This window comes from Spea bombifrons, chromosome 11 (genome assembly GCF_027358695.1).
Source record: "Spea bombifrons isolate aSpeBom1 chromosome 11, aSpeBom1.2.pri, whole genome shotgun sequence".
NCBI classification, from domain to species: Eukaryota; Metazoa; Chordata; class Amphibia; order Anura; family Pelobatidae; genus Spea; species Spea bombifrons.
Genome location: NC_071097.1, coordinates 4,276,728 through 4,339,064, shown reverse-complemented (window position 1 = coordinate 4,339,064; position 62,337 = coordinate 4,276,728). Strand labels below are relative to the sequence as shown.

The window sequence follows — 62,337 nt, the reverse complement described above, 5'->3', positions numbered from 1 at the left end:
AACTCAGTGTGCTGGGACTAAGGGACACAATGCGGCGGTCCAGAGGTATCCCGGCCCAGACATGTGTTTGGAGGGGGTTGCCAACACCATTGTTCATGTTGATGGAGGCCATGGGGGCCTTCATCGTGCCAGTGTTCACTACTGGTTTCAGACCAAATGGTATTCTTGATATGGGAACCATAGACACCGTAACTCCAACCCTGACCTCACACAAACCCATCTACTGTGTTACAGGCATCAAAGCGAGAAGATAATACAACCAATTACCGTGATCATCATACAAAAGTACAGAGTGAATCACAGTCATTTTCATGTCATTTCTTTTTTTTTTTTCATTAACTCTTTCTTCTGGCAAATTAAACCTGATTTACCGGTTTTGGTCTTGTAGCGAATCTACACAGGGGTTTGATTCTCTAAAAAGAACACGTAGAAGCATGGGAACTGCCAGCTTATGGACGCAACCACTGCACTTATATCTCTTCGACATCTCAGATACATAAGGGGGGAAAGGTCCCAATGCCATCCTTTCCACAGTACAAAAGGGGGAAAAGGTTTCTATAAACTATAGTGATATATATTGTAGATTATAATATTAAGGATTAAGAAAAATTTGTGCATATTTTTTCATGGGGTGTAAAGGAGGTAGGTAAGCATTGGATAAAGCAAGCAGGGTGCTGGGTTGTATGGTCAGTGGCATGATTAGCAGGAAGAGAAAGGTGGTTCTGATACTTTGTAGATCTCTGGTCCGACCTCACCTAGAGTGTTGGGTACAGTTCTGGAGACCTCATCTCCATCTCATATAGATGTTCTGGAGAAGGAGGACAACTAAAATCCTGGGTTTGCAGGATAACTCATATCAGAAGAGACTAAAAGAGCTCAGTTTGTACGGCTTGGAAGAAAGAAGAGAGAGGGACGATGTGATTTAAGTACTTAGAGGATTTTACAAAGTACCTGAAGGCGCTGGAGATCTATAGCCATTCTTGGTCAAGTAAATCTTGAGGCCTATCAGAAGGCATCGTATTTACTTTTGTCGGATCTTATTAATGTCACTGCGTAATATGAATTTGGAGGTTTCTTTTTAAATGTTGACAATGTTGAAGACTTAACTACAGCTTCTATTTTTAATACCATAAAAGACCAGTGATATACTTTATAATATGTGCAAAAATATTATTTCAGTATCCAGTAATACCTTTTTGTGATAAAATGTACTTTTAAGGCTAAGCTTTAAATAATATAAATAATAATAATAATAATAATAATAATAAATCCTTTGTTTTAACTTTGCATAATATCCATTATTTTTTTTTATTTATTTTTTTTATATATTTTTTAGGTTGCACAGGTCGCCATCCTTCCATCTTGCATAAGATGTGTTTACTTACATGCTGGAACCCTACAATTTATTCAACGAGATTCATTTTTAATTGTTTCTGGGTGGGGCGCCAATAAATAATCAAAATAGAAATAATAAGATGAAATGTAGCCTTCATCTGCTCTATGGCACACCTTTATGTGAAGGCTTCAACCATGAAGGGTGTGATAACTGGCCAGGAAATTCATGGAGACGCCTAAATAATATCATTAAAGGCGAGCGCTTGCAAAGAAGTTATATTTATAGTTTTTTTTTTAATACACTCTATTTTTTATCGAACACCCTATATGTTTATATCATATCCCTTATTTTTTTTCTTTCGTTCTACACTTTTAATACATTCTGTAAGGTTCTTTTTTTTATTATTTTTTTTTATTTTTCTTTTTTTATTTAAAATTTTTTTTTTATTATTTTATTTTGTATTTTTTTTTTACTCAATAGAAAAAAAAATCTCTGCTTTTTTAAAAATGTTGCTAAAAAAAAAAGTGCAATAGAATTTTTTAGAGACACAGTAGAGAAAATGGTTTCACCATGAGAATAAATTTAATTTGTAAAAGAGAACAATTTAACAGTTCTTAAATTATATGTCGTATGGGTAGACAATGATTAGTAGATCCCAGTTGATTTCAGCTTCCATAATTGAGGTTTGGACCCTCTCGAGATGGATTTGTTGCCCGGGTCGAAGCTTCTTACTTTTTGCAATGACCACCGCCGCTCCCACCTCCGTGTCCTCCATGACCTCCATGACCTCCATGACCTTGTCCTTGCTGTTGCTGTTGGCAAGGATCAGGGGGGCATGGATCTGAAGAAGAACAAAAACAAAATGACCATTACGACCCGTTACATGAACAGAAAACTCAGTCTATTACGTGATCTTTGTTTATATATGTTGTGTATTTGTCACAAACGTATTGTATAAAACCTTCATGGTATGCTTTTGGAAATTTTAAATTAATTTTCTTATTTTGTTAATTGCTTATAAACTAGAAAGATGCTCATGTTTTTATATCATTTTTATTCATTCATTTTTTATGGTTTTATTTTATTTTTTCCCCCAAAAAAATATTAACCGTAGCAAAATAAGACAAAATATTCACCCCCCTCTAACAATTATTCTAAGTATTTCTTGATGCCTTCTAAATCAATGCTATGACACGCTCTGTAAGTATCGATTAAACATCTCATACGATACCTTTGCATTGTACAATAGGACACGGGTCAACGATTATGTCGCAAGCTGAAATGGGGGAAAACAAATGTATTAAAGCACACGGTATCCATAATTTTACGGCCAACAATGCAACGACATGACTGGGTTTGAAGAGCATTTACGTTCCCACCTCAACTGATGTGTGGCGCCAAAATATTGAATGTATATCGCTTTATCTAAAGATTTCACCAAATATAACAAGATATTCACCATATATTCTCTATCTCACCAGATATTCATGGAATAGATAATGTGGTTCCTTGGCGTTTCTTTGAAGAACATGCTCCATATCTCAAGCCCTTCCATTGGGAACGTTGTAGGTACAACACACAAGCATTCTTACTTAAAGACCAACACGTTCCATGTTCTCATTAAAGAGAAAGCATTCTAGATCACAGATATATCACACTTTAAGCATCGGCCTCTACTGCACAATGTAGGATGTAGCCGTACATCAGATCAGAAGAACCTAACATAGTCTGGATTGAAACCTGAGGTCACCAGAAGCTACGATGAAGAACGCTTGGTTAATCCAAAATGTTGTCATCGTTTTGACATCATGTTGGAATACAAGCAGAAAAAGCTGTAGATCTTTAAAAAAAACTTACGATCTTTGCACTGTTGCTGTCCATGTCCACCACCACCTCCGCCGCCGCCGCCACCACCACCACCGCTGCCACCTTTTGCAGACATGTTGACCTGTAGATCTGAGTCGGTTCAAAGATGCTCCAGATGTGCCGACTAGGCTCACTGACGCTGCTTATATACAAAATTCGATGTTGTTCCCAAACAATTGCGCAATATACCCCATCGGCACAGCGACCAATAGGATCCCTACGTGTCCTATAATTAAATGGAAATGGATTCATAACAAAGATTATTTGCATACCCGGAGGGAAGGGTGTGATCTCACTAAAAATTTATAATGACATAGATCGTTTATCCCATATGTGAATCATTTATTAGCATGATTATATGTAATTAAAATGTGACCTAAAATATTGAACCAATAGGCTCATGACATCAGCATATTTTTTGGGGCTAGCTTAAAAATATCATGCTTTTTTGTTTTTCTTATGGATCTGTGAGCGGCAAGCTTTGATAATGCTGGAATCCTCCACTTCAGCCTTAGAATTTTATGACGGATTAGAACCATTTGGCCCGTATAGTCATGTTCTAAGGGGCCAAATCCATCCATTCCATAGTATCTATACTATAGGGTAGGATTTTAATACTTCTGGCTAAAGTGGTTTGTATAAGCGAGGGGGGGTTATACATTTTACATGTAGTGGTAGGGCAATGGGCTTTTTTTTTTTTTTTTAAATATTATTATTAATTTGTTTTCAACATTTTATTTAGTTATATATTATTTTTTTGCACTCTGTGTGATATGACCTCTCGTACAGCCTATGTATGCCACTGATTTATTTATTTCTCCATTTTTATATTTCCTATTCCCTTAGTGAGAAGAGGGAGAAATTTTGTTTCTATTCACCGTGTTTCCCCCCGCACTGATCACAATGTGATTAGCGAGCAGGAGTCCACTGACTTTTATTGCCGATTGCAATGCATACGATCAGCCACCAGGGGGAGCAATCGAAGAGACTCGGATTTTGCTGAAAAGCAATGTGTGCCTACAACATCCATAACAGTCAATGGAGAAAGCAATGCATCCTCCTACCATTAGATGTCGCTGGTGTCACAAAGTAGTATAAACAGGCTCCCAATGCGACCAGCAGCAACATACTGCCTTTCTGCTTGTTTTCGTTTTTCCCCATCTCTTTTGGGTATCTTGACAGATATATTTACTGTCGGCCCTCCTGGCATCGGGTGGACCTCACACCTTGGGTACTTATGGGTAGGGGAAGTATAGGTTGGTTTGTTTATTTTGCTTTGTTGCTACTTAGATGCAACTGAAAATGAGATGAAGGAGTGAAGGTGGAGACACAGGAGCACTGGGAAAGAATGGAGTGGACTGTGAAGAACCCTGTCTGATCTTCACTGTTATTATTATTATTATATTTATGTGTACCCTGTTTGAATGTGGCTGCATCTCCGGCCTTCAAAGAGACGATCCTATAATCTGGCTGGGGCTCTTAATCACCCAGCACAGCCCTGTCTGCCCAGACGGCACCCGCACTACAGGGGGGATAACACAGGTGGGGGAACCCATTGTATCCCTTAATCCCCTCACCTGATACATCCCCTGTATACTGATGGGATTTGTGAGGGGATGTGGTTGATGGTTGAAGTTCTGTCTCATGATTGAGGGGATTGCTGGTCTGTGACTGCTTTCTTCGGACAGCCATAGCGTGTCCGCTTACTGGCAGAGGGAAGGAGCTGACAGGCGGATGTGTCCAGTCTGGGGCACAGGACGATCCGTCACATTGGTGGCAGCGGTGGGATCTACTCCTTCCAGACCAGAGCAGACCAAAGCAACTAGACGCAGAACAAAGTTATACCCTGGCGAGGAAGAGCCAAACGGATCCACAGATGGAGTGGATTGAACAGTCACCGGGATGCGGGGTGACTTGGAGGGGAGTCGAGACCCTCGAATCGGAGACTCCAGTATGGGAGTTTGAGAGACGGACCCGAGCCCGGCTCGTGAGATGGAGAGCGGCCCTAGAAAAGTGGAGCCCCCACCAAGGTACACATCTGCCCACCCTAGAACAACGAATCAGGGACCAGGTGAATGGGAGGCTCTACTTGTTCAGGGGACCTGCGACTCCAGGTGAGGTTGCAGAGCTAGAGAGGCTGGTCCGACAGGAGATTGAGCTCGAAGAGGAGTACCGAGCCATATACTGGGAAGCCCGAGGCCCGCAGCGAAAATCCAGAAAGCCCCATTCTCCGGAAGGGATGGATGTTGGCGGCCCTGGCCTGTTGTGGGAGGCATTCGAGGAAAGGGGTTTCTTTGGCAGTGGCAACATGGACCGATGGTGGGACATTAGTGACAAGCGCCGGAGAGCCCTGCCGCCCACTGCAACAAGTGAACTCCTTGAGAGACTAGTAGACAGAGAATGGTGCCTCGAGGCAGAATACATGGCGCTATTCGAGGGGAGCTACGCCCTGCAGTGTGAGCCGACAGATGTCACAGAGCGAGCTCCGGAGGCCGCTCATTGTAATTGGCAAGCCTCCGGACTTGAAGGTTCAGCCACTCTGCCCCTGGTATTGCAGCCAGAGCCCGAAGAGGTGAAAGTGGGCAATCACTTTTGGGAGGAAGTCTTCCAGGCGATTATGGACCACATGCAGTCACCGGAATTTGAGGCAGCGGTCTATGGGTTTCCACTAGAGGCGGCAGAAGCGCAGACAACAGGGCAGAGGGACGCTGTTCTCTACCCAGCACCATGCACCCCTCCTACTCCGGCTGAAGCGCCGGCAGCGGGGCAGAGTGCCGCTGGCCTCTGCCCGCCCCACAGTGAAAGGGCCCTGCCTGCTAGCAGGGACCCACCAGGGCAGTGCGATGCGATCCTCTGCCCAGCACCGCAAAATGCCAGACCGGCAGAAGAGCCGGCGACGGGGCAGAGTGCTGCTGGCCTCTACTCATCCCCCAGCACAGTGTTCCCGCCGGCTAACGAGGACCAACCAGAAGTGCTGGCACCCGGAGAGAGAGTCGCTGACCTCTGTCCTTCACCAGCAATCCTCGCTCTGGCTGAAACGCCGGCAACAGGGCAGAGTGCTGCTGGCCTCTGCCCGCCCCACAGCGAAGGGTCCCCACCTGCTAGCAGGGAACCACCAGCGAAATTGCTGGCCACAGGGCAGAGTGACGTTGTTCTCTGCCCAGCACCATTCCCTGCACCAGCAGAAGCACTGGCAACCGGGGAGAGCGTCGCCGACCTCTGTCCTGCACCAGCAATCCTCGCTCTGGCTGAAACGCCGGCAACAGGGCAGAGTGCTGCTGGCCTCTGCCCGCCCCACAGCGAAGGGTCCCCACCTGCTAGCAGGGAACCACCAGCGGAAGAGCTGGCCACAGGGCAGAGTGACGTTGTTCTCTGCCCAGCACCGTTCCCTGCACCAGCAGAAGCACTGGCTACAGGGCAGAGAGTCGCTGACCTCTGCCCTGCACTGCTTACACCCCCATTATCTGGCTCTCCCCAGCACGAGCATCCAGGAGGGGACGCAGGCGGCGACCCTCCCCAGCGGCTGTCACCAATTATGGGAGGAAGGGCAAACGGCACTCCTCCCCAGCGGCATGGTCCAGTGGGCAAAACGAGCCCCAGCTCGGAGAGCCAGGTAGAGGTAAGTGAAACTGCTGCTTCTTTGGAGTGGGCTCTTGTTGTTTGGGTGGGGGAATGTGGAGCTGACTCGGGACAAGCCCGTAGTCAGGGTAACCATGGGAGGGTTCCATCAGGTTGGGAGGGAGCCGAGTCTGGGCTGAGGGTCCAGAAGGGCAGGAAGCCCTGGAGAAAGGTCTCCCATGCCTGCAGAGGAGACTAAAGAGGGCTGCCCACTGGAGAGGCTTCTGGGCTGGCCTCTTACCCTTTGACTACGGGCCAGGCCTAGGAGCCTGGGTGACTGACATGGGGCTTCCAGGGTGCCCCAGAGGCCGCACGCCCGCTCTCCCTACCCCGCAGGACTAGAGACAGTAGAGGCCCGGTCATCCCCAAGCCGATCCATTAGGGATCTGGCTGTGTCTGCCGGACGTTTGCACAAGAGGGGAGTAATGTGACGAACCCTGTCTGATCTTCACTGTTATTATTATTATTATATTTATGTGTACCCTGTTTGAATGTGGCTGCAGCTCCAGCCTTCAAAGAGACGATCCTATAATCCGGCTGGGGCTCTTAATCAGCCAGCACAGCCCTGTCTGCCCAGACGGCACCCGCACTACAGGGGGGATAACACAGGTGGGAGAAACCCATTGTATCCCTTAATCCCCTCACCTGATACATCCCCTGTATACCGATGGGATTTGTGAGGGGATGTGACTGATGGGATTTGTGAGGGGATGTGGCTGATGGGATTTGTGAGGGGATGTGGCTGATAGGATTGGGGGTTGGGTTCGGTGCACAGTGAATGGAGATTGTATATAAGTTCTGTGTGTTTGTAATAAAGAGAGTTCTGTTTTTAACCTCAAAGCCTGAAGTTCTGTCTCATGATTGAGGGGAGTGCTGGTCTGTGACTGCTTTCTTCGGACAGCCACAGCGTGTCCGCTTACTGGGAGAGGGAAGGAGCTGACAGGCGGATGTGTCCAGTCTGGGGCACAGGACGATCCGTCACATGGACTTGTTGCCCCCTTCAGTTAATAGGTGGTCCTGGGAAATCTGTTTATTTTACATTTTTTTTATTTATTTAAGTTTTTAAAACTATTTTTTTTTAAGCCGTGGGTGAGGCTTGTAATCAACCCATGGGTTTATAAATCAATGAGCTGTTGGTTTTTTTCTCAACTTGCATCCACTTAACTGTGAAGCAGTGGCCATTATTTTTGAAAGAAATGGGTTTATCACGAACAAAGAGAATGTTTGCCCTAACCTGTGGCTTTTCTATTTATTGTAAATGAGGTAAAATATATAAAGCAAACAGCAGGTTAGTAAGAGGAGTTCAGTTGAATGCTGGTAAAGTACGTTGCTCTATGCAGAAGGTGATATGAATGTGACGATCATAGATATGTTGAGAGCTGTTGAGTTATTTTAGGTGGTGACATCTGGACCATTGTTTTTTCTTTGTAGAGCTGGACTAAAAGAATTCCCATACCTGATGGAACACCTATGGATCGTACCTTCTAGATGTCCAGGTTCCATACCCAAATTTTCAGACACCATCCTGCTGTCCTACGTAGCTGCCCCATCCTCTGATCTTCCCTGACCAGTCCAAAGAACGATAAAATCAAAGAGGTCTGTGGTGTTGTAGCTCTGTCCTCCATGCAGCTCCCATGTGGCTTATTCATGACTAATGGGGTACCACCTCTGAACCACCCCTCCACCCTGTGGCCTTGCTGCTCCAGTGTTCAATCAGGACACTCTTCACCACTAACCACAGCCTTAACACAGGTGCCTCAACCTTTCATGGTGGAGGCATTAGGGGTGGGGTGAGGTTTCATGGAATCTTCTGAAATATCCACGTTAAATAAATATCCTGATGTCGAAGAGTTTTTCCTCACACTTATATTTGTTTTCACTCTAGGTTTAATTTTTGGTATATTCACTAAGAGGTCGAGTGGTCAGTCACCGACCACACTCAACTCAGAGTGGCACACCCTTGCATGGTAAAACTCACAAGACTATTCATAGATTCGCAGTGATTACATTTGGCCTAGGCCAACTAGGTCTAGGGCAGCAGGTCCAGGTGACTCAACTGCCACAAAACCGAGGGACAAATTGCCCTATTTGGCGAACTTGCCCCTGGTGTGCTGCCTCTCAGTTGGCCGGTTACAAAGGAGATCTTTGCAGTGAGGATGTCAACCATGGATGGGGCTGCCCGGGACCAAGCCTGGGCCAGAGTCCAAGGTAACTACGACGTGCAGATTCACTAATCTGTGTGTTGTTTGCAAGTGCCGGTGACTTTACATTTTGCGAGTTACAGGTGAGGATATGTGAGTTCTGTGTGAACAGACCCCAAAAATTACAAAAAAACACCTCCTGGCTTTAGGGTGTAAGTAAGCCCTGGCCCTTAATGGGTTAAACATTGTTTTTAACACACCTTGCAAAAAGCACAGGTTGGGTTTCCTTGGCATTGGCACTTTCTTGTACTTAACGCCAGTGAAATCTACTATTAATCTACTGCAAGTGCTGGCGCCATCTAGTGCCCAAGAGGTAGAATAGCATCTCAGATGAGCTTAATATGTGGATATTTATTAGTTAAGACTAAGTTTGTGTTAAAGGTGGAGGAAAATGAACAGCCTAGATGGGCTGATTAGATCTGCCAATAAATTCTATGTTTATCTGCCCTGCCCTCTGTCTTATCTGATCTGTTTACCTACCTTACTTAGGGCTGCCAACTTTGGTTAGAAATAGGATGCTTACAATTAGCCTGGTAATTATATTTGTATTATTAAATTATATAATTATTATAATTACGTTTTTAAATAAACATTTATAACTTTTCTGTCAGTAATTTCTATAAAAATTAATAAAACCAAAGAAATAAAGGTCGACTTTTTGAGGGCACTGAATGGTGGGGCTCGGATCGAAACAATCCCTTTAAATCCCATTGTGACTTAATTTGACAATGAGCTTGGAGCTTGAAAAGACCATCAGTGAATAAATAAATAAATAAATAAATAAGCAATAACTGAAATATTAAATAAAAATTAATAAAAAATGCAAAATAAATGAAATTAAAAATTTTGCTAAAAAAAAAAAAAATGCAATAGAATTTTTTAGAGACACAGTAAAGAAAATGGTTTCACCATGAGAATAAATTTAATTTGTAAAAGAGAACAATTTAACAGTTCTTAAATTATATGTCGTATGGGTAGACAATGATTAGTAGATCCCAATTGATTTCAGCTTCCATAATTGAGGTTTGGACCCTCTCCAGATGGATTGGTTGCCCGGGTCGAAGCCTCTTACTTTTTGCATTGACCACCGCCGCTACCTCCGCCCCAGCTACCACCTCCCTGTCCTCCCTGACCTTGTCCTTGCTGTTGCTGTTGGCAAGGATCAGGGGGGCATGGATCTGATGAAGAACAAAAACAAAATGACCATTACGACCCGTTACATGAACAGAAAACTCAGTCTATTACGTGATCTTTGTTTATATATCTTGTGTATTTGTTTCTCCCAAACTTAATTAACTTAATTTCTTAATTAATTTCTTATTTTGTTAAATGCTTATAAACTTAGAAAGGTGCTCGTGTTTTTATATCATTTTTATTCGTTCATTTTTTTATGGTTTTATTTTATTTTTTCCCAAAAAAAAAATATTAACCGTAGCAAAATAAGACAAAATATTCACCCCCCCTCTAACAATTATTCTAATTATTTCTTGCCTTCTAAATCAATGCTATGACACGCTCTGTAAGAATTGATTAAACGTCTCATACGATACCTTTGCATTGTACAGGAGGAGGACACGGGTCAGGGCATGGTTTGCAAGCTGAAATGGGGGGGAAATAATGTATTAAAGCAATCTAAAGATTTCACCAAATCTAACAAGATTTTCACAATATATTCTATGCAGATTTTCCCCCTTTTAATAATATTAGATTAATGGAATAGATAATGTGGTTCCTTGGCGTTTCTTTGAAGAACATGCTCCATATCTCAAGCCCTTCCATTGGGAACGTTGTAGGTACAACACACAAGCATTCTTACTTAAAGACCAACAAGTTCCACGTTCTCATTAAAGAACTCAAGAGAAAGCATTCTAGATCACAGATATATCACACTTTAAGCATCGGCCTCTACTGCACAATGTAGGATGTAGCCGTACATCAGATCAGAAGAACCTAACATAGTCTGGATTGAAACCTGAGGTCACCAGAAGCTACGATGAAGAACGCTTGGTTAATCCAAAATGTTGTCATCGTTTTGACATCATGTTGGAATACAAGCAGAAAAAGCTGTAGATCTTTAAGAAAACAAACAACTTACGATCTTTGCACTGTTGCTGTCCATGTCCACCACCTCCGCCGCCGCCGCCACCACCACCGCCGCCGCCTTTTGCAGACATGTTGACCTGTAGATCTGAGTCGGTTCAAAGATGCTCCAGATGTGCCGACTAGGCTCACTGACGCTGCTTATATACGAAATTCGATGTTGTTTCCAAACAATTGCGCAATATACCCCATCGGCACAGCGACCAATCCCTACGTGTCCTATAATTAAATGGAAATGGATTCATAACAAAGATTATTTGCATACCCGGAGGGAAGGGTGTAATCTCACTAAAAATGTATAATGAAATAGATAATTTATCCCATATGTGAATCATTTATTAGCATGATTATATGTAATTAAAATGTGACCTAAAATATTGAACCAATAGGCTCATGCCATCAGCATATTTTTTGGGGCTAGCTTAAAAATATCATGCTTTTTTGTTTTTCTTATGGATCTGTGAGCGGCAAGCTTTGATAATGCTGGAATCCTCCACTTCAGCCTTAGACTTTTATGACAGATAAGAACCATTTGGCCCGTTTAGTCATGTTCTAAGGGGCCAAATCCATCCATTCCATAGTATCTATACTATAGGGTAGGATTTTAATACTTCTGGCTAAAGTGGTTTGGATAAGCGAGAAGGGGTTATACATTTTACAAGTAGTGGTAGGGCAATGAGCTTTTATTTTATTTTTTTTAAATATTATTATTGATTTATTTTCAATATTGTATTTAGTTATATATATTACATCCCATATCCTATGTATGCCACTAATTTATTTATTTCTCCATTTTTTAAATATTTCTTTTTTACTTTTTCCCTTATTGAGAAGAGGGAGCAATTTTGTTTCTCATTCTATTCCCAGCGTTCTTCCCTGCACTGATCACAATGTGATTAGCGAGCAGGAGTGACTAGGAGTCCACTGACTTGCATTGGCTATTGCAATGCATACGATCAGCCAGCAGGGGGAACCAAAGAGACTCGGATTTTGCTGAGTCTCCTGTCATCCAGTGACACAGAAAAACAGTTACACTTTGAGAAAAGAAAAAAATAGATATCTTGAGAGCTGTTGAGTTATTTTAGGTGGTGACATCTGGACCATTGATTTTTTTTTGTAGAGCTGGACTAAAAGAATTCCCATACTTGATGGAACACCTATGCATCATACCTTCTAGATGTCCAGGTTTTAGTTAATCAGTCCCAATTTTCAGACACCATCCTGCTGTCCTACGTAGCTGCCACCTTTCCTCCTTCTGGCCTTGCTGCTCCAGTGTTTAGTCCGTCACCACTACTCACAGGCCTAACACAGGTGCCCCAACCTTTCATGGTGGGGGCATTAGGGGTGGGGCGAGGTTTCATGCAATCTTATGAAATATCCACGTCAAATAAATATCCTGATGTCAAAGAGTTTTTCCTCACACTTATATCTGTTTTCAATCTAGGTCTGATTTTTGTTATAGTCACTAAGAGGTCGAGTGGTCAGTCATCGAAAACACTCAACTCAGAGGGGCACACCCTTGCATGGCAAAACTCATAGATTCATAGATTCACAACGATTAAATTTGACCTAGGCCAACTAGGTCTAGGGCAGCAGATCCAGGAGACTCAACTGCCACAAAACCGAGGGACAAATTGCCCTATTTGGCGAACATGCCCCTGGTGTGCTGCCTCTCAGTTGGCCGGTTAAAAAGGAGATCTTTGCAGTGAGGATGTCAACCATGGAGGGGGCTGCCCGGGACCAAGCCTGGGCCAGAGTCCAAGGTAACTACGCCGTGCAGATTCACTAATCTGTGTGTTGTTTGCAAGTGCCGGTGACTTTACATTTTGCGAGTTACAGGTGAGGAAATGTGAGTTCTGTGTGAACAGACCCCAAATATCACAAAAAAACTCCGGGCTTTAGGGTGTAAGTAAGCCCTGGCCCTAAATGGGTTAAACATTGTTTTTAACCCACCTTGCAAAAAGCACAGGTTGGGTTTCCTTTGCACTGGCACTTTCTTGTACTTAACTCAAATCTACTATTTATCTACTGCAAGTGCTGGCGCCATCTAGTGCCCAAGAGGTAGAATAGCATCTCAGATGAGCTTAATATGTGGATATTTATTAGTTAAGACTAAGTTTGTGTTAAAGGTGGAGGAAAATGAACAGCCTAGATGGGCTGATTAGATCTGCCATTAAATTCTATGTTTATCTGCCCTGCCCTCTGTCTTATCTGATCTGTTTACCTACCTTACTTAGGGCTGCCAACTTTGGTTAAAATAGGATGCTTACAATTAGCCTGGTGATTATATTTTTATTATTAAATTATATAATTATTATAATTATGTTTTTAAATAAACATTTATAACTTTTATGAGAACCCTCCTTATAAATATGCACGAGGACAGGTATTAGAGCCAAATGGGTAACATGTAATATGTATATATATACCTATTGCTGACCACCTGTGAAATGCTGCCCCCTACAGTATGTGAGATGTATAACTAACTGAGTTCATACACCCTACATACTGCAGGGGGCAGCGTTTTACCCGTGATCAGCGATATTGGTAAATGATATGTACGATGCACAAATGATATGCACGATGCACACGCAAACTTACATGACTGCATTTCTTTAAAATTATTTTTATTTTGTCAAGTCACGTGACAGCGGTTTCTAATTGTGATTCATGGACAAAGGTGCGGCTTAATGGGGGGGGGGGTCAGTAATTTCTATGGAAATTAATAAAACCAAAGAAATAAAGGTCGTCTTTTTAAGGGCACTGAATGGTGGGGCTCGGATCGAAACAATCCCTTTAAATCCCATTGTGACTCAATTTGACAATGAGCTTGGAGCTTGAAAAGACAATCAGTGAATAAATAAATAAATAAATACGCTGTATATTAAAGTACCCACAAAATAATTACATATACATTCTCGCCAGCACAACAAATGCTTATAAGGTTTCATTTTACCCGGGTTACTTTTGAGTTATAGAGTCCCATCGACATAGTTTATTAACCTTTTTAGTGCCAAGGAAGCCAACCTATTGTTGGTCCATCTGGACCATAAAGTGTTCCCAATCACGTCTAGTACCACCAGTGGAATTGGGGATTTTTGGAGGGCATATCAAAACTTTTCTTTTACTTTACTGAGACAGTGGTAGACACGTGGAATGGTTTCCGAGCAGTTGTGGTAGAGTTTCATAGATTAAGGGGATTGAACTATGCATGGCACCTGAAGACAAGACTAAAGACAGAATAAGGTTTGAGGTTTTTTGAAGCCGGAAAAAGGGGCTAGATGGGCAAGATGGACCGAATGGTTCTGAAGTTTCTGTGTTTTCCCAGAGGGTGTCAGCCAATGACTACTAGCTCGGGTTATTATTAATTTTTTTGATTGTGACATGACAAAAAACGAGGACAATTTAATTGATTGAAGGACGCCTCCCAGAGAAAGCTGACATGTTTTAGATTTATTGTTTTGCTCTATAGCGTGTCACACTCATATGCATTTTTTTTTACATACAACATTTTTAAAAACAGTAACAGGGTGGATTTAATTTTCGGCACAAGAATTTTTTTTCATGATTACGTGAAAAGTAGTAGTACATACGAACTATGACTCAAGCTTTCATTGCCTTGTTTAACCTGTAGAAAACAATCAATTAACATGCCATATTTTGGTGGGGGTTAGGGAAGAAGCACTGGCAACGGGGCAGAGAGTCGCTGACCTCTGCCCTACACTGCTTACACCCCTATTATCAAAACGAGCCCCAGCTCGGAGAGCCAGGTAGGGGTAAGTGAAACTGCTGCTGCTTTGGAGTGGGCTCTTGTTGTTTGGGTGGGGGAATGTGGAGCTGACTCGGGACAAGCCTGTAGTCAGGGTAACCATGGGAGGGTTCCATCAGGTTGGGAGGGAGCCGAGTCTGGGCTGAGGGCCCAGAGGGGAAAGGAAGCCCTGGAGAAAGGTCTCCCATGCCTGCAGAGGAGACTAAAGAGGGCTGCCCACTGGAGAGGCTTCTGGGCTGGCCTCTTACCCTTTGACTACGGGCCAGGCTCAGGAGCCTGGGTGAATGACATGGGGCTTCCAGGGTGCCCCAGAGGCCACACGCCCGCTCTCCCTACCCCGCAGGTCTAGAGACAGTAGAGGCCCGGTCATCCCCAAGCCGATCCGTTAGGGATCTGGCTGTGTCTGCCGGACGTTTGCACAAGAGGGGAGTAATGTGACGAACCCTGTCTGATCTTCACGGTTATTATTATTATTATATTTATGTGTACCCGGTTTGAATGTGGCTGCAGCTCCGGCCTTCAAAGAGACGATCCTATAATCCGGCTGGGGCTCTTAATCAGCCAGCACAGCCCTATCTGCCCAGACGGCCCCCGCACTACAGGGGGGATAACACAGGTGGGAGAAACCCATTGTATCCCTTAATCCCCTCACCTGATACATCCCCTGTATACTGATGGGATTTGTGAGGGGATGTGGCCGATGGGATTTGTGAGGGGATGTGGCTGATGGGATTTGTGATGGGATGTGGCTGATAGGATTGGGGGTTGGGTTCGGTGCACAGTGAATGGAGATTGTATATAAGTTCTGTGTGTTTGTAATAAAGAGAGTTCTGTTTTTAACCTCAAAGCATGAAGTCCTGTCTCATGATTGAGGGAAGTGCTGGTCTGTGACTGCTTTCTTCGGACAGCCACAGCGTGTCCGCTTACTGGGAGAGGGAAGGAGCTGACAGGCGGATGTGTCCAGTCTGGGGCACAGGACGATCCGTCACATGGACTTGTTGCCCCCTTCAGTTAATAGGTGGTCCTGGGAAATCTGTTTATTTTACATTTTTTTTATTTATTTAAGTTTTTTTTTTAATTATTTTTATTTAGGCCGTGGGTGAGGCTTGCAATCAACCCATGGGTTTATAAATCAATGAGCTGTTGTTTTTTTTCTCAACTTGCATCCACTCAACTGTGAAGCAGTGGCCATTATTTTTGAAAGAAATGGGTTTATCACGAACAAAGAGAATGTTTACCCTAACCCAGGGGCGTCCAAGTTTTTTCTGCAGTGGGCCACATCATCAGAATTGTATACGTGCGCGGGCCGCACTCATTTTTCACTGTGAGAAAATATGGCCTTTAATAAAATATGCAGATTAAAATAAATTAAATGACACAAAACCTTTACTTTTCCTCTCACTGATTTCTGGGCCTAGAAAGTTTTGTGACTACAAATGCAGGATTCTGTATAAGTAAAAATAAAATAGTTCTATTTATTTTAGCGATGCACTAAAATGAAAATTCTAGACCAAAACCGAAAATTCAGGGTTCACTTAGCCAAAACTGAAAATGACCCCCCACACACTTTTAATAAAAGTAAGTTACACACCAAAATTGTACAAAAAATTATATATTATGATTGTTAACAGCAATCTCAGGCATAGCCAGATTCCAGCATGTACTGGTTGGCTGGGCATTGTACCGGTATTTTTTGTCCAATTTTAGTGTGTAACCATGCTTTTATTAAAAGTAACACACCACAATTGGACAAAAAAAATCAACAATATGACTTGGCGTGATAGGAGTGTGATTGCTAACAGCAAACACACTCTTTTTATACCAAGGCAACCAGTAAATGCTGGAACCTAGGCATGATGGGACTGTGATTGCTGTAAGCTGTTAGCAATCACACTCCTATCATCCCAAGTCAGCCAGTACATGTTGGTATAGGGTGGCTGTAAGTGCAAACCCCATACTGCTGGCAGCATCAATACACAAGGGGGCAGCTAGCCAGGTTTCAGCATGTACTGGCTGACTTGGCATGATAGGAGTGTGATTGCTAACAGAAAACACACTCTTTTTATACCCAGCCAACCAGTAAATGCTGAAACCTAGGCATGATGGGACTGTGATTGCTGTTAGCAGATTGCTGTTAGCTGTTAGCAATCACACTCCTATCATCCCAAGTCAGCCAGTACATGCTGGTACAGGGTGGCTGTAAGTGCAGACCCCATACTGCTGGCAGCATCAATACACAAGGGGCCAGCTAGCCAGGTTTCAGCATGTACTGGCTGACTTGGCATGATAGGAGTGGGATTGTTAACAGCAATCACAGTCCCATCATGCCTAGGTTCCAGCACTTACACATCCATGCTATCACACACACAAATCCATTCATTCACAGATTCATTCCCTCAATCAGGCATACTCATTCAAACACACTCCCCCACCCCCTTACCTGCACTACAGCTCTCTCAATGCCGATCACTGACTTCAGCAGGGGGCGCGGCCTCCCTCATTCTCCCCACAGAGGAGGCAGGACTGAAGCATAGTGATGGGAAGTTCGGATCATTAAAGTGAATCGGATCATTTCGATTCGTTCACTGAAATGATCCGATTCATGATCCGGATCTTCGGATCACTCAGTGTGTCTGCACGGAGTTACTGTTTTCCAGTAACTCCGTGCAGGCACACTAACGATTGGCCCCGCCCCTTTCATTATGAATCCTCCCCCCTGCCTCCAGTGATGTCAATGAAGGCAGAGAGTCGTTCAAAGATTCGGATCTTACAGGGATCCGAATCTTACAGTGATCCGGATCACTGTAAGATCCGGATCATTGTAAGATCCGGATCATTGTAAGATCCGGATCATTGTAAGATCCGGATCTTTGAACGACTCTCTGCCTTCATTGGCATTCTAATCATTCAGAGAATGTCACCATACTGTTATAAATAATACATTAATAACCACTGCCCCCAGGATTTACATTCCCCTTTACCTGCAACTGCACCTTAAGCTAGCTTTATTAAATTAATTAAATTAACCCTCACCATTAAATTAACCCTAAACACCCCATCAACCATGACTGCCCCTAAAATTAACCCTTAACACCCCATCAACCATGACTGCCCCTAAAATTAACCCTTAACACCCCATTAACCATAACTGCCCCAAATTAACCCTAAACACCCCATTAAGCATAACTGCCCCTAAATTAACCCTAAACACCCCGTTAAGCATAACTGCCCCCAAATTAACCCTAAACACCTCATTAAGCATAACTGCCCCTAAATTAACACTAAAGACCCCATTAAGCATAACTACCCCCATATTAACCCTAAACACCTCATTAAGCATAACTGCCCCTAAATTAACACTAAAGACCCCATTAAGCATAACTGCCCCCAAATTAACCCTAAACACCTCATTAAGCATAACTGCCCCTAAATTAACACCAAAGACCCCATTAAGCATAGCTGCCCCTAAATTATCCCTAAACACCCCATTAAGCATAACTGCCCCTAAATTAACACTAAAGACCCCATCAACCATACCAATTTATTAGGTAATTTATCTGGAGTATATGCAATTAATTTAGGGGCAGTTATGGTTAATGGAGTATTTAGGGTTAATTTCAGGGGCCGTTATGGTTAATGGGGTCTTTAGGGTTAATTTCAGGGGCCGTTATGGTTAATGGGATCTTTACGGTTAATTTCAGGGGCAGTTATGGTTAATGGGGTATAAGGGTTAATTTTATGCTGATGACTGAGGGTTAATTTAATTAACTTAATAAAGTTAACTGTAGGTGCAGTTATAGGTAAAGGGGGGCAAACTCAGGGGAATCTAAATCCTGGGGGCAGTGTGAACATTATTAATGTATTTATTTATAAAAGTATGGTATCAGTAATATTCTCTGAATGATTCGAATCTCTGTAAGATTCGGATCCTTGTAAGATCCGGATCTCTGTAAGATTCGGTTCATTCGACTCTTCGGATCATTCGACTCTTCGGTTCATTCGACTCTTTGGTTCATTCGACTCTTCGGTTCATTCGACTCTTTCAACGAGTCTCTGACTCTATGAGTCATCGTTCCTGTGTGAATTAATGAGCTGTAACCTGACCCCAGAGTCTGTGTCTGAGTGTTCTGCAGCTCTAGGATCAGGTTACAGCTGCATGATTCACAGACTGAACCGCTACAAATGAATCGTTCAGTCTAGTGAACCGATTCATCCGGATCACTAAAAAGAACCGGATCAAATGAACGATTCGTTCATGATCCGGACATCACTACTGAAGCAGAGAATAGACCCTCCCACAAGAAAGTAGCAGGGCTCTTGCGATCCTGGCTGCCGATCTCACGTGGGCCGCACCTCGAGGTCCCGCGGGTCGCATGTTGGTGGTGACATCTGGACCATTGTTTTTTCTTTGTGGAGCTGGACTAAAAGAATTCCCATACCTGATGGAACACCTGTGAATGGTACCTTCTAGATGTCCAGGTTTTTGTTGATTAGTCCCAATTTTCAGACACCATCCTGCTGTCCTACGTAGCTGCCCCATCCTCTGATCTTCCCTGACCAGTCCAAAGAACGATAAAATCAAAGAGGTCTGTGATGTTGTAGCTCTGTCCTCCATGCAGCTCCCATGTGGCTTATTCATGACTAATGGGGTACCACCACCACTGAACCACCCCTCCGCCCTGTGGCCTTGCTGCTCCAGTGTTCAATCAGGACGCTCTTCACCACAGCCTTAACACAGGTGCCTCAACCTTTCATGGTGGGGGCATTAGAGGTGGGGCGAGGTTTCATGGAATCTTCTGAAATATCCACATTAAATAAATATCCTGAGGTCAACATATTTGTCTGATTTTTGGAATGACTCAACTGCCACAAAACCGAGGGACAAATTGCCCTATTTGGCGAACATGCCCCTCATGTGCTGCCTGTCAGTTGGCCGGTTACAAAGGAGATCTTTGCAGTGAGGATGTCAACCATGGAGGGGGCTGCCTGGGACCAAGCCTGGGCCAGAGTCCAAGGTAACTACGCCGTGCAGATTCACTAATCTGTGTGTTGTTTGCAAGTGCCGGTAACTTTACATTTTGCGAGTTACTGGTGAGGATATGTGAGTTCTGTGTCAACAGACCCCAGCAATTACAAAAAAACCTCCTGGCTTTAGGGTGTAAGTAAACCCTGGCCCTAAATGGGTTAAACATTGTTTTTAACCCACCTTGCAAAAAGCACAGTTTTGGTTTCCTTTGCATTGGCACTTTCTGGTACTTAACTCAAATTTGATCTGTTTACCTACCTTACTTAGGGCGGCCAACTTTGGTTAAAAAATAGGATGCTTACAATTAGCCTGATAATTATATTTTTATTATTAAATTATATAATTATTATAATTACATTTTTAAATAACCATTTATAACTTTTCTGAGAAGCCTCCTTATAAATATGCACGAGGACAGGTATTAGAGCCATTTGGGTAGCATGTAATATGTATATATATACCTATTGCTGACCACCTGTGAAATGCTGCCCCCTACAGTATGTGAGATGTATAACTAGCAGATTGCATTTCACGAGTTCATACACCTCACGTACTGCAGGGGGCAGCATTTTACACGTGAAAATGATATGTACGATACACATACATTTACATGACTGCATTTCTTTAAAATTATTTTTATTTTGTCAAGTCATGTGACAGCGGTTTCTAATTGTGATTCATGGACAAAGGTGCGGCTTAATGGGGGGGGGGTTTCAGTAATTTCTATGGAAATTAATAAAACCAAAGAAATAAAGTGAACGGTGGGGATCGGAGCAAACAATCCCTTTAAATCCCATTGTGACTTAATTTGAAAATGAGCTTGGAGGTTGAAAAGACAATCAGTGAATAAATAAATAAATATTTTTTTTTCAATTTTTTTTTTACTCAATAGAAAAAAAATCTCTACTTTTTTAAAAAATTTGCCCCCCCAAAAAAATGCAATAGAATTTTTAGAGACACGGTAAAGAAAATGGTTTCACCATGAGAATAAATTTAATTTGTAAAAGAGAACATTTTAACAGTTATATTATATGTCGTATGGGTAGACAATGATTAGTAGATCCCAGTTGATTTCAGCTTCCATAGTTGAGTTTTGGACCCTCTTGAGATGGATTTGTTGCCCAGGTCGAAGCTTCTTAATTATTGCCCCGACCACCGCCGCTCCCACCTCCGTGTCCTCCATGACCTCCATGACCTCCATGACCTCCATGACCTTGTCCTTGCTCTTCCTCTTCCTCAGGCTCAAGGGGGCATGGATCTGATGAAGCACAAGAACAAAATGACCATTACGACCCGTTACATGAACAGAAAACTCAGTCTATTACGTCATCTTTGTTTATATATGCTGAGTATTTGTCACAAACGTATTGTATAAAACCTTCATGGTATGCTTTTGGAAATTTTAAATAATTAATTTCTTATTTTGTTAATTGCTTATAAACTTAGAAAGATGCTCATGTTTTTATATCATTTTTATTCATTCATTTTTTATGGTTTTATTTTATTTTTTCCCCAAAAAAAATATTAACTGTAGCAAAATAAGACAAAATATTCACCCCCATCCCCCTCTAACAATTATTCTAAGTATTTCTTGATGCCTTCTAAATCAATGCTATGACACGCTCTGTAAGTATCGATTAAACGTCTCATACGATACCTGGGTCAACGAGTACTTCCTGAGCTGAAATGAAGGGAAAAAAATGTATTAAAGCACACGGTATCCATAATATTACGGCCAACAATGCAACGACATGACTGGGTTTGAAGAGCATTTACGTTCCCACCTCAACTGATGTGTGGCGCCAAAATATTGAATGTATATCGCTTTATCTAAAGATTTCACCAAATATAACAAGATATTCACCATATATTCTCTATCTCACCAGATATTCATGGAATAGATAATGTGGTTCCTTGGCGTTTCTTTGAAGAACATGCTCCATATCTCAAGCCCTTCCATTGGGGACGTTGTAGGTACAACACACAAGCATTCTTACTTAAAGACCAACACGTTCCATGTTCTCATTAAAGAGAAAGCATTCTAGATCACAGATCTATCACACTTTAAGCATCGGCCTCTACTGCACAATGTAGGATGTAGCCGTAGATCAGATCAGAAGAACCTAACATAGTCTGGATTGAAACCTGAGGTCACCAGAAGCTACGATGAAGAACGCTTGGTTAATCCAAAATGTTGTCATCGTTTTGACATCATGTTGGAATACAAGCAGAAAAAGCTGTAGATCTTTAAGAAAACAAACAACTTACACTGTTGCTGTTCATGTCCACCACCACCTCCGCCGCCGCCGCCACCACCACCACCGCCGCCCTCTTTTTCAGACATGTTGACCTGTAGATCTAAGTCGGTTCAAAGATGCTCCAGATGTGCCGACTAGGCTCACTGACGCTGCTTATATACAAAATTCGATGTTGTTCCCAAACAGTTGCGCAATATACCCCATCGGCAAGGCACCCAATAGGATCCTTGCATGTCCTATAATCAAATGGAAATGGATTAATAACAAAGATTTTTTGAATACCCGGAGGGAAGGGTTTGATCTCACTAAAAGATAATTTATCCCATATGTGAATCATTTATTAGCATGATTATATGTAATTAAAATATGACCTGAAATATTGAGCCAATAGGCTCATGCCATCAGCATATTTTTTGGGGCTAGCTTAAAAATATCATGCTTTTTTTTTTCTTATGGATCTGTGAGCTGCAAGCTTTGATAATGCTGGAATCCTCCACTTCAGCCTTAGAATTTTATGACAGATAAGAACCATTTGGCCCGTTTAGTCATGTTCTAAGTGGCCAAATCCATCCATTCCATAGTATAATTTTTGAAAGAAATGGGTTTATCATGAACAAAGAGAATGTTTACCCTAACCTGTGGCTTTTCCATTTATTGTAAATGAGGTAAAAATATATAAAGCAAACAGTGTGTTGTTCACCCTTTTTTGGTATGAAGAACGATCCACAAAGGTTCTGTTAAGTCAACTTTTATTTATTCCAGTTCTGTATCATGACACCTTATGTGCTTGCTTTGCACTCTACTCTGGGTGTCTGCAGTTCTGACCCCTGCTGAGGCATGATGATGTCACTTCCTGTTGTCTGACCCTTATGCATATTCATAAGGCTCCGCTCAGCACATCCTTCCTTTTCTAAACAAAAATAACAACATTCATAATTATCAATAGAACTATTGTTGTAAAACAAGATGTCTACATTTTCTGACATGTCTAGCAACATATAACACATAAACTGAGTATAACGCAAAATGAAGTAGAAATTAGTCCGTTTGCAGTTAACATTCTTCAATGAGTCTATGTGGCCTTCTGACCGCTCTGCCACTTGATCCATGTTGGTTCCCCTGTGAAGACTGTGGTAGAGTTCCACCTGTATAATGTTCTGGGGCATGAATGCCCTCTGCATTGTCAGTATCCTCAAAAGATGACTCATCACCAAAAATTGGATCACGATCAATTACATCCTGCTCATGTTGTATTTCAGGACAATCGTTTTCCGAATCCTCGGCATCGCTTAACAAATCCATATCCAGTGACTGTGTTCGGTCCAGACAATGATTTGGTACCTTCAATAAATGTTTCCGATAACGTCTCAAAATCACTCCGTTGTTTGTCTTTACTTCAAAGGACCTGTCTGAGACTTGACGCAGTACTACAGCTTTCTTCATCCAACGTTGACCTGTCCAGATCTTTACAGTGTCCCCAGCGTGCAGCATTTGTACATTCTTTGCACTTTTGTCATAGTTCCTTTTCTGACGTTCCCTTATTTCTTCCTTCTTTGCTATGTAGGAAGTGTGCAAGTGTCTGTTAGAATGATACTGAGTCAAATTCAATTGTGGTAGCTTTGTCTTTATCTGATGCCCGAAAAACCATTCTGCAGGAGATTTGCCCCCCCCCCCTCCAAAGGTGTAGCTCGATAATTAAGCAAAGCTACTTGTGGGTCTTCACCTGAGTGACTAGCCTTTTTAAGTAATCTTTTAAGGATTTTGACACCGCACTCCGCTAATCCATTACCTTGAGGATATTTGGGACTTGGTGTTTTGTGAAGAAATCCAAACTCCTCAGAAAATGCCTTAAAATACCTGCATGAGAACTGTGGTCCGTTGTCTGTTTTTATAATTGTAGGGATGCCAAACCGTGAAAATATAGCTCGTAATTTCCTGCATACATGCTCTGATGATGTATTCCTGAGTTTGGCAACCTCTGGGTATGATGAGTAGGAGTCCAGCATAGCTTCTTTAGGACTGGCAGGCTGAAATGACTGACAAGTGTGACATGAAGAGACTAGGGCTGCTATATCACTCATCATTGAAGGCCAGAAAAGAACTTCCCTTGCTCTCCTCTTGCATTTTTCTATCCCTAAATGTCCTTCATGTATTTTTTGTAGCAGGTCACGCCTGAGAGAAACTGGAATTACCAATCTCCTGCCTTTCAAGAGTACATTGTCAAGCACTGGTAGTTCGTCCCTGTGTGCCAAGTATTGTTTAGGCATGTATATTTTCTTATCTGTCGAATGTATGGCTTGTATCACATTTTGAAGCGTTTCATCCTCTGCAGTTGCCTTTTGCAATTTTTTTTTCCACATTACTGGTGAAATCACTCCAGACATCACGACGCTGTTAATATCCCTTACGAAAAATTACTGCAGTTTTTCTGAAGTAATACTGCTATTTTTTGGACATGAAAAAACTGCAAAACTGCACTTTTACTGCAGTATTACTGCACATTTACTGCAGTTTTACTACATTTGTACTTCACTGTACTGCAGTTTTACCGCACTTTTTTTTTTATATTGCAAACCTACAGTTGTACTTCAAAGTACTGCAGCTTTATTGCATTTGTACTTCCGTACAAAAATAACTGCAGTACAACTGCAGTACAGTGAAGTACAAATGCAGTAAAACTGCAGTAAATGTGCAGTATTGCAGTTTTTTCATGTCCAAAAAATAGCAGTATTACTTCAGAAAAACTGCAGTAATTTTTTTGTAAGGGATGAACATCCACATCATTATCAATGCCATCATCAGGAGACCTGGTTCCTTCAGACCAAATTCTAGACAGGGTATCTGCGATTAAAAGATGTCCGCCAGGAGAGAACTCCAATGTATAGTCATGTTTTTGCAGCTTGAGCAGCATTCTCTGAATTCTAGGTGGAGCTTTCCATAATTCCTTGTGAGAAATTGTGATTAAGGGTTTATGACAGCCAAACGCTATGCCAAGCCTCTCTTTTTCTATCTGGGCATACTTGTATTTAGTTTCTGTGAAAGCCCTGGCAGCGTATGCAATAGGCCTCCACCCTGAGCCATCATTTTGTAAGAGAACCGCACCAAGACCATCTTTCGATGCATCTGTGGAGATTTTTGTTTTAAGTGAGGCATCAAAAAACTGTAGCGTAGGAGCTGCCATTAGCAATTCCTTTAATAATACAAATTCAGCCTCATGCTCTTTGCCCCAGTGCCACTCAACACCTTTTACTAGCAAACCTCTCATGTGTTTAGTTTTGTCTGATAGATTGGCAATGAACTTGCCCGAGTAGGTTACCATTCCCAGGAATCTTTGTAAATCTTTCTTGTTTACAGATCCTGGCGTGTTTTCAATAGCCTTGGCCTTGGTAGGATCAGGCTTCACTCCAGAACTTGAGATGATCTCTCCCAGGTAAAGAATCTCTGATTGGAGAAATCTACACTGTGTTTGGTTTTAACTTTAATCCCTTTTCATGTGCAATCTCTAGTACTTTCTCAAGTCGTTCATTATGCTCAGCTTCATTAGTACCCCAAATCAGAATGTCATCAATGTATACTTTGACACCTTCTACCCCATCAAACAGTTGTTGAATAGTTCGGTGAAATATTTCGGGCGTTGAGCACAGACCAAACGGAAGGCGCTTGAAACAGTGCCTTCCAAAAGGTGTATTGAAAGTACATATGCGCCTGCTTCCTTTCTCCAGGGGGACCTGCCAAAATCCATTGGAGGCATCGAGAACAGTAAACGGCTGGGCACCTGCCATCTCCCCTAGGATTTCATTTCTTGTGGGGATTTGGTAATGCTCCCTTTTAATACTCTCATTTAACTCTTTGGGGTCCAGACACAACCTTAGGGAACCATCCTTTTTAGCCACAATAACCAAAGAACGAACCCATTCCGTTGGTTCATGTACCTGTTCCAGGACATCCATCTTTCCCAAGCGCTGTAGCTCATTTTTAAGTTTGTCTCGTAGGGCTACTGGTACTTCGCGAGGAGCATGAATCACCGGCGTTGCTCCAGACTTTAAGGCAATTTTCTATTTAATGGGAAGTTTTCCAAGTCCACTGAAAACATCCTTATACTTTACAAGTAAGGTAGCGATGCTCTTGTGTTTCAGTTCTGTAATCTCAAAGAGCTTGGTGAGCAGTCCTAACTGTTAGACTGCAATCCAAGCAAAGGAACCTTTTCTCCAGGAACCACAACAAACGGGTGTTTTGTGACTGTAGAGTTATGCTTTAGGGTAAGTATGCATTGACCCACAGTTGGAATGTCAAGTCCATTATATATATATAAAAAAAAACCTGTCTGCGCTTCTTACCCTAATAAAGTTGGCAACAAATATATAAACATAATATAAATGAGAGGTTTTGGTTATATGAATTGGCCAAAGCATAATTAAGCTCACCCGCCACGTCAAGGCACACTCTCAATAGGGTGAGAACCTACTCTCACCTCCTACATAGTGGGCACACAAAGCAGTTTATACTGCTACCAAAACAGTTTTTGTTTTTTTGTATACATTGTACAGCCAATACACTGTTTCTTGCAGCATGCTTACACCTGTTTGGTAGGCCTCGTATTACACATTTGTATTATTTGAGCCTGTGACTAGCTTAGCGCACCGACATTTTTTCTTTTCCCTGTTTGCACATACTTGAGGTTGTTGGCTCCTCATCAGTCTGGTTGCAGCTTGCTGTCCAGGGGTTAATAGGGAGGAGGTTTAATTGCACCTCCCCCAACACATTAATAAGGTTTTGGTAGCCGTATAAACTGCTTTGTGTGCCCACTATGTAGGAGGTGAGAGTAGGGTCTCACCCTATTGAGAGTGTGCCTTGACGTGGTGGGTGAGCTTAATTATGCTTTGGCCAATTCATATAACCAAAACCTCTCATTTATATTATGTTTATATATTTGTTGCCAACTTTATTAGGGTAAGAAGCGCAGACAGTTTTTGTTTTTTGTATACATTGTACAGCCAATACACTGTTTCTTGCAGCATGCTTACACCTGTTTGGTAGGCCTCGTATTACACATTTATATTATTTGAGCCTGTGACTAGCTTAGCGCACCAACATTTTTTCTTTTCCAAGTCCATTATATGCCTTCAGTACTTTAGTTTGTTTCTGAAGTTTAGGTCTAGGTTGTAGTTTTTTTCCATAGAGCCTCTGGAATAACATTGGGATCTGCTCCAGTATCTACTTTAAATGGTATCAGTGTACCCTGTGCTTCCACCTCTATGATCCATTCTTAAGCTGGCATAGGCGGTTGTTTGACCATGTCCACTAAAAGATCTTCATCACTAGAGTCAGAGGTGTATGTTTTAACAGCATGTAGCTGTGTAGCTTGCTTACACTGTGAGGCAAAGTGATTATATTTTTTGCGGATCCTACATTTCTGTCCATATGCTGGACAATTGCGAGGCTCATGATTTTTGCCACGTTTCCCGCATGGCATATCTCTGCGCTTTGCATCTTGCATATCCACTTTATTCCTCGGTCTCCTCTCTGACAGGTGTCGAGTGGACAATCCTCTTGAATATGCAGGTCTGTGTGTTCTTACATCATTAACCACGTCCTGACTGTCTTGCTTACATAAGACACCTAGTTGTTTTCGGGACTGCTCTGCAGACTGACAAATGAACACAGCTTTTTGCAGAGTCAAATCACAATCCCTTAGTAGCCTCTCACGTGTTTTATTACTGTAACAGCCGATCACAAGCCTATCTCTGATTAAAGATTCTTGCAGAGTGCCATAGTTACAAGACCTGCTTTTTAATCTGAGGTCAGTGAGAAACTCCTCCACTGTCTCGTGTGGTTGCTGAACCCTGGAGTTAAACACAAAACGTTCATATGTCTCATTTTTCTTTGGTGTACAAAATGCAGAAAATCTTTCCGTAACTATTTCATAGTTCTCACTATCAGTCTCAGATAATTGAAGACTGTTATATATGTCCAAAGCTTCTGCACCAGCAACAGTTAAAAGCAATGCTACTTTCTGATCACTTGGCAAAGTGCTTGTGTTTGTTGCTTTCATATACAGGCGAAATCTTTGCTTAAATGATCTCCACACTTCTTCCAGATTACCCACAAACCTGATTTCAGGAGGTGGCTTCAGACTATCTGTTCTCACTGGTAAACTCTGTGAGGTTTGCTGGCCATGCGGTGTGAGACTCATTTCTGCTCTTTGTTGCAGATCCATGCTTCTTTATTTGTTTGTTGCTTTTACCTGGAGAACCCCACTTCTGGTACCATGTGTTGTTCACCCTTTTTTGGTATGAAGAATGATCCACAAAGGTTCTGTTAAGTCAACTTTTATTTATTCCAGTTCTGTATCATGACACCTTATGTGCTTGCTTTGCACTCTACTCTGGGTGTCTGCAGTAGTGATGTCCGGATCATGAACGAATCGTTCATTTGATCCGGTTCCTTTTAGTGATCCGGATGAATCGGTTCACTAGACTGAACGATTCATTTGTAGCGGTTCAGTCTGTGAATCATGCAGCTGTAACCTGATCCTAGAGCTGTGAGTCATCTGCAGAACACTCAGACACAGACTCTGGGGTCAGGTTACAGCTCATTAATTCACACAGGAACGATGACTCATAGAGTCAGAGAGTCGTTCAAAGAGTCGAATGAACCGAAGAGTCGAATGAATTCAGAGAATATTACTGATACCATACTTTTATAAATAAATACATTAATAATGTTCACACTGCCCCCAGGATTTAGATTCCCCTGAGTTTGCCCCCCTTTACCTATAACTGCACCTACAGTTAACTTTATTAAATTAATTAAATTAACTCTCAGTCATCAGCATAAAATTAACCCTTATACCCCATCAACCATAACTGCCCCTGAAATTAACCGCAAAGATCCCATTAACCATAACGGCCCCTGAAATTAACCCTAAACACCCCATTTACCATAACGGCCCCTGAAATTAACCCTAAATACTCCATTAACCATAACTGCCCCTACATTAATTGCATATACTCCAGATAAATTACCTAATAAATTGATATGGTTGATGGGGTCTTTAGTGTTAATTTAGGGGCAGTTATGCTTAATGGGGTGTTTAGGGATAATTTAGGGGCAGTTATGCTTAATGGGGTCTTTAGTGTTAATTTAGGGGCAGTTATGCTTAATGAGGTGTTTAGGGTTAATTTGGGGGCAGTTATGCTTAATGGGGTCTTTAGTGTTAATTTAGGGGCAGTTATGCTTAATGAGGTGTTTAGGGTTAATATGGGGGTAGTTATGCTTAATGGGGTCTTTAGTGTTAATTTAGGGGCAGTTATGCTTAATGAGGTGTTTAGGGTTAATTTGGGGGCAGTTATGCTTAACGGGGTGTTTAGGGTTAATTTAGGGGCAGTTGTGCTTAATGGGGTGTTTAGGGTTAATTTGGGGGCAGTTATGCTTAATGGGGTGTTAAGGGTTAATTTTAGGGGCAGTCATGGTTGATGGGGTGTTTAGGGTTAATTTAATGGTGAGGGTTAATTTAATTAATTAATTAATTAATTTAATAAAGTTAGCTTAAGGTGCAGTTACAGGTAAAGGGGAATGTAAATCCTGGGGGCAGTGATTATTAATGTATTATTTATAACAGTATGGTGATATTATCTGAATGATTAGAATGCCAATGAAGGCAGAGAGTCGTTCAAAGATCCGGATCTTACAATGATCCGGATCTTACAATGATCCGGATCTTACAGTGATCCGGATCCCTGTAAGATCCGAATCTTTGAACGACTCTCTGCCTTCATTGACATCACTGGAGGCAGGGGGGAGGATTCATAATGAAAGGGGTGGGGCCAATCGTTAGTGTGCCTGCACGGAGTTACTGGAAAACAGTAACTCCGTGCAGGCACACTGAGTGATCCGAAGATCCGGATCATGAATCGGATCATTTCAGTGAACGAATCAAAATGATCCGATTCACTTTAATGATCCGAACTTCCCATCACTAGTCTGCAGTTCTGACCCTTGCTGAGGCATGATGTCACTTCCTGTTGTCTGACCCTTATGCATATTCATAAGGCTCAGCTCAGCACAAACAGCAGGTTAGTAAGAGGAGTTCAGTTGAATGCTGGTACGTTGCTCTATGCAGAAGGTGATATGAATGTGATGATCATAGATATCTTGAGAGCTGTTGAGTTATTTTAGGTGGTGACATCTGGACCATTGATATTTCTTTGTAGAGCTGGACTAAAAGAATTCCCATACCTGATGGAACACCTATGGATCGTACCTTCTAGATGTCCAGGTTTTTGTTGATCATACCCAAATTTTCAGACACCATCCTGCTGTCCTACGTAGCTGCCCCATCCTCTGATCTTCCCTGACCTGTCCAAAGAATGATAAATTTGAAGAGGTCTGTGCTGTTGTAGCTCTGTCCTCCATGCAGCTCCCATGTGGCTTATTCATGACTAATGGGGTACCACCACCACTGAACCACCCCTCCTCCCTGTGGCCTTGCTGCTCCAGTGTTCAATCAGGACGCTCTTCACCACTAACCACAGCCTTAACACAGGTGCCTCAACCTTTCATGGTGGGGGCATTAGGGGTGGGGCGAGGTATCATGGAATCTTCTGAAATATCCACGTCAAATAAATATCCTGATGTCCTGAGGTCTTATTTTTGGTATATTCACCAAGAGGTCGAGTGGTCAGTCACTGACCACACTCAACTCAAAGTGGCACACCCTTGCATGGTAAAACTCACAAGACTATTCATAGATTCAAAGTGATTACATTTGGCCTAGGCCGACTAGGTCTAGGGCAGCAGGTCCAGGTAACTCAACTGCCACAAAACCGAGGGACAAATTGCCCTATTTGGCGAACATGCCCCTCGTGTGCTGCCTGTCAGTTGGCCGGTTACAAAGGAGATCTTTGCAGTGAGGATGGCAACCATGGCGGGGGCTGCCCAGGACCAAGCCTGGGCCAGATTCACTAATCTGTGTGTTGTTTGCAAGTGCCGGTGACTTTACATTTTGCGAGTTACAGGTGAGGATATGTGAGTTCTGTGAGAATAGACCCCAAAAATTACAAAAAAAACCTCCTGGCTTTAGGGTGTAAGTAAGCCCTGGCCCTAAATGGGTTAAACATTGTTTTTAACTCACCTTGCAAAAAGCACAGGTTGGGTTTCCTTTGGACTGGCACTTTCTTGTACTTAACTCCAGTCAAGTCTACTATTAATCTGCTGCAAGTGCTGGCGCCATCTAGTGCCCAAGAGGTAGAATAGCATCTCAGATGAGCTTAATATGTGGATATTTATTAGTTAAGACTAAGTTTGTGTTAAAGGTGGAGGAAAATGAACAGACTAGATGGGCTGATTAGATCTGCCATTAAATTCTTCTCCTGCAAATCCTCTAACGTGGTTTACCTTATTATGTGTGCAAAGTGTCCAACAGCCCTCTACGTGGGTGAAACAGGCCAGCCATTGCATAAAAGGTTTAATTCCACATCAACAACAAGAGAGCAGAGACACCAGTGGGAGAACATTTTTGCCAAAATGGACATAGCATCAGTGACATCAGACTGGCTGTATTAATGGGACTGTTCAAAACTCAGAGGGAGAGAAAAATATGGGAGGTCAAATTAATACTTAAATTTAACTCCTTAAATGCTGGCCTCAACCGGGATAGGGAATTTGTATCCCACTATCACTTTGTAGATAACAAACCAGACATGCACACAACCTGACCCCATTAGAGTTGTGAATACCTCCTGACACCTCCTTTTATGACTCCAATCCACCTCTGATTTTAACACTATTGACTGATCAAAGAACCTTGTCTTAGACATTTAGATGTTATCTGCTTCCCAATTGTAACCATGCTATTTGACTGATACTTAAAGAGAGGTTTTTCACATTATTGTATAACCTGCCTGATGAAGGGACCTGAGGGGTCTTGAAAGCTTGCAATCTATATTCACTCAGTTAGCTGATAAAGGTATCATTCAAACTCTCATTGTCTCCATTAAATTCTATGTTTATCTGCCCTGCCCTCTGTCCTATCTGAAGTCACAAAAAAAAAAACTAGGCCAGAGCCCCCAGGAATCAGACCAAAACCAAACAATAGGCTCTGAATTTGTGTTCCAAATACGTGGGCCCACATTCTCTCACATTCATTCTCATTCTCTTTCTCTCTAACAGTCTCTAAATATTTCCTTACCGTCTCTGCCGCCCACTTCCACTTTTGCATCTTCTTATTAACCTTATTAAAAGGAACTGTGACATACCATGCAAGTCAAGAGGAACACAAGGGTGGCGTTTCCCCCCTGGGTAACTTTGATTTCAAAATAATGCTTTTTATACTTGTAGTTCCAATTAGAGCCACTAGGTGGTCCAGAGTAACAAAGTATTTATACCATAATTTGCTTGTTTCCCTGCTCTTTCTCTGGTTCTTTCTCTGCCTTTTTTCTAAAAGATGCTGATGCGGACTAAAAAAAAGCGAAAAAAAATGATTTTACCTTAATAGTAAACATTTCACAATTAATATCTTATACATCTATAGAAGGGTACCTTAAAATACAAACTACAAGAAACACAGAGGAAGAAAGATATTAAAAGCCATACTGGTAGGGATAAGATTCATTAAGCTTGCATTGGATTAGAAAAGAAGTAGAGTCTGTCCTATCCACAAACAGGGCTGTATCTTGGCCTAGGCTGAAAAAGCCAGCCTTACGGCCCGCTCGGACACCCGTACTCGGCCGAAGAATTGATTCAGCCGACTCAATTATTTTCATGGCCGGCACTGCCCACAAGAAATGATTGAGTGGGCCCTCTCAATTTTTCTCCAGGCAAATAGGGGTGTCTTGGCAAGTACTGCCACCTATACACAGCACAAGCTGGATTGAGTTTAACTTTCTAGTTATGCCGAGGTAACATTTTGGTTTTTTTCCGTCCTCTGGCAATTAGGATCCTGCTTAAAACAATATTGTCTAATTTTCATAGTACGTAGACATATCCCACAGCTTTGTCACCTTTTTTCTCTCTCAATTCCATATATGTAAATTACTTTGATTTGAAAATGCTTTTTATGCTTGCAGTTCCACTAGGTTCCACTAGGTGGTCTAGAGTAACAAAGTATTTATATCATGATTTGCTTGTTTCCCTGCTCCCTCTATGGTTCTTTGCCTTCTCTTCTAAAAGATGCTGGTGCAATGTCTTGGGCAAGCCCTGGGTCCACAGCAGAGTTAATCTTCGTGGATTTGTGTCACTTTTCATCCTAGATTACTATTTTACTCTGTTAATATGTTATATTGCTCAACTATCTGGAATAAAGTATGTATTATTTATAGCATTAAACACAATTAACTTAATTACATATTTTATGGCTTGCTCTTATTTTCCACTAGAGGGATTCAGACATCTATTTTTTTAACAAAATACATTGTATGAAGTCGGAACCTACAGTTAAGACGTGGAACAAGCCATAGAAAATCTTAGGCTGGCAACCTTTACCTGGACCCATTGTATGCACACCTGTCCATAATAACCATGATTGATGAGGGGACCAATGACCATCATGACCATACCTGGGTGCTCTCTCGGTCACGGGGAGACAAGAGATCGCAAATCTTCCTAACTGGCCCGTGGAGCACTGAGAAGCCAAAACGGCCAATAGGGTGATCTGTCCCCGGTTAGTCAACCTAGGCCACAATATGCCACCGGCGCTCATGTGACAGATCTGGTCCTACTATGTATGGCCACTAGACCTGTGCATTTAGATTAGTATGAATTTTAAGAAGGACCATAAGGAGACCAACGAAAAACAAAACAGAGGGCTCCAAAAATACGCAACTTTCTTCTTTAACGGAATTAAAATGCAAGGTACTTTTTTAAGAGGGAGATTTCGGCCTGAAAGAGGTAGAAGTAAGTTGGCTGCTTTTTTTCGATTGGCAGCCTAAACTACCTTATAGAAACGTTTATCCTTGATCACTGCTGGCAAAGTGATCCCAGGGTGCCAAATTATACTTAACTGGGACTCCAGCCCTTTTGTACCCCATTTTTTACAACTATAGTTAATCAGAATGCCATTTTGGGACTAGGAAGGATTTTTTCTCCTTCTTATGAGGCACAATTGAAAGTCGATTATTATGAGGTTTTGTCTTCTTCTGGATCCACAGTGGGGTTAATCTTCATGGATTTATTTATTTCACTTTTCATCCTAGATTACTTTTTTACTGCGTTAATATGTTATATTGCTCAACCATCAGGAAGTATGTATTATTTAAATTATAGCTTTAAACATAATTGACTTTTGGAATCACACAGTTTATGGCTAGCTAGTATTTTCCACTAGAGGGATTCAGCCGTCTACTTTTTAACAAAATACATTGTATGGAGCCAGAACCTACATCTGACGTGGAACAAAGCATGGAAAATTTTACACTAGCTACCTTTACCTGGACCCACTGTGCGGGTACCTGTCCAAGTGAAATGGATGGAGGAGCCAACTACCACCATGACTAGACCTGTGAGCTCTCCGGGTCACAGTGCTGTATCTCTGAAAGCTGGGCATCGTGTTCCATAGTTACAAGGGTGATCTCTGATCTTCCTAAATAGCCTGTTGAGCATTGGTGCACCGAGGAGCCAAAATGCCCAATAAGATGATCTGTCCCCTGTTATGGCTCATGCCAGAAGATCCGGGCCTTCAGTGTGTGGCCACTGGCTGGATATAGGCAGTGGGACTTGACAAAGACCCACAGACACAAATTGTTGCCTTGCTGCACTTGATGGTGTGTTAATAGGCTTACCCCAACTTACCCCAACCCTACATAGTCTTGTCTATACCTCTTGTGTGTGCCTCATATCTTATGCTGTATCCCTGGCAGGTGTCAGACCTACTTCCACACATTGGGGACATGTCCCACAGCCCTCATTCCGCCCACATAGGTGCCCTGGGCACGTGACACTATACTTTTTGAGAATGTGTACACATTTTGTGATCTAAACACTCAGCTACTTCACACTCCAATCACTGTCCTGGGTGCCCCACAATTTCATGGTATGGTGGCAAGGTCTGCATTGCATGATGGCAAGGTTTGTCTGTTAGATATTTGTTTTGGCTTAATATTAAAACGTCTCCGTGACCAAAGACCAGTCAAAACCACAGCTTCTATCTCTTCTTAAATAGGTTAATTTATTATACAAAGCAACAATCGATGGCAGGTGACAGTGATGGGATGATGGAACTTGGGTGCTGGAGGCTCTTCCTCTTGAAGCAATGGAGGAGAAAGTAGAAGATCAAAATGTAGGTAGGGGTGGAAGGTAAAGGTGTCTATGTCCCCTAACCATGAGTCTTATATACTTTTACTACATCAGTTAGAGTGAAGTGGGCCCTTTCACTCACACTCTCTCACACTCTCATTCTTGTTCACTGTCCCTCTCATGCTCACGATAGCAGAGAGAAGATGCAGAGAGCAGAAGATGTTGAAACGAAAGTTGTCAGCAGAAGCAGAAATTGTTGGCAGAGAAAGTACGGAAGCGTTTAAAGAGCATGAGAGAGAGAGAACGGACAAGAATGAGAGTGTGAAAGAATGAGAGTGTGAAAGTGAATGCGGGCACCGGGAACATAATTTGTTGCCTGGAAACGAATGGGCCAAAACACAAACCGAAAAATTAGTCCAAATCGTATTTGGCCCATTTACATATTTAATATAGATTTAGAATAAAAGAAGCATTGATTTTTTTACAGTTTCTTATTCAAATTACACCTGAGAATGAGACCTCTGACAGCTCAATAGCATGGCTAATCTTTCTTTATGTTGGCCCAATAAAGCATATTAACTTCAACAAAAGACTCCAACAGTGAAACATAAACAGACTGAAGATGAAGAAGGCTTTTTCTCCTCCCATATTTCAACATGTCTGGTGTTTTGCTGTAACACGCACACTTGAGCTGGAGTGGTAAATTATACTTATTTCTCCTATAATAGTTAGTTATAATACATTGTCTTTAGCTGTCTTTTGAAATGCTAAGTGTTAGACCCACCCTCGTTCTGGATACCTAATACATCTAAACCTTCAATTGCCCTGCCAGTACAGAGGAGATAGCTGGCAATCTGCCATAGATATGCCAACTCATAGCACTGACGTCTAGTTACCACTAGGGGGCGATAATACCTTGCAGCCAAATTCATAATTTTCCAAGCGTTCTGATGTCCCTTTTGTTCTTTTTTTAAGCACTTAATTGCAATACTTGTAGTACACTTTGGGACAAAGGCTCTTTTAGCATTTTTGAGGTGTTGCTGTTTATTGTAATTTTTTTTCATTTAGTGCACACACATGTTCTATATCCGGGACATCTTTGAAGTCAGCAAAATAAATTTACCCCATCAAACCATTTAACTTTTGAAACTAGATGCCCAAGGGCATTTCAAACACTGGAATTTTAACTCTTTCCATACGCTAATTCCAGCCACCAGCCTTTGTCAAAGTTAGTGGTAGTAATTGTTTGTATGTTTTTTCACACACATTTAGGTGCGAACTTACAGCTTCTGGTATATGTCACTGATAAACAACACCAAACATGTGTTCAGCAACATCTCCTGAGTACCATGATACCACCCATGCATGAGTTTGTTGAATTGTTTCCGGTGTAAAAGGCCACATTTGTAAGGTGAGCAATTTTTCTTTTAGAATTTTGACATCTGGTCAGCCTGCCCCCATATCCCATTTCAGACATTTTTAAATTCGGCCAAATCAATTTATCCCACAAAACCAGACACCCCATGGGTATTCCAAATGCTAGTATTTGAACTTTTTCCATGCCGTTATTTTTGGAAGCCACAGCACCAATTTCAGGTCTTGCTCAATAAAAAAACTTTCTTTTTTTTTACATGATTTAGAATTTTTTTTTACATTTTATTGGTTCCTCTGATGAAGACATCACTAGAAAACTAGTTTTAGATGTTGCAATTTTTTTTACTATTTTATATTTTTTTCTATTTTTTAATATATTTTAAGTTGGGCTTCATCAACTTGCACGGTTGAATGCAGACTCTCATTTGGCGTCACCATACTGTATGTTGCTCTTCGGAGGGGTTCTACTGCTGAAAGATATTGAGGCATTAGGTAAATAAGGTTATAGAAACTGTTTATCATTCTTTAGAAACAGCGGTGTTTGCATACCATTGTGGCCAACAGGATAAATTGGTCAAGCTAGTGGGTCACGAGGGTTGGTGTCACCTAGTGCCGTAACTCATGTTGTCACCCGCATGGATGTCATTGCATTGAATCAGCTCTGATTTGTCACACTGTTGTCTCTGTCACCCCTGCGACAATGTCTCGGAAGGAGGAAAGCAAGCTCCAGGTGTGTGGGGGAAATAAAAAAAACAGGTCACTGAAGACGGCAGCTTCAGGTTTCACACAAGCTGACAATGTCACCCGATGCGGTTTGTACACACAGCACCACCTTAGTGACACCTCTGGGTCTGTTGGCGGATCCAGGAGGGGCAGCAGGGCAATTGTCACTCCCCACGATATAGATAAAGGCATGCTCTGGTAAGAGGTAAGTCTCAACACTAGAACATACCTCTTTATCTCCCTTACTTCCTGGAGGAAGTGGGGGTCACACAACATTGTATCAAAGGCAGGCTGAGGCTTAATGGGGTAAGTGAGCTGTGTGTATGTATTTGCCTGGGTATGTATGCGTGTCTGGGTATGTTAGTGTGTGTTTGTCTGGATATGTATGTGTGTCTGTGTATGTGTGTGTGTCTGTCTGGGTATGTACTGTTTGTGTGTTTGGGTATGTATGTGTGTCTGGATATGTATGTGTCTGCCTGGATGTTTAAGTGTGTGTGTGTGTCTATCTGTGTTATGTGGGGGATATATCAGTGTGTGAAGATGTGTGTATCTGGTATGGGTCCGGGTACATGTGTGTCTGGTTATGTTCGTACGTGAACATGTGTCTTTGTGTGTGTTAGTGTGACAAATAATGGTGCCCACGCACCTAGTGAATGTGTATGTGTGTGTGTCTGGGTATGTTAATGTGTCAACGTGTCTTTGTTTAGGTATGTTAGTATGTATGTGTCCGGTTCAGTTAGTTTGAGTATCTGGGTATGTATGTGTATGTTAGTTTGTGTACATGTGTGTCGGTATGTGCCTGTGTATGTGCGTTAGTGCGAGCGTCTGGATGTGTGTTAGTATGAGTGCCCTTCTCAAGGTCAGGCTATGGGTCATGCTTACTCATACCAAGTCCGGGCCCGCTCCAGTGGCGGATCGGGGTGCTGCAGTGTGTGGCTGTCAGGGCCAGGGAGTCAAGGAGAAGTCCTAGTGCAGGAGATACCAGAGGCTCTGTCTGCACTCCATGATACATAGTGACTGGTAGCAAGGAACAGACAGGCCAATAGTAACATACACGAGCAAGCCGGTACCAGGAGATCATAGACAGAAGGCCACATCAGGAACTGAAGCACGGGGTCAAGACAAGCGTGGTCAAAACGGTAGGGTCCAAACAGAAAACCGCTAGCAGGGCCAAACACAGTGTGCATAGAAGGCTGTATAAACTCCGATGCAAAGGCCCAGACTAAAGGATAAGGCAGGTATTTAAGGAGGGAGCTTCACCCAGGTAACGAGGTACAGGTGACTAGAACTAGTCGCTGAGGTGCTAATACTGGAGTGATATAATATAGACAGGGTCCCATCAGGCAGGTTGGAATTCTGACAGTGGCCACCATCTGGATCTATGTCCGGCCACATCTTTTTATACTGTTGTAGCGTGCAGCTGCACGGATCCAGCTGGTGGCCACACACTGGAGAGGCAGTATCTAAGTTTTTGCCATCAGTCTGTTTGTCTGATGTCCCAAAGGGCCAGTCTGGGCCAGCTACAGAGAAATTCCTGGGTCTGCCATGTTATTCCAGAATGATGATATTCATATCCTAGGCATTATCTGGGTGTAACATTGTTAACGTTAATTTCCAAACACATCCATTTTTATTTGAGTTGCTTCTCAATGTCAGGCACTCCCAACACTTACATCAGATTATCTCTACACCTACTACCTAGCAGTGCTTAAAGGGACCCTGTCACCAAGTGTGTCATAGATATTTTATTCAATATGAAGAAGAGACCTCAAAGTAGTCTAGAAGTGGTCAGGACCCCAAAATATGGTCAAAAACTACAAAAAGTTTTGGCATACCCCAAACAAGAGCTTACAAAGTACTGCTGTAACGGCTTCCTAGATGAGCCAGTATCTCCATTTGTTCAGATAGCTCCCAAGTGTCCCTGTTTAGGAGGGAAAGTCCTTATTTGCGCCCCAAGTTCCTGTGTGGAAGTTTTGCACTCCAGCATTGAACAAAAGGGAGTAGAAGGCAGAGGCTGTGATGGAAACCCTCAGAGGTTAAACTAAAACAATTATCAAGCGTTGACAACCCCAGAACATCTAGCCGGGGCATTTCTTCAAAAATGTTTCTTGGTTTTACATGGCCGCTCCAAAAACAGATTGAATTGGAATCCTGCTATCACCCCAAGTTGGAACTTGGAACGTGGTTTATTGAAGTAGCAGACTTTACGTGGACCTGGACTGGCCATCTGTGGAGCAATGGCTAGTAGTGCCATACACTCAACCGATCTGCCACTCCAACGACAGATAGGGTGCTCTGGGTCCAGCAGATGGACAGGCCTGGGAGTATTTACAGCCGACAGCCGCACTTACATCATCAGGCGGTTGTTAGCCTTAAAGTGCCAGGACCACCACGTCTGATGCTGAAGATGTTGGCTCTACCAGCTCATTTATACACACAACCTATAAAAAAAACGGGGGTTCTTTCGGAATAGATAACCATGGAAGACATGACTTATGGATTGGGTATAGATGCCAGATTTAGAAGGATATGTAATTAAAAATGTGTGAGTTGCCCTCTGATGTGCGTTATTCAATGAGAATCTCATATGACCCCATGTGTCGTTAAAAAAGAAATGATCAGCAATGCTTTCTCAGAAGATAAATTTAATCATTTTAGATAGGACTGCGTCAGGCATTTGACAAACCGTGCTTAGCTGAGCAGGTTGTTTTTTGCAGTGATCACGCGTCGTTTACAATATTTTACAGAATAGTGATAATCAAGCAGGTAATTAACATAATTTGCAAAACAATTTCATTGTTTTTACGCTAGCCGTTTGCCGTCTTCACTTTTGTTGTTGACATTGTGGGGTAGGCTTGCAGGGATCTAAAAAAAAAAATAAAATAAAAAAAAATCAGTAAAAAATATAAGGTTATGCATTTGGGGGTTAGAATGATAATGAGAATATTATGTGTTCAGTCCTGGAAGTTAATTCTTGGAATGTTCAAATTTAAGTACATTGTGGTCTTATTACTGTCAACAATCAACAACATCTTCCTGTTGACTGGACAGTTTTAAAGGTTGCTATGGTGACAAATCCACTTTTGCAAATTTACAATCTGAACAGTTTTTTTTATACGTAACATTTAAATTCTTGGATTTTTACTTGCACGGTGATAAAAAAAATACATAAAAAAATTAAATTAATTTTAATTTAATTAATTATTATTATTTTTTTCAATTACCTGGAGGAGGGCATTTCTGAACCGGTTCCGGGCATTTTGGCTCAGGCTTGCAAGCTAAAAACAAAATGAAATTATTTCAAGCTGGGACAGATAAATGTACTAAAACAACAAAATCTCATATAAAGCATAATTATTCTTATTTTTTTATATATTTTTTTTTTTTTTTTTTTTTTTTTTTAATTAATACATTCATTAGGCATATGGTTCCACTGATTAGGGTGGAGAAACGGGCGACTAGACGGGACGGTGAAAATTCTAAATTTCTATGTTTCTTTTAACACAATAGGATTCATGGAATGTTCTTGACACTGAAGGCTGCTGATCAATAGACAATGTTAACCCATTCCTTTCTACAACCAACACTAATCTTTAAATCCCATAAGAAAACAATGAGTCTGCAGCCGGGATTATCTCCTGGCTTTGCTAAATTGTCAAATGAAACCAAAAAAACCCCACGACAACTGCCGCCCTACGCCTTCTTTTATTGTCGCCTCCATGGAGAATGTCAAACATAGCATTTTTCAAAAAACCATAAAAACTCAAACTTTAATCAGTCGTCGGTCTCATCTTAGATTCTGGAGCCTATCCCATGCGTGTTTAATTGGCATTAACCTCTACTTCTTCTATCTACAAGCGATTGCACGTCCGACTTCCATGGGACTCAAGTCCTACTCCGTCTTGATCTCTCCAAGCCTAGCTTCCTGCTTTCAGGATTTGCTTGGCCTTCCCCCCCCCGATAAAGCTCTCCGAAATCCTACGTGACTCTTTAAAAAGGTATGGTATTGGCCCAAAAAATGGAGTCCCCTTGACCAAAAAAAAAATAAAAATCCCATGTTTTATTGGACCAATAAGTCTATATCTCAACTCCTCAGTAAAGGGTGGAGATTGAGATTGTTGAAGAAGAAAAAAATTAGGAAAAGCGAACATTTCATAAATATTTTTTTACACATTTTTCAAAGATGGACCTTTAGAACCCTACAGTGGTTCCTTAATAAAAATTTTAACTTACGATCTTGGCATTTCTGTGGTGGTGGGCATGGATCTGGACATGGATCTGGGCACTTCTTCTGGTGTCCTCCTTTGGCAGACATCTCGGTTGGGTTCTGTAGCTCGTACGTCCGACCTCTACGAAGGCAAAATATGATGTGGGATCTGTCTCGATCTCTCCCAAACCTGGCGCTTTTTATACATAGACACGGAAAAGATTGCGCAACACACTCATTACACCCAATTATTATTACACAAGAATCTTAACAATTATGATATTTTTTTGTTATTCATTTTAAAAATAATTACTCGTTCGTCTTCCCCGAGGGCTGTTTAGGGCTCTTTCATTCCTCCTGACAGATACACACACGCCTTTCGCATGAAGATAATAGGCTTTATTTCCGTGATCGTTTACGTGAAACGCTTCAAAGTATATATTATAAAATCATTACATTGACTATTAAGCTTTAATTGGGAAAAAATGATTCCGCGTGCTCTGAATACTTGGGCTGCCCAATCACAGTTTTGTCATGGACGTGTTCGAAATTACTTGATCGATATCGACATTTTTGTGATGGCCTCCATTCTTGGGCCTATAGAATTCTATAACTTCCTGAATAATAACTAACGCACGTTGATGGGGGCTTTTAGGGAAATAATCCGTTTTCTGTGGCGCCTTTGCGTCCCGTGGCAATGTTTATGAATAGGGCAAAATGAAATATTGAATTTAATTATATCATTTCATGACATAATTATATATTTTATGATTTAATATTTATGTTAATTATTTTCAAGAAAGGGTTGAATATTCAACAGGGCCAGAAATGAGGTTCCTAATGCTGCGTCTAGATGCAAATCTGTTAAATTCGGCTACGTAGCAAGGGCAGGGCTGACTATCATCCTACGCATGCCAATGGTATGTAAACATGTTAGGTGGGCTTGCGTTTCCACTACTATTGGTGGTGCTGGGGAGTGGGCAGAGTCGGGGTGGTCCTGTCCATCCTCGGAGTTGCGAGGCGACCACGTGGAAGCTGCCGCCGGAGGCCTGTGGTGTTGTTGCATTTATTCTATAGGTCCGGAGGATCCGAAGTCAGGAGGGATCAGAAGGTCCCACAGAATTTGGACAGTGGGGCATCTACCCTGACCCTGTATAATGCATAGTTCAATGAGTGATGGAGTGTTACTGATTTGACCACATATGGTACAGGACCAGCAGAAGCTCGCTGAGGTTGGACCTTTCATGATGATCCAACCTCTCCTGCTCTCCCTTTAGTAAACAGACCCCATTGGGTTTCACCTGGAGCCTCCGGGAGAAGTACTGCTTCCCTGGGTCTCGGGGTCAGTTTTCCTATTTTTCAAGGAAAGGGGGTGGTGTTTGACCACACCCACTGCCTGCCGCAATAAGACTTTCTGGGATTGGCCTTGCCCCATGCTCAACAAGCCCTGCTTCCATGTGTGGCTAGCCCTTCCTTTTAAGAAGCTACTAACCTGGAAGATAAAATACTTTGGGTAGCCTACCCTAGGAAGCTCTGAGGTATGGCCACGAGTCAACCTGGGTCAGAAGGTGGACTGGGCTAAGCCATATTTGCTAGTTTTATGGAACCGTCATAAATTAATGAATAAGTAAATAAAGTGTCTGTCTTTTGTCTGTTAGGAGGCACTGTTTCCCATCAGACTTCATACCAGCAACTTATTAAACGTGGCTATCCACACCCTCCAGTATTTTAACCATATAACCCTTATCAGATCTGGCACTTGGTTGTGTTCTCTGATTAACACATAGAAACCGCACCAACCGCTGAGTGTTCCCAGAAAAATTATACATTTTAAGACAACTTTTCGGGGAGGGTTTGGGCGTTCAACAATAATAGTTATGAAAGCGTTAAATTATGCTGAGTGGGTACCAAGGCATAGCCGCCAGATGTTGGAGACTCCAGACACATGGTGAGTATGTGACGTCCGTTATGCTTGGTGCCCCAATTCACCAATAAAAACCCCCTCCCTGACAGTGCTCAGCGTTCTTCTGTGGTTGTTCTTTGGCTTCCCTATTGGCTCGATTCCCTTACCTATTGGCTCGATTTCTGGACTCTTGGTTCCTTTTGTATGTTTCCTTATTGGACATTACTTTCGGGACCCAAACAAATCATTTCACCTTTGTTTGAGAATAAAACTTATGGAAAGTAATGTGTCTACCTTCGGCGTTGCCCCGAGGCTCCATGTTATGTGCGCTACATACCTTTACTCAACACCTTTTCAACGTGCGTGCTTTTGGCTTCCCTTTTTGTATCAGAGCGGAGGCACTGGTATGGTGGGCACACTGCAGGAGTACTCCTGACACTCAAGTACCGTGTACTGACACACATGCTAACTCCATTCACTAGCAAACACACATATGCTGACACATATCCCCTCCCTCTCATCTCATACATGGTCTACCTTGACCATGTCTATGGTCCATGTGGACTGCCATGGTGGTGCCGTCCTTCTCCCATAGAGACACGTAACATTGAGCGCCTTGATTACCAGGCACCAGGGTGCTGTGCAGCCACTGTGAAATGCTACCTAATGTGCATCCAGTCCTGAAGCTCTACGTGATCTACATGATTGTTCCATCACTATTAATTTCTGTCCCCTTATTTTTTTTATCCTGAAGTCCTCTCTCCCTATTGTTAAGGATATGCTTTGCCCATCACACTTCCCACAAGCCTTGAAGATGGGGAGGACAAAATTCCCCTGTAAAATAATGCCTATCATTGCATTTAGTCCTCATCTGTGGCCTTCTTAGACCATGTGGGTCTCCAAATTCATGTAGGAGACTTCACGCCCTACCCTCATGAGAACGGCATGCCGAGTATGTCTGTAATTAAGACGTTCCTGCAATACTTGAGACAAAATGTTTTATGATGCTCAGGCACGTAATGCGGTGGACTTTACCTATCGATCTCTGGATTGTAACTAAAACTATACCAACATTTTGAACAGAGAAGAGTGGGGTAGTTCTTGGCACCTTACTCCTTATCGGCTGCCCCGCTTGCTGATGTTTCTGATCTAGATTGTTCATCTTTCGATTCTGATAAAATGAAACCGTATCTAATACATACTTTGAGAAATAATATTACACAGCCCGTAAGGAATGCAGACAGATAATTATTTTAATGATTATTCCTCCTCATTAATTTCTCTGTCACCCTATTGTTACATTCTAGATTGATGGTTCAGGCAGTCTTGGAAGGGAGAGAACGTCAGAACAGAAAAAACTGATTAGGTAATGCTCAGTCTCAGCTTCCATTAGGTGAACTTTTAAACAATTACACTTTTTCTGTAATTTCGGTGATTTTAATGGTACGTTTCCCCTTTAAAATACCCCAAACCTACAAATATCTGTTCATTCATAATTAAAGAGATAGTTTAGTCCAACCGGCTATCAAACAGCCCCACCAATTAATAATTGGTACCTTACCGTTGTACGTACTATGTATCCTTTCACCAGACTGAAAATTATAATAATAATAATAAAAAAAAAATAAAAAATAAAAAATAATAATAATAATAATAATAATAATAATAATAATAAAAAATAATCACAATAATAATAATAATAAATAATAATATTAAAGATAATAATAAAAATAATAATAATAAAAAATAATATTAAAGATAATAAATAATAATAATAATAATTTATAAAAAGATGCATTTCCAGAGCTGCAGTGCAGGAGCTGATGGACGTGGAAAGAGGCAAACTCATAGGGAACAAAACGATAATTCAGGTTTTCATAATCAAAGGACCAAAATATTTTTTTGTTATTTATCCCATTCGGTTGTTAAACCTTGATGTTTCTTTTCAATAATCGACGAAGCCGCACACATTATACATCATTTTTGTTCAGGAGAAGTAGGGCCGTTTTGCCGCATAGAAATACATAACACATAATAATGAGTTATTAGTGATAATAGATTAAAAAAAACATAGTAAAATAAAAAAAAATCACATTTTACAAACATGCTTAAATGTTCACAGAAACTACCGAAATAATGTTCAGTCATATCCCACATATTACATATTACCCCATATTACATATTTTTTATACTATTGGCTTAAAGAGTCTTAGGTATAGTGATTATTTGTATTTTTTCACTTATAATGGAAGGGCTAGGGGGCATTATTTTTAAGTGGGAAAAAAAGGTTTTTTGTTTTATTTATTTCTTTTATTATTTTCTTTTTTTTTTTGAGTTTTGTACTGTTCTCAGTGCAGTATGTCAGTGATTTATTTCAATGTTTCTATCATATCTCCCTTTCTCTCTTCTCTCCCTATTCTCTCTCTTCTCTTCCCTATGATGACTGGAGGGTCCTTTTAAGTACTTTTAGCCTCCTATTTCACGGTCTATTTCAAAAAGATTACATAATATATTTTTTTTAATTTATAATCATTAAAAAAAAATTATGTAAAATATTTAAACATTTTAGATAAACAAAATAAAACCTATATAACACACATTGATCCTATTATACATAAAGCGAGCTATTGAGCGTCGTCATATCTGGGTCAAGCTTATTTTATAGCTAATTTTGTTATTATCGTAAAGGCTTAATATTTTTTTTTTTTTTTTTATACCGTGGTCAGTGACCTTAGTTGTTGAGTTCCATTAAAAAAGAAAAATATATATTTTTTTTTTTTTAATGATGCGTAGATCCACACCAATTGTGCATTGAAATAGCAAGGTTTAATTATTTCTGTTTTATAAATTAATTAAATTTAATTAAGACAATAAAACAGGAATTAAAAAAAAAACCATCCATTTATAGGGCTACTACGCCATCACGCCTATTTAGCTAACGGGGATACTTGTGTGTAGTCCTGGGCTGTAGCCTCACTTGACCACTTTGGTCAACCAGCAACGTGGGCCTCCAAATTCACGTCGGAGACCTCATCCCCTCCTCTCAGGAGAACGGCATGCCGAGTATGTCTGTAATTAAGAAGTTCCTGCAATAGTCGAGACAAACAAATTTTATTAGGAGCTTTCCTACCAATCCCTAGATGTTGACCATACCAACATTTTGCTCTAAAAAAAAGAGAAAAATGGTGGACTCATTGGCCTCTTGCTCAACATTGGCTGCTCCGCTTATTATTATTATTTTTTTGTGATCTAGAATGCTCATTTCTCTCTGAATTCTGAAAATGAAACCATGTCGAAAACATACTTTGAGAAGGAAAGAATGTTACCCAGCCCTTAAGGAAGCCAGACGGACAATTATTTTAATTACTTTTTAATAATGCAATGTCATCATTTTTAGGGTCTTTTGAGTAATACCAGTGACTATACCAATAACAAGTGTTTCACAACGAATCGGCGCACGTATAAAAGCACCGCTCGATAGCCCGACATCATACACAGTTCCTTTCCTTTCAAAGTTTCAACCGATCTCTTCGTCTCTAACCGAGAAGAACGATGTACGGACAGCAGAAGAAGAACCAAGAACCTTGCCCACCATCTCCACCACCCCAAAAATGCCAGGAACGTAAGTAGGACCATCGTTTAGTAGGCTTCTAGTGCTCTTTTATTCGATGTATTGTATTTGTGATGTGTATAGCAATATAACAAATTGCTTTTTCTTCTTCTAGCCTGCGAGCCCGAGCCTGTGAAAAAATGTCCTCCTCCCCAAGGTAAGCCAAATCCAAGCCAGGCCTAATAAATCGTGCCGGTGACAGCCAATGAGTCATAGAAAATATCGAAAGTTATAAGAAATTCTTTCCAACTGTTAAACGATACGATCTATATTTCAAAATAAATAATATTCCGATTTGTTATGTTTTTCGAACCTGTCCATGTCAAACTCTCTGCATTTATAATTAAGGGTCTCTTGAAATCTAGTCCATTTTGGGTTCATTGCTCTTGTGCTGGCCTTGTTTTGTTAACGTTGTTTGAAGGAGAACGGAAGAGTCTATTCACTGAACTATGAGTCCCATGGTCCAACTCATCACCTTCACTGTGCTTTATGATGGGCCACCTTTGGCGATGTTCTTCTGTAGAAAGGAATGAGCTGGACCTACATAGTGTCTAGACATGAGATGGAGAGGCCACTCAAGCCTTGAAGTCCAAGGTGTGTGCTTCTGGTGAAAACGCTGGTTGATGTCCTCTGCCATACTCTTGTGATTGGACCCACAGAGTACCACCGAGTACCCAGCCTCTGTCTTCATGGTCTTCCATCCTCGAGAGGAGGTTCAACGCCTTCATTCAACAGGCTCCTGTTGAATGAAGGCGTTGAACCTCCTTTGGGTTGCTCATTCATAACGCATGGTGAAGATGATGCATTTAAATGTCTTCTCTGATGGTAGCTCATCTACTATCCTCGTTTTTTAGTAGGTAAACCTCAAAATAAAATGAAAAAAAAATTTGTGGACTAGTACTGAAGTTAGGTTTTAAAGAATTTTTTTTTTAAAAAAAATATATATATAATTATATATTTTTACACTCTCTAAAGTAATAATTAAATGCATTATGGGTAACTTAATTCTTTATAAAACGCTCATGTTTGATTTGTTTTGTACACGTTATGTTGCAATGTATTCAATTATTTTTAATTTTATTATATTTATTTTTATTTATTATACTTAAAATTTTTCAAACTGATTGGTTGTCTGGATAAGACATGATTATCTCTTTTAATGTATTTTACTAAATTTGTAAGAACACATTATTATTAAAAAATAAATAAAAAAACATATATTTATTTTATATAATATTATATTATATGTTATAAATTGTTATATATTATTTTAAAATATTTACTTTAAGACCCTTAGGGAATAAAACCGCAAAACATTTTTCACCTTTAGAAAAGTAGTAGAGTAGTTATGTTTGGTTTGTAGCCTTTGCTGTTATTTTACTTAATTTAGAAAACCTTTTTTGTTATGCCGATCCACTCCGTGTTAACCGCGTTACCGTTTTGCCTTTAATCAGAGCCAAAATGCCCCGAACCAGTGTCAAAATGCCCACCACCCCAAGGTAAGAACGTTTCTTAACCGTACCCTTTTTAAGTAAATATCTTTTATCTTTTTTATAATGTTACATTGTTATAGAAAGCTTCCAGCGTAAATGAGCTTTATGATAAATCTATTCTGTTCTGGATGATAATCATCTCTGGGTTTGACCCGGAGTCTCCGGGTGAAGCAGTGCTCCCCGGGGTCTCCGGGTCACACTCGCGTTCTCCTAACTCTATTAACGCTACTTGGGGATAGCCCTGCCCTCCCGTAGCTAGCCACACCCATTGATTAGCCAGGCCCACGCTGCTGTGTAGATAACCCCGCCCCTGAATAAACCACTCCCTTAGGAGATGGAGAACTCCAGCTATGATGATAATTCAGCAGATTTATTTCATTCTTTTATGGCATAGTTGTCTTTCTAGTAACTTCAGTTTATGTCAGAATGCCATTCCCTCTTTAAAGGTGCTGTTCCACTTTGATAGAACATTAATTAGACTCTCTAGTATGTTTTTACATAAAAAATAATTACTTAATTACTATGGCAACAACCCATCAATACCAGCTTTTGTGTCACATGACAAGTGTTCAAAGCAACAACAAAAAATTCGCGTTGATGCTCCTAATGCTACAATTAGTTACAAATGCGTTACATTCAGCAGGAGTGGAACAGCAGCTTTAATGATATATTGATAACTATAATGTATTTTACTAAATTTGTTAGAACACTTGTTTGTTGGAATAATTGTTAAAAGTCATTATTATTAAAAAAAAATAAATATATATATTTTTATTTTATATAATATTATATTATATATTATTATAAATTATTATATATTATTTTAAAATATTTATTAAATATACTTTAAAAAGATCCTTAGGGAATAAAACCGCAAAAAATGTTTCACCTTTAGAAAAGTAGATACCGGAGTAGTTATGTTTGGTTTGCAGCCCTTGCTGTTATTTTACTTAATTTAGAAAAAACGTTTTTTTTTCTATTTTGATCCAGAACCGCTGTGTCCTGAACCGGTCACAAAATGCCCACCTCCACAAGGTAACATTTTTAGAACTTTGCTTTTCTTTTGTTATTTTTTCTTTCTTTCTATTCTTAATGACGACCCAGTCCTGCAGCATTAACGCGTTACCGTTTTGCCTTTAATCAGAGCCAAAATGCCCCGAACCAGTGTCAAAATGCCCACCACCCCAAGGTAAGAACGTTTCTTAACCGTACCCTTTTTAAGTAAATAACTTTTATCTTTTTTATAATGTTGCATTGTTATAGAAAGCTTCCAGCGTAAATGAGCTTCATGATAAATCTATTCTGTTCTGGAGGATAATCATCTCTGGGTTTGACTCGGAGTCTCCGGGTGAAGCAGTGCTCCCAGGGGTCTCCGGGTCACACTCGCGTTCTCCTAACCCAATTAACGCTACTTGGGGATAGCCCTGCCCTCCCGTAGCTAGCCACACCCATTGATTGGCTAGGCCCACGCTGATGTGTAGATAACCCCGCCCCCGAATAAGCCACTCCCTTTGGAGATGGAGAACTCCAGCTATGATGCTAATTCAGCAGATTTATTTCATTATTTTATGGCATAGTTGTCTTTCTAGTAACTTCAGTTTATGTGAGAATGCCATTCCCTCTTTAAAGGTGCTGTCCCACTTAGATAGGACATTAATTACACTCTCGTAATTACACTCTAGTATGTTTTTGAGTGAAAAAATAATTACTTAATTACTATGGCAACAACCCATCAATACCAGCTTTTGTGTCACATGACAATTAAGTGTTCAAAGCAAAAAAAAAAAAATTAGCATTGATGCGCCTAACGCTACAATTCGTTACATTCAGCAGAGGGAGTGGAACAGTAGCTTTAATGATATATTCCAAAAACTTTTCATTCTTTTATCTCCTGGTTTACTACAAATATTAAATGTGCCTGATTTATGATAATCGTATACACCGAGTAATATTTCTTTACTTTAGAGCCGTGCGTCCCGCAGGATCAAAAGTACTGGAAAAAGTGAACACCGGAAAAGTTTGGGAATTCTTCCTCGTGGACAACCTGAATTACGTCAAATTTATATCTCGTTTCTTACTGTAACATCTATTTAATCAATGAATGAATTAATATATTCGTACTGATTTGTTCTATTAATCACACAATAATTAAAACATTTTCCCGCATTTAATTCTGCGTTTTGCCTGGTTGTATTAAATATAATAATGGCTGTGTACGCAGGGTATAGATAGGAACTGGTTGGATTGTGGGCGGGCTTGGACTGGCAATCTGGCCGCTGGTCGACATCTCCAGCAGCAAAATGGGTGCGACTAGCGGCTGGATATGTCTGGCGCATGCTATAAAACCAGAAAAAAGTAGCATGTGGAAGCATATCCAACTTAAAGAATATTTATTTCATAGATCTGTAAACTGTATGTCAACTGGAAAAAAAAACTAGAAATCTGAAAAAAAATATTAACCTATAAATAATTAACTAAGTTTAAATAAATAACATTTACTGAACAGATATGGTACATCATAATTCCTATCACTATATACAGGCCAGACACTGATGGTGGTACAGCTTAATTCCATCACTACATACTAAGCCAGACATTGACGTGGCAGGCCTCTATATATTAATAGAAATAATAGATAAATGACATATCTGTCCATATTTCACTTTTCCCAAGTTCAGTACTCTATAGAAATGAACGTAGTCAGTGGTAGATCCTTTTTAACCGGCCCATGGAACAATCAGGGGAGGGGAGTGACATTCGTTTTGCCACCTTTAGATCTGGACATCCTTAAGTTAAAATTGTCTCTTACCTTCAAACCTAATTGGTAAAGAAAAAATAAAACCTGTATGTGGTGTTAAAAAACAAGGCTATGGATACCGAGGAGCTTCCTAGAGCAGGCTACCCGAAGATCTCCTTCTTCTGGGGGAGTGGCTTTAAGAAGGGGCAGGGCTGTCTTTAGTGGGCGGAGAATGGGATGAAAGTGGGCAGGTAATGGGCATAACCAAATGTCCCTCCCCTATAAGTGACCCAGGGAAGTAGGGAGTCACCCAGAGACTCCGGGGACACCTGGAGAGTTCTCAGGTATGAAGTTATGTACCCCAAGACAAATACTTCTCCTTTAACTATGGAGTTTATAATAATAATAAGAATCCCACAACAAAGACCACGCAAAAATACCCCCAGGACTTTGAGCCCAGCCCATCAAGATACGAAACAATCATTTTATACTTTTATAGCGATTTATTACAGTCAATAATGTGTCATCGGCAACACAGATTTTAATAAATACAGTTTGTAAACCACATGTTTTTTTGGGATTCAGAGGGTCTACGGTTCAGTGGCTTCGAACGCCTCCTCTTCACTTCTTCACGCACTGCTGGTCCTGAGGACACTGTGGAATTGGCTTACACGGCTCTAAAGATACAAACACAAGAAAGCGTTAGATATTCGTTAAAAAAAAAAAATACATGAAAAAAATAAAATATAATAAAAATATAAAAAAATATATAATAAATATATAATAAATAATAAATAAATAAATATATAATAAATATATATATATAATAAAAATATAATAAAATATAATAAAAAATAATATAATAAAAAAAACTTTCGTTTTAGATCATGACCTCTTGTTCTAACGTCTGTGAAATATACTTGTGCTATGATAAATCTCTTTTAATATTTAAATGTTTATTTCATATCCACTCTCTCTTCTATCCTACAAGCTGCGCCTGTTGAGATCCCCGTCGTTTTTCCTGATTTTTATCTTGGAATTCATTTTTCATTTTAATAAAAAAATAAAAAAAAAATAGGATTAAATGGAAAAAGTACAATAAAATTCTGTCTACGCTTGATAAGAGTAGTCATATATTTTTAGTGTTCTTATAGTGTTTTGATGAGTTCAAATAGATGATTACCTTGTGGTGGTGGTGGGCATTTTTGCTCTGGTTCTGGGCACACCGGCTTGCAAGCTGAAAGAAAAAAACTAATATTTTTAATGGCCCTTTACGTCAACATTACAACAAATCTGAATTCTTGAATTCTACTTTGTCTGCTAATAGCAATAAATTAAATACATATTATATATAATTATTATTATTATTGTTGTATTATGTAGGTTGTTGCCATAGAAGCGTAACAAAACAAATAATTTTGGGATGCTTTATCTCATTTAATTAACAAGCTTGATGTAATCATGATGTAATAAAACCAAATCATAAATTAAAATTAAAGCTGATCTTTCCCAATCTGCAAGCAATTTACAAGTTTTTTTTTATTTTTTTTTTTATTTTTTTTAAAATATTTTAGCCAAAGTAAAAAAAAAGACTGGAAACTTACGATCCTGGCATTGCTGGGGTGGAGGGCATGGCTCCGGACAGGGCTCGGGGCATTTCTTCTGTTGTCCTCCTTTGACTCCAGACATGGTTTTAAGGTGAAGTTCTATTGATAACAACTCCAGAATAATCAAAGGTAAAATAATGAGCCGTATCCGTCTCTGGGTTCTTTTATACACAGTCGATGACACAGGCATTTCATTTCGAATACCTTTTTATTGCTCAAGATCCCCAACGGTTGCGAAATGTTGTATTCATAATTTGCATATAATTGTCTCCCTGCCCCGGTGGTTGGGTAACAATCCTGAAATTTCCTTCCTTGTTTGATTGCTTTGCCATTTTATTTTAATTTTGTAAAAATTTTTATCTGAGGTTCTCCCCCCACTGGCCAACGATCCCCATTGACCTCCAAAGCAGGACAGAGAGGCAGCTACTTGGGATAGGGACTGTCCTCCAAAAAAAGAGGACTGTTGGGAGGTCTGCATGTATGTCGAAATGTACAACTCCATATGAATGTATATATAAAAAACAGAACAAATAATATAGTGTAATATAGTTAACAAAAAATATTTCCGGATCCAGTTTCTTCAAGTAGATATGTGTTCAATGGAGGCATAGAAGGGTTAATGAATAATAAATATTTTTTTTAAAAAAAGATATAAAAAATATTTTTTTTCTCCAATATGAGAGTGCTTTCATAAAGCTGCAGACTTCCATAAAAAAAATATATAAATAAAATTAAATAAAAAAATCAAATAAATAAAAATAAATAGAAAGTCTCTCAAGGTCCACTCTGCTCCTCCTTATACAGGACTGCTCATTGCCTACATTTAATTGGATTTTTTTTTGTTAACTATATTACGCTATATTGTGTTTTTTCCCCCTTTCTGTTTTTTATACATACATTCATATGGAGTTGTATATTTGGAATTTGTAAGGTGCCATTCCTTTTATTTTTAACACTTGGGCGTAAGAAGCGCACTATCCTAAATTGATCAAATTTATTTGTCGATATTTCTGGTTGAGACACAACACTCACTTAAAAAAAAAATAAAAAAATTATAATAATAAGTTTATATCATAGATTCTACATGACAAATATTTTTTTTTATTTATTATTAAATGTTTCCTTGTTTGAAAAAAAAATTCTAATAATAAGTTTATATCATAGATTCCACATGACAAATATTTTTTTTTTATTTATTATTAAATGTTTCCTTGTTTGAAAAAAAAAAAAAAAAAAAGATTTGAATCAGAAGTGAGTAATGCCGATTAAACTTAACTGGGATGTTCTTAGGTTGGGTTTAAGAGGTTAATTTTAGGTTAGTATCACCATCATATAGATATAACCAGTTCACTGCATTCAGGAGTGCAATATGTCTTGCATAGGAGGGTGCGCCTATGTCTTAACCCCCTACAGGACCGGGGCAACCTACCCATGACCCCGAGCGGTCAGCCACAGCCGTCGCACCCGCTATTCCCGGCATACACGGTGATTCTCCACGGGTTTAACTGCATGATGAAGCGGATAGGTCCTTGAACTAGAGAGGAGCAGTAATGCCCCCCAGGAGCGGTTCAGCCTCTCGGAACCGCCTGTCGATCGCTATACTGTCCAAACTTAGATACATAATATACGGTATTAATATAATTGGTGACTTTTTAAAATGACATGACTGCTTAGGCCTATAGCATCCATTCAGATATCAGGAGACTACCTTTACTCTTCCCCAATATGCATACCTGGGAACTTCTCGGGTCCGGCTACCCGGAGCCTTCCATTGCGGGACGCTGCCAGGACTGCCCACTGACGGCAGCGGAAAACACCCCCATTTCAAGGAAAAAATGGGCAGGAAGCGGGGCGTGTCAAGACCCCGCTCCCGCGACCCGGAGGATTCGGGTCTTGACCCGGAAGAACCGGAGGAGCAGCGTTCCCAGGTTCCCAGGTATGCCAGTAAGATACCGGACACAAATATGTGGGCAAGGGCTCAACCACAGCTTTATTGAACAAATATTCACCGCCAGGCCAATTTGAGGAGATTGACCAGCTGATGGCTCATCAAGCAGTTACACCCAATGAATGCATCAAGAGCTTCAAACCAGTATTGCCAACAGCCCACACTGGCTTGGTCTCTCCCAATTTTTAGTTGTGGATACCACATAGTCCTCTTAGGAACTGGCAAGGTGACCACAAACTAAACAGAATATTAATCCATGTTAATCACCAGCGATATTGAGAAATAAACAACTGCCAACTGATGACCAAGTTAGCAGGTCAAGGAGGTAAGCCCATCATATTCACCAAGAGCTTCAAACCAGTTGTATCGGCCACCACAGGCTTGGTCTCTCCCAATTTCCGCTGTTGTGGAAATAGCAAAATTTGTCTTTTTAGCAGTCCATTCCGGGCGGGACGGTGGGAAAAATCCAGATCTTCTCCCTGCGTGATCCTGGTTCACAAGGAAGTAAGAAAGTGCCACCACTGCTTGGTACAAAGTTGTAAACGTGACCAATGAATGAGAGCGACACAAAGCATTCCTGCATGGGCCAGCAGTCATATCCCCCTTACCCATTGGTCCACGGGGGGCACATTCCTTTAACAAATATTAGTTTCTCCTGAAGGAGACTAAAACGGGCACCAACCCAAGCTTCAAGGAAGAGAGGTATAAAAAATGTCACAATTATTACTTATTTATTCAGAGAAAGATGAGTAATGATTGATAGATATAAAAAAATGAAGAAAATATCCATGAAACTAGAAAGGTGACATTTTTAACCATTAAGGAATATAATCATTGCCCTGAGCATTGGGAAGAGAGACAAAAAAAACATCTCCACCCAAACATTAAGGAAGAGAAAGACGTTTACCGAGATCATTTACCTAACAAATGTCATAATTACGAGGGGTTTCGAGTAGCAGAGATGACTGAACAATTACCCAACGTGTGTCACAACCGATGGATGCGTCACCCCGGCCTATAAAAGCTCCAGACTCCCCGAGACACACACAGTGCGTTGTTTGATCTTCGTTTATCTCTGACGGACCATCTGCAAAGCTCTATCTAGAACCATGTCTGGAGTCAAGGGAGGACAACAGAAGAAATGCCCGGAACCCTGCCCGGAGCCATGCCCTCCACCCCAGCAGCAATGCCAGGATCGTAAGTTTCAGGCACATTAAACATATTCTGCATTGAATGGCGATGGTCTTATCAGCATGCAGCCGCCTCGATTCTTCCTATAATCATTACTGATAGTGCTAGATTCCTATTGTGTGTTCTAGATTTTCTATAATACTTTTTATGTTTTTTCATCCATAGTACGCCATGCGGCTTCTATCACATTCACTGATCATTTTATAATAAGCAAATGTCTTCAAAAACCCATCTTCTTCATGCGATCGTCATTTATTGCCACTGGTGTAAAAATATCTAAAAATAATTTGTGTTTAAATATATTTTCTGCTGGGAACAATTCTCATGTGGAATAAAAGCAGGCACAGAAAAGCGTTTTGTTGTAGTTTTCATTTGATTAAAATGACAGATCTGCTTAAATAAATCTAAATAAAATAATATAAATATATTATAAAAAAATAATATAAAAAAATTATATCATAAATTAATATTACAAAATAATTGTTGAAGTGGAAAATCACATTTAATTATGTGAATAACCATTGTTTATATGTTAATCCATGTTTTTCTTTAATTTTCAGCTTGCAAGCCTCAGTGCCCAGAACCTGTGCAAAAGTGCCCACCCCCACAAGGTAAAAAAATAAACTATATTGTTATATATAATATATATTTTTTATTATTGTAATCATATGATAATAATTATATTATTTTTATATATTTATGTGTGCGCGTAAATGAACACAGAACATATTTTTTCTTTTTTGAGCATTCAAATATTGAAATCCAACCCCAATGGTTGGGATGGATGTACGGCCATAGAGGATCATTCTTTTTTTTTTTTTTTGAATATTTTATTTTTTTATTTAAAAAATCTTAAGAGAAAAAACATATCAATAAAGCCAAGTTATTACCGATCAATGCAGGCAATGATTAAGTAGATATTCTGCCTGAATGACTTCCATACCCTTAGATGTAAAGCCTGTCCTGCCAAAATACCAAATGTTTTATATTTCTACTTATATGATATTTTACGTTTCTTTAGAACCTTGCAAGCCAACCCCACAATGCCCACAGAACCAGCAGGAAAAGTGCGTGAAGAAATGAAAACCGCCATCCGGAAATCAGATTTATTTAAAGAACCCCCCGGGGGTATATTTATAAAATTCTGTTCATGGATGGAACTGATGTCACATTAAACGATCTAAAAACTGCTCTGTGAAGCAGCGATCATCATTATTGAGATCACTTAAATCATGGATTTCTTCCAAATAAACAAATTATCTTAAATTTCATGTTCTGGTTTTTTTGGGGCCATTGTGGTATAGACTGAAAATTCAAATGGGTCACACATTAGTTAAAACCAAGATGTATCAAGATGTGTCCCTGTGTCCCCTTTTCCTCCCATGAGCTCAGAATGTTTGCTGGGTATGAGGTCATCACAGGGTTCTACAGCCCTAAAGCTCCCGTTATTGTGTATAGAAACAGCAGGAAACGGCTTTATAAATTAAATTGTGTAAATAAAATGCATTGCCCTTTTCCTAAATAGCCCTAAGAAGTTACGTAAATAGATTTTGATTGGCCGAAAAGTAATATGAGAAAGGATTGGTTGAATCCCACCACCAGCCACGCCTCCAACCACACCCCCTAAAATAAAAGTGTCCCGCTTTGAACATTTGAAATGTTTAATGTATGATATTCAGTGGTTAATATAAACGGTAACAATAAAATCATACACGGTGCGTTAAAAGCCTCATTACACATTCTAGGGCCATTTCACTCTTTTCTTGTGATGTCATCACAATTCTTACTATAAACAAGGAGTTGTCTTAAATGGGAATTCCCAGGAAAACATATTTTTCTCCTTGAGTATAAACCCCAGTGATTATAGCGCCAACAATAGAGAATGAAGGGCGTTCTCGGAATTATTTGTATTATTCGGCAAATCACTTCAATGCGTTCCTTCCAAACTCACCACGGAAGATCAAGGGACAAAAGTAAGGGAGCGTAAAAACAACATATATTGTAATAAATCTTGTGATCTTTATGTTTCGTCGGTAGTAGTGAGATTTATGTATCCAGGCGCAAAAATGTGAGGCAGAGCAAGACTTTCTATTGCAGCTGTGTTCAATGATGGAGTGAATAGGAGAATGGTCAGAAAAGATAGTAGAGCGGACATTAAAGTGTTAATATAATTGCGATACTGTCACGGCGTCGGGACCTGTTGCTGACTGGCATCTGACATGCGGTTTAATAACTTGCTCGTGGTATACGGGTTCTGGTCTGAAGATGTGATCTTGGTTTCAGTATCTCAGGGTGCTTCTGCTCCTTCTATATCCGCTGGGTTAGAAGCTACTCATATGATCGGGACTCCTGCTCCTGTTCCACTTAAAATTCCAGCACTTTATCGGTATGACAGAGAACCAGAATCCTGCAGGGTGTTTCTGAGCCAATGTTTAATTCACTTTGAACTCACATTCCCAAGTTCCCATCTGAGAGGGCTAAAGTGGGGGGCCTCATCTGTTGGCTTCTCCACTCTGGGAGAAGGATTCTCTATTAGCGTATAATTGAAGGCTTCCAAAAAACATTTGACCCACCTGGAAAGCAGCCACAGCATCCTTGTCTCTATTGTCGCTGAGGTAAACTGGTCCAGTGAGGCTCCCATTGCTGCCTTTTATGAAGATCTATCTGAATGTCTCAAACATGAATTGTCTACCAGAGACCACCTTAAGTTTGAAGAATGGCTCTCATGCTGAACAATAGGATGAGAGCAAGGCACAGAAGGCCAAAAAGTTTGTTTCCTATCCCCTGACTCATGGCGATTCCTAGTCCACTTGTTGCTGTTTCAGGATATGAAGAACCCACGCAATTAGGGGCTATCAAACTATCACTGGCTCCAAAGGCCTGCAGAAGATCGGAGGGTCTTTGTCTCTATTGTGTTCAGAAGGGTCACTACACCAGATCTTGTCCTACCAAGACGGAAAACTACCGCACGCCGGCCAAGTAAGGGAGACTCAATTCCTAGTTCCCGTCTCCATAGAATAGAACGATATCTCAGTGTCTACATTTACCATTCTTGAGTACGGAGCCACGGGCTCTATCATTGACTCATCTTTTGTCTTTAAGCATTTAATGCCTCTCTCCAAGGCATTTCCTTCTATTAGTAACCCTGCTATTAATAGACAACCCTTGCTTCTGGCGATCATTACCCAACAAACCTTTCCGCTACTCGTTTGTGTGGGACTACTTCACCAGGAATCAATGACATTTTATGTAATTTAATCACCCAGATGCCCCATTGTTTTGGGCCTCCCATGGCTGCAATGGCACAACCCTACAATCAACTGGCAGATGGGTGATATGACTTCCTGGGAAAATTCCTTTCCCTCATATTGCCCAGAAAAGGTCTTAGTCAAATCTACATCTATTTCCTCTGCCACCCCCTCTACCTTGCCCAGTTAATATAAAGAATATGCGGATGTGTTTAATAAAAAGAGGGCTGAAGAACTTTCACCTCATCGTTCCTATGATTGCTCCATTAAGTTAAAGCTCAGACCTTCTACCTGCTCAAACGATCCTTTGCCGCAGCACCAGTTCTAACTTCTAACCCACCCAGATGTTTCCAAACCACTCGTGGTTGAGGTGGATGCCTCCGAGATTGATGTGGGACCAGTCCTGTCCCAACAAATAGAATTTTGTGGCAATCTACACCGGTTTGCTTGCTTCTCTAAGAAATTCTAGTCTACCGAATACAGCTATAATGTGGCAACATGTTTCCGAGGGGGCGAGAAACCCTGTTAATAATCTGACAGATCACAAGAATTTGGAATCTCAGCAACGCTAAAAATATTAAACCCTAGACAAGCATGTTGGTCATTATTTCTTTCAAGGTTTGATTTCATATTGTCCAGGATATAATAATATAAAACTTTATCCGTTATCAAGGCAATTCTTCCAATGATAAAATAACTCCTGAACCAATCATCCATCCTTCTGAAATAATTGCCTCTGTTATAATCCAATCGTCATCCCCGTTATTCAATAGAATTCTGAAGTTCCAGTCTAAAGCCCCCGTTCACAGTAAATGGCCAATCAGCCCTATGCTCATTCCCGCAACGGAGACATGTAATGTCCTGGTATGGGCTCATTCATCCACTCTGGGCCCCCGAGTGCTCGATGCATGCAGGATACAGTTTCCAGGGCCTTTTGGTGGAAGGGATATGGTCCTGAATAAAGGTCATGGGTCTCAATCACCTCAGTGACTTGCATGGCTTGGCTCTCAATGCAGACAAACCGGGGAAGTTTTGGCCTTTGTTCGCCCTCAAAGGGGGGGTTAATGTAAGGTCGTTGGTACCCGTTACCGGCAGACAGCTGTACTCACGGCGTGTACTCATCCACATTGCCGTTGGGTGGTAATACCTGCAGACGTGAAGTAGGGGGAGATAGTAAGGGTTCTACTGTTCCTCATGCAGGAGAATTTGTCTACTTTTTGTCTGCCTCTAGATAACCGCACACGGTATAATAAAATATAAATAATATATCTGCTTATAGATGGAGAGATGATAGAGACGTAGATAAATAGAATGAATACATCTGATATGAAACTAGAAAGGCGGCATTTTTTTATCTTACACTCCATTAAGGAATTTTATCATCGCCCTGAGCATGGGGAAGAAAAAACACTCATCTCCACCCAAACATTAAGGAAGAGAAAGAATTACCGAGATCATTTACCTAACAAATGTCATAATTACGAGGGGTTTCGAGTAGCAGAGATGACTGAACAATTACCCAACGTGTGTCACAAGCGATGGATGCCTCACCCCGGCCTATAAAAGCTCCAGACTCCCCGAGACACACACAGTGCGCTGTTTGATCTTCGTTTATCTCTGACGGACCATCTGCAAAGCTCTATCTAGAACCATGTCTGGAGTCAAGGGAGGACAACAGAAGAAATGCCCGGAACCCTGCCCGGAGCCATGCCCTCCACCCCAGCAGCAATGCCAGGATCGTAAGTTTCACGCATTATTCTCCGGTTAAAAATATTGTAAATATATTGCACCTAATGGGGACGGCGTGATCAGCGCACAATACTTGATTTCTCCTGCTAATAATATTACTAACTATGTGAGATAGCTATTGGGCGTTCTAGGTTTTTGGTAATACGTTTTGTGATTAATAATTTAATTATATATATATATATAATACACATAAAGATAAAACATATAATATTTTATTTAAGTGGAACGTCACCTTTAAAAACACATTGTGTGAATAACCATTAATATATCTTTCTGTTTAATTTTCAGCTTGCAAGCCTCAGTGCCCAGAACCCGTGCAAAAGTGCCCACCCCCACAAGGTAAAAATATTTATATATATATTTTTAATAATATTTAGTTTTTTTTTAAAAAAAATCTAATTTTATGATGTTTTTGTCTTTCTTTAGAACCTTGCAAGCCAACCCCACAGTGCCCACAGGACCAGCAGGAAAAGTGCGTGAAGAAATGAAAACCGCCATCCGGAAATCAGATTTATTATAAGACTCACCCCGAGTGTATATTTATAAAATTCTGTTCATCGATGGGACTTTTAAATTTGTGTTCCAAATGAATAAAATATGTTAAATTTAAAGTTTTGTTTTGTATTACTTTGGAGGTAGAGGTAGTGGCTATTATATGCTAATTAAGCATGGGTGTTTGGAGGGGGACAAAAATGGGACCCTGCCCCCCTCCCTGGAAATTGAAAGAGGCCCACTGAAGCAACAGCAGGAGGAGAAACCGTAAGCTATTAAAAGTAGGTAAACTAGACATAGAGGTAGGAAAAAAAACCCTGGTACCCCACAAAATAAGACATTTATTTAATTCTGTACACCCCCGGATGTCAGAGTGGTTTGGTCTGCTCTCTTCGTCTCCCTCTAGTTGGTCTCCTCCCCTTTACTCTGGCAGTTGCTCCTTTACAGGCACAGAGTCCCCACCTGGGCAGAGATGCAGTTTGCAGGCTGCAGACACAGGGTAGTTTATTTCAAACATGTATTGCAGCTAGGGTTAGTTAGTACTCTAGCTGTTCAGACTACATGTCCCATGACTCTCAGCCAGTCTGGTATGTTAAGCACTATGGCAAAGTAATACTCAACAGCTGGAGGTTAATATCTTAATGAGTTGAC

General features: G+C 40.8%; 1 protein-coding gene and 3 long non-coding RNA genes across 6 annotated transcripts; 2 read left to right on the top strand and 2 right to left on the bottom strand.

The window, feature by feature from the left end:
- Nucleotides 1-40,126: 40,126 nt before the first annotated feature.
- LOC128468528 (uncharacterized) lies at nt 40,127-41,891 on the bottom strand. The gene is made up of 3 exons (XR_008345856.1): nt 41,735-41,891; nt 40,726-40,779; nt 40,127-40,366 (listed from the first exon to the last, which is right to left on the bottom strand). It is a non-coding gene; the product is annotated as an uncharacterized LOC128468528 (long non-coding RNA).
- A 5,245-nt stretch (nt 41,892-47,136) lies between these two features.
- LOC128468568 (small proline-rich protein 2D-like) lies at nt 47,137-57,468 on the top strand. 3 transcript variants are annotated; one of them, XM_053450323.1, is made up of 6 exons: nt 47,137-47,233; nt 47,337-47,378; nt 48,676-48,720; nt 49,705-49,749; nt 49,859-49,903; nt 57,219-57,468. In XM_053450323.1, the coding sequence occupies exons 1-6, from the start codon at nt 47,164-47,166 to the stop codon at nt 57,278-57,280; spliced, it is 309 nt and encodes a 102-aa protein (XP_053306298.1). In that variant the 5' UTR covers nt 47,137-47,163; the 3' UTR covers nt 57,281-57,468. The 3 variants fall into 3 exon arrangements, with proteins under 3 accessions (XP_053306298.1, XP_053306299.1, XP_053306300.1); XM_053450324.1 differs by lacking the exon at nt 57,219-57,468 and adding an exon at nt 50,680-50,870; XM_053450325.1 differs by lacking the exons at nt 47,137-47,233; nt 47,337-47,378; nt 48,676-48,720; nt 49,705-49,749; nt 49,859-49,903 and adding exons at nt 56,033-56,203; nt 56,758-56,808.
- Nucleotides 51,935-53,191, bottom strand: LOC128468572 (uncharacterized). The gene is made up of 3 exons (XR_008345868.1): nt 53,056-53,191; nt 52,635-52,688; nt 51,935-52,128 (listed from the first exon to the last, which is right to left on the bottom strand). It is a non-coding gene; the product is annotated as an uncharacterized LOC128468572 (long non-coding RNA).
- Nucleotides 57,469-61,028: 3,560 nt separating the features above from the next.
- LOC128468570 (uncharacterized) lies at nt 61,029-61,805 on the top strand. The gene is made up of 3 exons (XR_008345866.1): nt 61,029-61,184; nt 61,483-61,533; nt 61,621-61,805. It is a non-coding gene; the product is annotated as an uncharacterized LOC128468570 (long non-coding RNA).
- The last annotated feature ends 532 nt before the right edge of the window (nt 61,806-62,337 follow it).

What these genes read in the sequence shown, in the direction of transcription:
- LOC128468568 (XM_053450323.1), top strand. Translation starts at nt 47,164, where the DNA reads ATGTACGGACAGCAGAAGAAGAACCAAGAACCTTGCCCACCATCTCCA. An exon ending in ACCCCAAAAATGCCAGGAAC is followed by an intron (nt 47,234 to 47,336) that starts GTAAGTAGGACC and finishes TTCTTCTTCTAG; the next exon opens with CCTGCGAGCCCGAGCCTGTG. An exon ending in AAAATGCCCACCACCCCAAG is followed by an intron (nt 49,904 to 57,218) that starts GTAAGAACGTTT and finishes ACGTTTCTTTAG; the next exon opens with AACCTTGCAAGCCAACCCCA.